The sequence below is a fragment of the Rhinolophus ferrumequinum genome, chromosome 2 (assembly GCF_004115265.2).
Source record: "Rhinolophus ferrumequinum isolate MPI-CBG mRhiFer1 chromosome 2, mRhiFer1_v1.p, whole genome shotgun sequence".
Lineage (NCBI taxonomy): Eukaryota > Metazoa > Chordata > Mammalia > Chiroptera > Rhinolophidae > Rhinolophus > Rhinolophus ferrumequinum.
The window spans coordinates 36,693,751-36,765,839 of record NC_046285.1 but is presented as its reverse complement, the minus strand read 5'-3'; the positions used below and the strand labels follow the sequence as shown (position 1 = coordinate 36,765,839).

The 72,089-nt window shown below is 38.1% G+C and overlaps 1 non-coding gene and 1 pseudogene across 1 annotated transcript; one reads left to right on the top strand and one right to left on the bottom strand.

Annotated features, from left to right (window-relative positions):
• Window positions 1–6,909: 6,909 nt before the first annotated feature.
• LOC117038188 (heterogeneous nuclear ribonucleoprotein A1-like) lies at window positions 6,910–7,911 on the bottom strand (annotated as a pseudogene).
• A 60,363-nt stretch (window positions 7,912–68,274) lies between these two features.
• On the top strand, window positions 68,275–68,378 carry LOC117014829 (U6 spliceosomal RNA). Its single transcript, XR_004421620.1, has one exon. It is a non-coding gene; the product is annotated as a U6 spliceosomal RNA (small nuclear RNA).
• The last annotated feature ends 3,711 nt before the right edge of the window (window positions 68,379–72,089 follow it).

Below are 72,089 nucleotides of genomic sequence, written 5' to 3'. Positions count from 1 at the left end.
CATAGTTGTTATGTTAATGGGATTAATTTTTAATGAGGAAAAAGTCATCAGCAAAGGTTACCCATGAAATAAAGTTACCACATGCCTAGAAAATAGTTTCTACTTCTATTATAGAAGTGTTAACACATGACAATAGTAACACAGACCAAAGACTATAAGCCCACAGACTCATATTTAAACTGCCCCCAGATTTATGTCTGGAAAATTTTAATGTAGAAAATTGCTTCTGATATAAAATGAAAGCGTGATATCAGACGGTTTGTGCTTAGGCAGAAGACAGTTTTCCTATCTTATTTATGTCTGTGGGGTTTAGCTATAGACGTGAAATAAATTTGGATACACAATATCATTCTATAGAAAGAATCTTGCTTGGCTGACTTTCTGAAGAGATGAGACCTGATAGGAGCCAGAAACCCATTTCCAAAGTGGTCTCTTTCTTTGTTGCATTCTAACAGCAGTGTTCTATTTGCTCCCTTAAGAGCCTTAAAACATGGTTATTTGAGGAAAGACCCGTGCTTTCTAGACAGTCTTGCTAATCCTTTCTTGGACACAGGGAGAGCAGCAACAGAACTTGTAGTGGATTGAATGGTATCCCCCAAAAGACATGTCTACTTGAACCCTGTGAATGTGACCTTATTTGGAGTAAGAGTCTTTGGAGTTGTAATTAAGTTAAGGATGTCAAAATGAGATCATCCTGGATTCAAGTTGGCCCTAAATCCAATGACAAGTGTCCTTATAGGATTAGAGAAGGGGAGGAGACAGACAGAGGATAAGGTTATGTGAAGACAGAAGCAGAGATTGAAATGCACATACAAGCCAAGGAACACCTAGGACTGGCAGCATCTACCAGACAGTAGAAGAAAAGCATGGAGCAGATTCTTCCACAGAGCCTCCAGAGGGAACTTAACCTGCTGAGACCTTGATTTCGGATTTCTGGACTTCAGAACTGTGAGAAAATAAATTTCTATTGTTTTAAGGTACCCAGTCTGCAGTAATTGCTTACAGTAGCCACAGGAAACTAATACATAGCTGCCTTAGTTTGTTCCCAGTGGAAGCTCCCCACCTGCCCCAGTTGGGTCCACCCACTCCCTGCTCCCTATAGCTAAGGCTCTGGTTGTCTAACATCATAGGACAGATCAGTAATGCTCATTCAACTAACATGTATCAGGGGTCTAAGATGTTCCAGACACATGGGAGGATAAGAGGCTGAGTCAGATGTAGTCCCCTGCCTTCAGGGTTATAAAGTCTCATGAAAGAGGGACGACACAATTTTAAGCTTCAGGGCAGAATAAGATTGATGTTATCAAGGACAAATGAGGTTCTATAAGAAACATCTTTTCTGATGGAGGCCATTGTAGGGCTGCTTGTTTTTGTTGTTGCTGTTGTTTATTTATTTATATTTTTAACTTCAGCTAATTCTTTAAGATCCAGGTCAATCACCATTTTTACTGGAAGTCATTCTCTGACACTCTGGTGCTGGCTGCCCAGTCCTTTGTGACCTGAGATGTGGAGGTTTCTTTACTTCTGCAATTAGCTCATTTATTTTCACATCTTATTTCCCTCACTAGATGGTGACTAAACTTTGAGTGTGTGTATGTGAGTATTTTTAATAGCAGAGTGTCTTGCACCTCATTGCTACGCCAACAAATAAATGAGTGTGTGGTAGCTGAGATGGTTGGAGGACAGGGCAATTCAGACGGAAGAAATGTCATGAACAGACATACAGAGTGTGAAAGAGGAAATAGTTGTCCATATTGAACATTGTCTTCTACACAATTTTGCTGGAGGTTGATTTCATTTAAGAATATTTCATTAAGGATGCCTTTCTGCAGCAGGTAACAGAAACCCAACCACAGGGGTTTATAAAACAAAGGGACTTCTTCCTCCCTTAAGTGAGAAGCTTGATATAGGCAGCCAAGTTCTGAGTCATTAACATCTTAGTCTCTCTCTCTTTTTTAATTCCTCTAACCTCAGTAAACAGCTTTACCTCAGGATTACTTCGTAGTCACAGTTCAACTTCATACCTGTATTCTAGTCAGGACAAAGAAGCAAAGGGGACAACAGGATGGAAGAGTCAAGACTATGTCAGAAAAATAAAACTTTTCTGGAAATCCCCAAGAGATTTCTAACTATGTGTCATTGATCAAAACCATACACGTGGCCACTTCTAGCTGCAAGGGAGGCTAACAATGTCCATTTTCTAGTGGGACACTTTGCTGTCATAAATATTATTGGAACATTTGATGTGAAAAATGAACATTGATTGAGACTAGCAGAGTTGGCTACAAAGTGGATGGAAGTCAGTGAAGGAATTTCATTAATAGCCTAAGATTCAGGATCCGAGGCAGCACTCATTTTCCTGCTCCATACCAATGGCTCTTGAACCTGTTGGCCTTACTTCACAGAACCAAAGCTCTTTGTAATTGTGTGGGTGCACCCCTAGTCCAAAAGTCTTGATGGAGGAATTAAAAACTCTTTATTCAGGAAATACTTTGAAGTTTTGCTCACGGGAGCTTCTTTTTTTCCCTAATATCATGCATAATGGGACAAAGTCTTTGCATTCCTTTTAAGGAGGTTTTTTTTAAGCCCGAAAAGTCTAGAACAAGAAAACAGCACACAGACAAAAGCTAGAAGAAAGGACATACCTCTATGCACACTAAATTTGTCCAATTAATCATTTGGGCCACGATGTAACCATTGACATTTTCTGACCACGAGTTGACTTCTGGTATTATTCAAGAAGCTGAATCATTATCTGAACTTTCCAGATCAGAAAACTACTGATTTTCGAAAAGTGGTATTGTTAGACTAGGATAAAGCTAGCTTCTCTGTTTTTTTTTGGTGTATGTTTAGTACTTTTTTTAAGTTCAGAAAGTTTGAGACTCTTAACAGAAAGACTTGTTTATGACACTGCAAATTATTTTATTAACAGACTATGGAAACATCTTAAAATAATTACAAAACTCTGAAAAATGTCACAGATAATTAATAGACATATTTGCCTTCACATATGTGGGTTCTTGCCCTTGGACTTCATTATTCTTTAACAATTGTATTTCCTATGTTTCTTGATAATATCTATGGCCATTTGAACCCTCCTAAAACAAATTTATTTATAGCAAGAATAGTGTAAAAACAGGGTGTAAAAATAGTGTAAAAACATTTCTCTCACAAGTGATGCACGTCTCAGGATGATGCTGTAGCACCACGAAGCCTTATCAAAATTATTGGAAATGTAGTGTCAAGTTATGTGTAACATAATTGACCACCCTGTTTAGCAATGTCATGTACAACTGCTCCTTGATTCTTTTTTTTTTGCACGTGTGTTGTGGATTTTATTATAAGATACTATTCAGTATTTTTGGGTGGAAGGAAATATTGATTGCACTGGTTTCCCTAAACTGGAGCCTACCAATGGGAAACTGTTTCTGTAACTATCTGAGCAATATGTGATTTAGCACCCAGTTTCAACATGCCTTGAAATCTTATCTCTAATGCTTATCAACTATGTGACATAAGGCAAGCTTCTTAACCTCTCTGCCTCAGTTTTATCATTGTAAAATGGAGGAATTAAAAGTTCTAATGTCATTATGTTGTCAGGAAGCTAAAACTTGGAAGAACTGGCACATTAAAAGTGCCATACACATTTTAATCTTATAGATGTAGTCATTATCGGAAAGTAGGGAAATGAACATGGTTAATTTATAGAGGTGCTTGACTCCTCCGAGTCTCAGCCATTGTGGGAAAACAAAAACTACCTCCCATGCGGCCTCTGGAAAAGCGCCAATTTTTGCCTCAGGATATGCTTAAGACTCACTAGACTGGAGGTTTCCATGCAGTCCTCTGAAGGTAAATTTAGAGAAATGTACATGGAAAAGGGCTGGGCATATCATTATCCTTAACAAATCTGGTGTTCTGTTAACAGGGACGGAGGGCAATAGCTGTCAGATAGGCAAATGACCTTTCTGCCACAAAGACTGTGACAATTAGAGAACTACACACACAACAACAACATTACATCCAAGTAGATATTCAATTGATAAAATTGGGAGTAACCTTTAGGAATCTTAGGAATTACAGAGGCAGACAGATCATGTGGAATTACAGAGAAGACAAGTAGGAGCAGCTGAGACTTATGTGCTGGGGGATCTTGCCCTGCTTCAAATGTCCCTGCGAATTCCAAACATATGTACGTGGCTTATCCTGCATTCTCAATAGATGCTGCATCCATCAACTCAGGAGAGTGAGACAGAAACCTGAGCTCATCTTTGGTCTCTCCTTCATCTTCCATACACAATCAATCACCGAATTATGATGATTCTATTAGAGTGTTCTTTTTCATATATATCTTTATTTTCTAAAATATTCACACCACCTTAAATAAGGGCCTTCCCTTTATATTACCTGGATTATAGACTTCCTAAATGTCCAGGGTTTTCCTCTTCAATACACTCTCCATGCTCTAGCCAATGTACAACAGGAAGCTGATCATCCCCACTTACCATCTTTTCACCATTTCTCAAACTTTTCTGAATAAGGCCCAATGTTCCTCGTCTTCCCTAGTTTGTTTTCCCTCTCATCTCTTACTCCATCACCATTTGTCCAGCCATTCTGATCTACTTGCAGCTGCCCCAGTGTATCCAGTGCTCTCATGCTCCATTCATAGCTCATGCTGTTTTCATTCTACACCCACTGAATGCACTCACCCAGCTTATTTAGTTGGTATACTCTTATTTAATCTTGAAGGTTTATCTCAAGTCTTTAGATTGAGCTAGGCCTCTTTGTTCTTTATTTCACTGTTTCCTGCCTTAACTCTTGGCAAAACCCTTTATTATAGGGAAAGAACAGTTTTGTTGAGAAACTATTATGTGCCAGACATTAGGTTGCATACTTTTACAGATTATCTCATTTAATGCACACAGCACTGCACTATATGAATTACTACAAACAAATCCCATTGAGCACAGAGTAGTCTCATTTGACATGGAAAAGCTAATTGAATCTGGACTATGTGGGAGCTGTATCGCAAAGGGCCATAGGAATGTTTTCCTTATTATCATATGTTGGCAATCACCATTTGCTTCTTTTCAAATCCAAAGTTGTGATACATCTCCAAGCATAATCTCTGCTGGCTACTATGCAAACAACTGTTGGCCACTTCCTCCAAGGCTACTGAAGTTGACCTTCATGTCAAAGAACCTCCCCCAATCCCCGATTGACTATTAAACTTTACCGTTACTTACCACCATCAGTTTTTTTTAAGGTGATCCCATACCATAAAATGTGCATTTTAATATTTACTACCTTAGCATCTTGCAACATCTCCAACACTTATCAATTTGCTTGCCATTCATCAGCCATTAAGAGTTCACACTGCTGAACAAAACATGAAATAATGGCAGAAAGAAAATCATGTCAGAGTAAGCAAATAAATTGGTTTGGAGCATATGATATTGCTTACTCTGTGTGCTGGTTGATGGGTCATGAGAAAAATATATATTAATTTTACTGCTCAGTGGAGTAATAAATACATCCTTCTCTTAAAAAATATAAAACTATTTCGGAGAAAAAAAAGCCAATAACAAACCAGTACTATTGAGGACTGGACGAAACAAGGAATGTTGTGCTTATAGGAGATATAAGTGAGTCAGAGAGACTGAAAACTGGACCAAGGCCACTTTCTTAGGAATCAGAGCCAGGATATTCACCCAAGTCTGCCTTGTTCTGCAGTAGATGCTCTTTTCACTATACCGCATTCTACATCCTTAGCAGTTTCCAAATGCTATTGTAATCATTGCTTTTTCAAAAACTGTCTCCCTTTTTGAAGTTGATTGAGGAAATTTTGAATGTCAAAATTTTTATGTTAACCAAAAAATACATTTTTTAATACCTGAAGATTCAATTTGTTAAAATATATGTTAGGGTACATCATCATCACACTGTGTATATGATTTATTGTCACAGAATTAATTAGAGAGACTGTATTGAGCTAGTCCAGGAAGTAGAATCATGGCCAAGAGGAGCAGAAAAGAGTTTCTGAACAAATCTAGTAAAAGACTTGTATTTTGGGCTACTTAAAAGCTGAATTGTCAGTTATGTCTTTCAGGTCCAACTGGCACATTGAATCAGCACAACCTACAGGATGTAATCATACTTGGTCTTCAATTATTTTATTACTTTCTCTTCAATTACCATTGCATTTATTCCTTAGAGCTTCTCCTTTCCTTTCCTGTAAGTGAAATTTTGGTTGCAGTAAAATATTTTTGGTCATTCATAGGCAATGCTGTTCAGAAATGGAAATGTTGACTTCCATTTAATAGTATAAATTTCAAACTTGATTTAGAATTGAGGGTTCTCTCCTCTCTTTCTAGGGTTTGTTTCAGGCAGGGAGCCTAAAGTCAAGAATAGGTACATAGTTGGCTTATTTTTTCATACGATGTCTCTCTACCTTTCTATTACTCAGCTACCTAACTGGGGTTTTAGACCCCAGGAGACTGGTTCAGGGTGAGGGAAGCGAAGTAAAGGAAACAAAAGTTTTTATTTGACTAACATTCTCAAGGGCGGGCTTTTAAAAGTCTCTGGAAGGAGCAGTTATATATTTCCTCAAAGCTTTTTTTTTGTTTTTTTTTCAAAGATACATTTATTCAGCATCATGATTAGACTATTATATTTAGCAATCAACAGCATGGGTGCAAAAAAAAAAATAACATCAAAACCCTTTGTTGAAACGCTTTACACTTTCCACAGAATAGAAAGTAAAATAACCTGTTATACAATTAGTCACAAATACAGTCCTCGAGTTTTCTGCCCATACACATGAGTGTTGCCTAAACCATGTCTTGTTTGTAGCAGCTAGACCCTGCCACCACTGTGTTTAGTTGAGTTACAAATCTGTTGTAACCCGTAGCTTCCTTGTCACTTCTCTGGCTCTCCTCTCCTGCTAAGTTTTGTTTCCTGGCAGTAATTAAAACTTTCTGCCGCTGCCATAGCTACTGTTGCTGCTGGAACCACCATAGCCACCTTGGTTTCATAGTTTGGCAAAGGATTGGCCTCCACCTCCGTAGGGGCCAGAGCCTCTGCTTCCAAAATTTCCTCCTTTCATGGGTCCAAAAGTTGAAGATTGATTGTTGTAATTGCCAAAATCATTGTAGCTTCCACCACCTCCAAAATTGCTTCCATCATTACCAAATTCATTATCACTACCCCCACTGCCACCATATCCTCCACCATGACTGCCACCAAAGCCACCTCGACCACTGAAGTTTCCTCCATGACGAAAGTTGTCATTCTCTCCAAAACCACCTCCTCGACCACCACCGAAGTTTCCAGAACCACTTTGACTGGATGAAGCATTAGCCATTTTTTGCTTAAATAGGGCTTTCCTTACTTCACAGCTGTGGCCATTCAAAGCACGGTATTTCTGAATGGCAGCCTTGTCAACAGAGTCATGGTCATCAAAGGTTACAAAGCAAAGCCTCTCTTCTTGCCACTGCCTCGGTCAGTCATGAGTTCAGGCACTTCAATTTTCCCACATCGTTCAAAATAATCTCTTAGATGATGTTCTTCAGAGTCTTCTTTAATTCCACCCACAAAAATCTTTTCCACAGTGAAGTGGGCACCGGGTCTTTGAGAATCTTCTCTTGAGACAGCTCTCTTGGTTCCACAACTCTTCCATCCACCTCGTGTAGCCTTGCATTCATGGCTGCACCCACCTCCTCCACATTGGCATAGGTGACAAACCCAAAGCCTCTGGAGCGCGTGGTGTTTGGATCTCTCACCACAGTCTGTGAGCATTTCCCACTACTCAGAATGGCTCCTCAGACTCTCATCAGTGGTTTCAAAGCTAAAACCACTGATGAAGAGCTCCTGCAACTGTTAGGACAGCTCTTTGGGAGACTCTGACTTAGACATGGTGACTACAGGTGGAGAGGTTTTAACAGTGCTTACTCGGCAGCCTCCACCAACAGAAAGGCTTTTTCAAAAATAGCAGGTTTATTGATATGTAATTCACATGCCAACTCCTGATCAACAAAAAGAAACAAACTACAGGTACAGGAAACAACACGAATGAATCTCAGAAATATGCTGAGTGAAAGAAGTAAGGGGTATATGTGTATAATTCAATTTATATGACATTCTAGAACAGGCAAAACTAATATTTAGTGATAGAAATTACATCAGTGGTTGCTTGGAGCAGAGATGGGGGTCAACTGATGGCAGAAATGTGGAGGTGGGGCATGGATTTTGGGGGTGGGTGATCGAGTTGTTCTATGTCTTGATTGTGGTAGTGGTTACATGGCTATACACATATCAAAAATTGAAGAAGTGTATAGTAAAACATGTGAATTTCACTGCATGTAAATTGTACTGTAATACAAATTATTTTTAATTAAAAACATATCAGTATTTTATTTGTTTTATTACTGAATAATATTTCATTGTATGGGTATACCACTTTTTGTTTGTATATTCTTCCATAGATGGACATTTGTATTATTTCACTGTTTAGCTATTATGAATGTTTCTATGATCATTTGTGTACCAGTTTTTGAATGGACTTAGGTTTTTATTTCTCTTGGATATACACCTGGAGGTAGAATTACTTGTTCATATAGTAACTGTTTACTAAACTGGCTGCACCTTTTAATGATTCCACTAGAAATGTAAAAGAGCTCCAATTTCTGTACATCCTCACCATTTGCCATTGAATTTTTTTCTAATTAAATTTTATTGGGGTGACAATTGTTAATAAAGTTACATAGGTTTCAGGTGTACAATTCTGTAATACATCGTCTATATATCACACTGTGTGTTCATGACCCAGAGTCAGTTCTCTTTCCATCACCATATATTTGATCCCTTTTACCCTCAACCATTGTGTTTTTTTTTTTTTTATTTTAGCCATCCTACATAGGCAGGCAATAGTGTTCGTCTGTATTTCCCTAATGACTGATGATGTTAAATTTTGTTTCATGTGCTTGTTGGTCATTCTTACATCTTCTTGGAGAACTGTCTATTCAGATACTTTGCCCATTTTAAAATTGTGTATTTTGTCTTTTTATTGTTGAGTTGTAAGTGTTCTTTATATATTCTGGATGCAAGTCCCTCATAATTTGTCTTCCATTTTTTTCTCAAAGTTTTATTATGAAAAAATGCCAAACATCCCCCAAAAGTTGAAAAAGTAGTACAGTAAGGACCATATACCCATCACCTAGATTCAACAATGCTTGACATTTTACCATATACTTTTCTTTCCTGTCCAATTGAAGGAAAGATAAAGACATCATGATACTCCTGAAGACTTTAGCATGACTCTCCTAAAAATTAAGATGCTTCTTTACATAACCCTAATATAATGATCAAATCTAAAATATCTAAATTTCAATATAAATTTTATTCTATCATCACATTGCAAAATTATCCTCAAAGTGACTTTATTCTGGACTAGAAGCCAATCAAGTTCTATGCATTATATTTGGCTTTTTATCTCTTTTAATCTAAGAATAGTCCCTCTCATTTTTCTTGACATGGATTTCTGAAGAGAGTGAACCAGTTGTCTTGTAACAGGCTGGCTGTACTTGGCTGACTGTTTACTTGTGAAATCATGTGCGAATATGATACTCTGTTTAACGAATTTGAGGTAAACTTGAAGTTAGTTCTAAAGGCTCCATTTGATTCTGGATAAACATTCTGGGCAAGACTAGTTCATAGGTGATGCTGAGTACTTCATATTTCAACTGAGGTTGTAGATGAGGAAGTTAGATGATGCTAAGTTTAACACTTGATTAAGCTGGTATGGTACTCTCTCTCCATATAAAGGCGATTTGTTTTTCATTTGTAATGAGCAAGTAATCTGTGGGGTGCTATTCTAATATTCTGTTACTCAAAACTATTTCACCTAAAGATTTTAGCATCTATTAACTATTGTCTCCTTATCAATTATTTTATGGTATGTTAAAGGTTGAGAATTTTATATTTTTACCATTTTTCTATATTTATTAGTTGGTACTTCTCCGTAAACAGAGTTTTTTTTTATTTCTTCTAAAAAGTCAGGGTAGATGTTTAACTCTTTCTGTTTAACTATCAATTTTCAGAATGAGTCAGCTTAATAATCACCTCCAGTGGTAATGAAAGCTTTTACCCCATTCTCTGTCTTGTTTTTCTTTCTATAACTATAATTAATTTCACCTACTATTATTTATAGTAATCATAGGCTCAAAACTTCCAAGATTTGATGTAAAGCACTTTTTAACCTGTGTACTTTTGATATAACCCCATTAATATTTGACTCCTCCTTTGCTTCTGGTATAAGATATCCCAGACTGACTTTATATGCTTTCTGCCCCAGATTTGAAACCTGCCAATCTTAAAGGAGACCAGGTTTTCCCTATGAGCAATAATGTGTAGAAATCAATATTTGGGCATTAGTCGCATTAGTTATTCCAAAGATGCCATTGCTTCTTTGCTTTTGAGTGTGTGTGTGTGTGTGTGTGTGTGCACAAATATATATACATACATATACAAATACATATACATACATACAAATATATATATACATAAATATACAATTTTTTATACATATAGTTTTTTATAATTCAAGATTCAGCCTTATTACTTAATACATGCCCAATCTTTGGGATACTAAAACTGATTGTTCCATACTTTAATTAAAAATACAGTTTTAAAATATTTAATGTCCCCTGTAAGTCTTTTCTAAGTTAAGAATGCAAAGAGTGTACATTATATAGTGAAATCCAATTAGTTCTGAATATCATTACATCTCTAGTTAGCAAAGTCAGTCTTTTTAGTTGCATCAGAACCTTCTATTAAATATTCAAAGTTGTCAATAATTGAGGAAAGAATGAAAATATCCATTGCTTTTTTAACTCCATGTATACTTACAACAGCCCCTGGAGTTGCTGTGCAGTGCTTCAAGATTACTGGTCAGTTTTTTTTTTTTTTTTTTTTTTTTTAACACTGGCACAGCTCACAGTGAACCATGCGGGGGCCGAACCCACAACCTCGGTGTTACTAACACCATACTCCAACCAACTGAGCTAACTGGCCACCCCTATTGGTCACTTTTTCAGCTAGATGCTTCTCTCTGTATTAGGGTCCAAAAGACAGATGACATTGACAGGAGGCCTGGTGCTCAGGTACTTTTGGGTATCCTACACTCCCTGACCAATTTGGTGGCTTCATCTAGTTTCCTTTGGAACATTTCGGTATCTTTACTCAAAACTTTCATCTGGAATTCTATACCTCACTGCAGTTACTTGCTGTGATCCTATCCTGATTATTTGAGTCAAACAACCTGGATCAATTTCTATAACCTCCATGTCTTTTGCCATGTCAAATGTCTTACTGTGGACTTCATCTTTAGGTACTGGTGTCTCCAACTCCTGGAAAGTACTAAAATACCTCTTGTTAGAACATTCAATATATTATCTGTATAGCATATGGGTAATCTTGGCATGTGGTCAAAACTCATGGATACTGAGATCACTTGGAAGATGAGTCTCTCTCATAAATCAAATAGATTACATCAAAAAATTCTTGCCGATATTTGCAAATGTGATGTCATAGCGTGCTCCCTAGAAGCTTAATAACATTAGAGTATCACTTTGTTTCTTTTATTTTCTTACAAGTTATTTACTCCAGACTGAAATGTGTCAGTTGTCATCCCCAATCTTTCAGAAGAGTAACCTGGTTCTCCTACTACAAGATTTCCAGAATGTAGAAGTCCCTATCTTTGCCCCATCTGGTTCTTTTCCTTCTAACTCTGATAGTTAAGAAGTTTTTCTCTAGATTCTTTAACAGTGTGTTCAGTTTACTACTGTTCTCTTTCTAAGTCACTGCTTCTAATTTATTTTCAAGTGTATTTTTTCCCTTTATAACTTAATTTAATTTAATTTAGTTACTTTAGTTTGTTTTCTTTACTGCAGCTTTTGAAAACTTTGGCATCAGTATCTTCATTATCTTTTGTCCTCCCTACTCAGCTGAGTGCTCCTTTATGTTTCCTCTTTTGATATTTTTGCAAATTTGCCATGTGTCCATGCTCTGCTTCAGGCTTGTTCCTTGACTAAGAATAGATTCTCTGTGTTGTAATGCTTTGGAGTCCCCATCACAAGGAATCTCTCATTTGTAGTCCTTGATATAGGCAAATGCGTCCCACTTCACTAGTTCTTCCTCCAGCCACATGGAATCTGATGATGTCTCCAGCTTCTCTTTGCTGCGGTCTGTTATTCTCCAAGGACTCTCTTAGATTCTAAGATAAACCCACACTGGCTCTCTTGTACATGGTCTATGTCAGGTCCACAGAAAACATCCCTGCATGTTTTACCCTAAAAAATTCTAGGATTTTAGGCTAATACCATATCCTCTCCTTCACCTTTTCCATCAGCCTATAGACAGTGCCTCTCTTAGATTTCTCAGATGAGAGTCCAGCGCTAGTCCCCTGGGTTCCCAAAACTGCAGGGACATAGAATAGGGTCCCCAAGTGGATCCTTGGAGCCCTCTTTCCAGACTTAATATAAGAGTACTAGTCTGTACCTTTCATGTAAGTGAGAGGTTTAGGAATATCTATGCAGATTTTATTCTAAATTCTAGAGGCTGGCCTATTTCACAACTATTTCACAACAATCTATTATCTGATGACTCTTAAGATTCAACAGAAATTTCCATCTTGATATCCTCTTACATACTTAATCACTCACTGGGTAATTCAAAGCTTGAGTTGAATAAAGTGATACCTTTACTTTTCACTTCTGTACATTGAAGTGGCCAAATCTGAAGATGGATAAATTTTAGATTTCTTTAAATTTTATACTCTTCAATTTATGGTATGTGAATTCTGGGAATTTCTTTTTTCTTTCTTTCCTTCTTTTCTTCTTTCTTTCCTTTCTTCCTTCCTTCCTTCCTTCCTTCCTTCCTTCCTTCCTTCCTTCCTTCCTTCCTTCCTTCCTTTCTTTGAATTCTGTGAATTTTCAATGCAGTCAGTGTACATTACAGTCCCTGTTGAGTGGTTTTTCACTTGACTTTGCTATTCCAGAAAACTTTTCTCTTTCAAGTGAGCTCAGAGCCTGCTGTAGTTGCTCACATGCACAGGAACTTCAATTGTCCAATTATGTGCCTCATTCTTTTTTTTTTTAATTAAAGTTTACTGGGGTGACAAGTGTTAGTAAAGTTACATTGGTTTGAGGTGTACAATTCTGTAATACATCATCGATATATCACATTGTGTGTTCACTGCCCAGAGTCAGTTCTCTTTCCATCACCATATATTTGATAATGTGCCTTGTTCTTGCACGCTGAGTTTCTGATCTCAATTTGATAGGGTTTTCTGTTTGGGTAAGCTAAATATATTCTTTGTATAAGATTATGATTACTTTGTACAAAAGTGCCTCCCAAATGCATCGGTAACTATGAGTTTTAAATAATTATGAGGCCTCCATATTGACAGGTGAAGTCACTGGTTGTTTCAGCTTTACTTTATGATTGTGCAAAGTTTAGTTTCCACAGTATATCATTACGAATGCTTATTAGCAATATTAGTAGCTTTCTTTTTCATTCATAGAAACACTCCAATATTTGCATTTTCTGTAACGAGAATTAGTTTCGCTTAGAAGAGTTTTTGTCTTTGAGCAAAAGCTTTTAACAGATTATTCGTAGGCAAGAGATGAGTGCATTAAGAGAGAACTAGACCAGTATTCCAGAGACCTGGATGAAAGTTCAGGAATTCTTGCAAGAAGGTAGGAAACTATGCTATTACCCTAATTCTTAATGTTATTGTTAACGGTTTTTAAATCTTTTTTTGAATAAACATATTTTCTTTCAGAGTACTTCAAAATAATGTGGATGATTATCATTGTACAAATAGATACTTGTATAATTTATATAAGGTTTTACAATTATCCAAGAACTTTTATAAATATGAAAAACTAAAAATGTCGCATCTTTGCTTGAAAGACACAGTGTTTATAAATCACAGCTTAGTTGAACATACTCTTTAGTTAGAAAAAAAAAGTTCATCCAACATTACAGAAATATTGACATGAAAGATACAAATTATCTGTAGCCATTGTATTAACCACTGTTTATAATTTGGTATACATTTTCCTGATACTTGTTTTTCTAAACATGTATTATTGTGGTGATTTTTTTTCCTTTTTAAACATGGAATCATATTATCTATGTTGTTTTACAACTTTTGGTCATATATCAATAACTCTTGAATATCTTTCCATGTTTACATTATGTCAGATCCACAATTGCTGCATAGTGTTCTATAGTTCATTCAATCAATCTCTTATTGATAGATATTTTGATTGTGCCCAGTGTTTCTCTAATATAAACAATACTGGAAGAATATTTTCACATATCTTTGGAACTTCTCCAAGTACATCTAAAGAATAAATTCCTGTTTATGATAGCTACACCAAAGAATAAGAACATCTGTAATTTTAAAAGGCATTCCCAAATTGTTTTTCAAAAAAAGGTTATACCAATTTACACTCCTATTAGCAATGCTTAATGAAAGTTTGGCAAACTACTTATTTTCTTATCCTCTTTCCCACATGTGTAAACTAAGTGGACTGGAGCCTATGCATTTGTGTTCTAATTGCTTCCAACCATTGATGGTACGCTCCAAATGTCAGGCACTGTGGCTTGCTCAATATTAATTCCTTAGTGGGTAGCACATTGCCCGGTACATAGTACATCATCACTAAATATCTTTAAGTGAACATATCTGTGGATCCATCCAAATCTCCTATTTTATGGCTCATTGATGATATGATGCTGATGACATATCTTAGAGTGCTTTCATGGATAGATAAATTTGAAGTATTATGAACTGCTGGCAATGGGTGATCAAGATGTGTGAAATAAAAAAAAAATACAGTCGATCCTTGAACAATGTGGGAGTTAGGGATGCTGCTGCCCCTGTGTAGTTGAAAATTTGACTCCCCCAAAACTTAACTGCAGTCATGTGTCCATGGATTTCACATCTGTGGATTCAACCAACAGTGGATTAAAAAAATTGTATTTTTAAAAAAATTTATTGGGGTGACAATTGTTAGTAAAATTACATAGATTTCAGGTGTACAATTCTGTATTACATCATCTATAAATCCCATTGTGTGTTCACCACCCAGAGTCAGTTCTCCTTCCATCACCATATAAAAACTGTATTTTTGATCTGTGTTTGGAAATCCAGAGATGTGGATGGACAACTGTATTAATAGCCTACTGTTGACCTGCATAATTCAAATCCATGTTGTCCAAGGGTCAACTGTGTGTGTGTGTGTGTGTGTGTGTGTGTGTGTGTTCTGGTGGGCTCCTCAATGGGGTAGGGGTGGAGGGGCCTGGTCCCTCACCATGATTGCAAAGCCCACACCATGATTATAAGCTTGGCATTTTTAGTTCCACCCTCCATTCTCCAGAGAGGGGAGGGAGTGTAAATGGAATTAATAATCAATCATACCTATGTGATACATTCTCCATAGAAATCCCTAGCGTACGGGTTCAGAGAGCTTTTGGGTTAGCGAGCATGTGGAGGTGCTGGAAATGTGGTCTGCTGGGAGACAGTATGGAGGCTCCGCGCCCCTTCTCACACACCTAGCCCTGTGCATCTCTTTCATCTGTATGTTCATCTGTACGCTTTAGCGTCTCCTTTTGTAATAAACCAGTAACAGTAAACAAACTGTTTTCCTGGTTCTGTGAGCTACGCTAGCACATTAGTCAAACCCTGAGGTGGGGGTCATGAGAACTTCTGCTTTATAGTTGATAAGTCAGAGAAGCACAGGTGACAACCTGGATTTACATTTGGTGCCTGAAATGTGAAGGGAGGGGGCAGTCTTGTAGGATGAGCCCGTAACCTGCGGGATCTGACACTATTTCCAGGTAAATAGTGTCAGAATTGAGTAAAGTGTAGGACACCCAACTGGTATTGCAGAATTGCTTGGTGTGAGAAATAAAACATCACGCACACACATTGGTTACTAAAAGTGTCAGAAGTGGTGTTCGGTGTAACACAGGAGAGACACAGAAGAAGTGTTTCTTACTTAGAAAGGCTCCCAAATTCCTAAAACTCTTACATAGTTTCTTTTAATTGGAGAATATAATAGGTTGAAAGTAAAACTGTCCCCTAATTCTTTTAAGAAGGTAGGCAAAAGATCAAGAAATTCCTATTGTGTTTGTTTCATCATGAAGAGAAGTAAATAAACTTATTCCAGAGGATCTTTAGACGGCTTTCTATCCTTCTGGTTAAATTTTAAATATCCTTCTGGTTATTTGGTCATTTAAAGGAAGTATTTCCAGACACTTATTATAAAGGTCTTAAAAGAGTTTTCTCTCCTTTTAGCAACAGTTGTTGGTTTTCATATTTATTCTTCTGTGATAACTGTAATATCTTGTGTTTTCATGAGAATTTCTAAGAGTATATGGCAGAAATACAAGCCACCAATTATATTCTTTTAGCTGAATATAATGAGAATTGTAAGAAAATAATGGAATTGTGGAATTGCTAGATGATATAAGAAATGGTGAAAAAATTGTGTGACTTGAAGATACATATAGAGTACTTTTCTCATCCTTCGAAAACAATAGAAAATGTGTGACACTGGAATCAGGTAGATTTGGTCCTACCAGTTAGCAATAAGCTCTGAGTCAGTATATCCATTTTCTCATCTACAAAATGGGAATAATTATGTTCCCTACTAATGAGGATTATTACAGATAATTATGAAAATCAACCTGTAATAATTCTTGAGGTCACAATGTGGTCATCACCTCCTCTGAGAAATTATTCTTGAATCTCTTCTTTCACGATATAAGATAAAATGTTTTGTCTCTGGACACCTCCCTCCCCCTACTTACTCCCACTCCACACCAGGACCCTGTGCCATCACTGAATTTCTCATTGTATTGAAATTGAAATGTGTCTGTGACTCCCATTAAACTGTGATGTCCTTATAATCCTTATATTTTCAACAACTAATAGAGCATTTACTTATCAAAGAGTATGAGCTCAGTTTATTAAAGAGTATGAGTTTGTTGAGTGAATGAATGACACATTTCAAGTGCCTAGTACTTAAAACATTGAAGACATTCAATAATTTGTTCTTGACTTCTTTTGTAAATTTGTGTCTTCAAAGTTTTACTAAAGAAAAGATTTATCTCTTTCCCGGGATGCTTTAACTACTATAATGCATGGTTAGGACTCTTTTTGGATCCATTCTGGGTAATTAGATACATTGTGAGAGGTATGGTTCATGGAAGGTTAGGATTTATTAAACTTGATGAATAACAGGACATAAATTTTTTCAGACCTTTAGCCATAGCCTCTGCACATACACCCAGAAAAAATTTAATTGTTTGACCCTTTGTCCATATTTTTTGTAAATATATAACTTGGCAGTGTCAATTTAGATCATCAAAGAAATATGTTGGAGACCTTTTCTCATTTGTCTCAGCTGTCTTATTTTATTGCATTGCAAATGATGTTAATTCTGTGCTTAATTATGCTTAACATAATATATATATGCAACCCAGTGTTTATCAATTGGACAGAACAAAAATGCTGTTTTTTCTTCCCATCTTCCTTCTCCTTATCATTTGTTGATTTTTGAAAGCAGCTGGAGTTGTTCCATGTGAATGGAAACAATTACAAGGCTGCAAAATAAATGCTTTCTCTCTAAAAACCATCTCATGTCAACTGTGGTCTTTGCTTTTTAAAGAGTTGGTGTACATTCTCATGCAAACTTTTAGCTTTATCTTTACTATTTTAATCTTTCCTTAGATTAAAACAAGAAAAGTTCATGTTAACGCAGAGTTTTTCAAAAGCATGCATATTTTATCCATTGAAATAGGAACTTCCATCTTTCCAAATTGATTATTATTGTCTGTTGGGTATATGCTGATTCATGTTTACATAAAAGACCATGTTAATATAATGACTGGATATTTGTGGCTTAGGTTCTCATATTTTCAACTATTACATATAACTTAGGAGTTGGAAAAGAAGTAGCTTTTGGTGATTATTTATTTTAAAAGGATCTTTTCAGCTAGCTTGGTCATAAAAGATGAATTTATTTCAAAAATGAAAATGTTCCTTTGAATTTTTTTAGTGCAAAATCAAACTATAATTAGAGCCTGTGTAAGTATCAAAAAACATTGTAGCATATATAATTTCTTTCCAAGAATTCTAAAATGAAAATTCATGGAAAATACTTTTGGTGGCTATCAATACTTATTAAAAATGAGTATCATTTGGGTTAGAGTTAGGATAGTAGTTTTATAAGTAAAATTTAGTTCATTGTAAAATGTGAGTTATGCTATAATAATAATAACAACAACTATGCTTACTACACAACAAAAATAACAACAACTATGCTTACAGTGACCTACACACATTGTAATGATCTCATTGATTCCTTAGAATAATCTATTTAAAGATGAGGACCAGAAAATCAAAGATTTTTTTCAAATTTAGTAAGTGGAAGGTGCAGGATCAGAAGCTATTTTGCAGGTGCCAAATCCTTGCTCTCTCTTTATTTGTTGCTACTGTGCATCTTTCTTCACCTATTTTGCCAGCAGGGGGACCCAGCAGATAGAGCCAAATGAAAGATCTAGCCAAGCGACCACTATTCTGAACCTTGGCCACCTTAAATACTTGCTATCTTGCCTTCGCAGTAAATTTAACACCTCTAGAAAGGAAATTTTTGGCTAATGTTGTTTCTTCCTCATAAGTCTTGTTTTGTTCTAGCAAATTCTAAATACTACAGAATCTCTTCCTTTAAAGGTGGCAAGAACCAGTAAGTGCCACAATTTCTTCCCTTTTCCTCCTGTCCGCCCTTCTGATCCTCTATCGCCTTCGCCCACACAGACTGCCCAGCTTATAGTAAATGCTCGATAAATGGTAGCTATTACTACTTTCCAGGATCTGGGGCTCCTCCTTGAAAGGATTTTTAATAATAATAATAATAGTAATAATTACAGCTAATATTTATTGAATATTATGTGCCAGAATCTCTTCTAAGTACTTTATTTTATTTATTTATTTTTTAAAAAGATTTTATTGGGGAAGGGGAACAGGACTTTATTGGGGAACAGTGTGTACTTCCAGGATTTTTTCAAAGTCAAGTTGTTGTCCTTTCAATCCTAGTTGTGGAGAGCAGCTCAGCTACACGTTCAGTTGCCATTGTTAGTTGCAGGGGGCGCAGCCCACCATCCCTTGCGGGAGTCGAGGAATTGAACCGGCAACCTTGAGGTTGAGAGCCCACTGGCCCATGTGGGAATCGAACTGGCAGCCTTCGGCATTAGGAGCATGGAGCATCGCCTGAGCCACCGGGACCTCTTCTAAGTACTTTAAATGCATGTGCTCTGTTATTATGTTTATCTTTATCAAGCAAGGAAAATGGTGATATTCAGAGAGGGCATTACTTGTCCGAGAAAACAAGACAGTTGGTAGTGACAGTTTTGAGCTCAAGTTTTCTGACTTCTAGTGCTTTATTGACTCATGTGGTAGCCGCAGAAATGTGCTGCTCAAATCTCCTTCAAGGGAACCTGCTGTGAGGAACTTAGTTGGTGATAGACAGACTCTAGCTGCCAACCTCTTCTTTATACAAAAAGCATACTTTATACAAAAAGCATACTCAAGGCTGCCCCCAGACAACGACTGAGCATGGTGGGGACAGTAGTACTGGCTTATTCCAGGAATGGGAAAATGACTCAACATTAGCAACTGTTAATATAATTCACCTGGAGGAGCACAAATAAGAGAAATATTGTAACCACAACAATGAAGTATTTAAAATAAACTAGTAACTGTATGACTGTGTTTTAAACTGATAGTTACTATCTAAAAGCCAGCATCATGTTTAATAAAAACACACCGGGAAATTCCCCATTAATGTCAACAACAAATCCCGAGTGTCCACTGTCACAACCGTTTTTTTAGTAGCATGGTTCTGAAGGTACTTGTCAATGCAATTAGAAAGGAGAAGAAATGAGTCAATACATTTGAAAGAGAACATAAAATTATCATTACTTGCAAATGTTATGCTTACTTACATGAATATACAGAAGAATCAACTGAAAAATTATAACAAACAATAGGGGTACTTATAAATGGCTGAGTACAATAACAAATAGCAATTAACAGCTTGCATAAGTACAGAAAATAACCAATTAAAAGATATAATTGAAGAAAATGTCATATTTACAATAGCTAAAAAAATTATAGATATAAATTTAACAAAAAATATTCAAATCTGCACATAGGAAAGTATACCTTTTCTTAAATAGAAAGATTAATATTATAAAGATGTCAGCTGTTCCTAATGCACACAATAAGCTTAATTCTATACCAGTAAATACAATAAGAGTATTATTTATTTGTTCATTTGTTTTTTAAACTGGAAAGGTGGAGTCACATGAAAAATAGAAAAAAATATTCAAAAAAATTTTGGGAAGAGTAATAAGTTGTAAGCCCTCCCATATTTTAAAATATAGAGTTATAGTAATTGCCATAATATAATAATAATGTATAAATAGACATGCAGATAAACAGAATATACAAGAAAGTCTAGGGTCAAGATGACAGGGTAGGTAACTGCTGTGCTTACCTCCTCTCATGACCACATCAAAATTACAACTAAACTCCAGAACAACAGTCATTGAGAATGACTTGAAGACTAGCTGAACCCAGCCTCTACAACTAAGGACATAAAGAAGAAGCCATCTCAAGACTAGTAGGAGGGACAGAGACGTGGAATGGGCTGATCCTACATCCAAGTGAGACCATTAAAAATTGGGAGGGATGTCTTGGCTGAGGAGTTCCCCATCCCCCAGAAGAGCAAGGGATTCCAGCCCCCCACCGGGCTCCCCAGCCCAGGGTCTCGGTGCTGGGGAGGGAAGTCCTCATAACTTCCGGTTGTAAAAACCAGTGGAGATTGTGGCTGGTTGAGGCGAAGAGTATCTAGAGTCCCAGGTGATCCTCTTAAAGGGCCCATGCACAGGCTTACTTGCTGACACAGACTCATTCACTCTGAGCTCCAGTGCAGGGACAGCAGCTCGAAAGGTGCCAGGGACATATGGGGAGGAACTGAGTTGTCTGGTTTCAGGGTGAAGGCAGGAGGGGCAGCTTTCTTCCGGATGGAGGAGCTGGCGGAAGCCATTGTTTCTTTGTTGAGCCCTCTGCCTTCCTGGTGTGAATATGCAAGTGGCCACCATATTTAAGTCTCCATCAAGGTGGTTGACGCAGTTCGTTTGCTCTTCCCTGGTGATTCTGAGACCCTGCCTCACTCAACTTTCTGGCTTGCTTCCAGTGGCTTTTCCGTATAAACGGCCTACATTGGCTCATGCTGCAGACTTTCCTAAAATCTCTCAAAGGTTCACAAAACCCAAGCAAGCAGCACCTCACTCTGGCGTATCCCATACCTCTAGCCAAGCAGCCCAAAGCCTGAAACTAGTGACAGCCAGCCTTAGTTCACGGCTTGGCCTCTTGACATAACTCCAAGCACAGTACATGTGGCATCCATCTGTGGATTGCTTTGTGACTCATGCTAGGATGCCCTGGGCAGGACACAGGCTGTGGTTGAACTTGGCCTGTAACAGTTTCACTTCCAGTAAGCCCTGGGGCTGCTATACCCAGTGACCAGCTTTGGACCGAGCAATAGCATCACTCAGCCACCTCCTGAGGATGACACACCCAGAGGGAAGACTGGGCAGGCCCCAGAACCCTGCTAAAGCAAATCTTGCTCTGTAGTGTAAGCCCCTACACATCAGCTCCTCCACTGCTGTCATGGCCAGTACTTACAACCAATGAGCCTGAGGGTCAATCCCTCCCATTGATGTGCAAACAGCAACCAAGGCTCAAATACAATAGGAAAGCACACACAACCCACACAAAAGATACAACTGGAGCACTTGGCACTGGTGACCAGGGAGACTGCACCACTGGGCCCCATAGGACACCTACTATATAAGACCACTCTACTCAGACCGGGAGTCATAGCAGCCCTACCTAATACATAGAAACAAACACAGGGAGGCAGCCAAATGGGGAAACAAAGAAACATGTCACAGATGCAAGAAGAGAACAAAGCTCCAGAAAAAGAACTAAATAAAGTGGAGACAAGCAATCTACCAAATGCAGAGTGCAAAACATTGGTTATAAGGATGCTCAGTGATCTCAGGGAGAATATCAACAAAGAAATAAGAATCCTAAAAAATGGAGATAGAAAACATAAAAAAGAAGCAGTTAGAAATAAAGACTACAATAACTGAAATGAATAAATTGCAGGGAATCAATAGTGGATTAGATGAGGCAGAGGATCAAATCAATGATTTGGAAGATAGGTAGCAGAAAACACCCAATCGGAACACACACACACACACACACACACACACACAAAATTGAGGACAGTTTAAGGGATCTCTGGGACAACATCAAGTATAACAATATTCACATCATAGAAATACCAGAAGAGAGAGCGTAAGGAATTGAAAACCTATTTGAAGATATAAAGATGGAAAACTTCCCTAACCTGGCAAAGGAAATGAATATTCAAACCCAGGGAGCTCTGAGAGTCTCAAACAAGATGAACCCAAATAGGCCCACACCAAGACACATCATAATTAAAATGTCGAAGGTTAAAGACAAAGAGAGAATCTTAAAAGCAGCAAAAGAAAAGCAGTTAGTTACCTATAAGTAAGCTCCCATGAGACTGTCAGCTCATTCCTCAACAGAAACTTTACAAGCCAGAAAGGATTGGCATGAAATTTTCAAAGTGATGAAAGCAGGGACCTCTAACCAAGATTATTCTACCCAGCAAAGCTATAATTTAGAATTGAAGGACAGATAAAGGGCTTCCTAGACAAGAACAAGCTAAAGCAGTTCATTACCTCCAAATCCATATTACAAGGAATGTTAGAGGGACTATTTTAAGACAAAAAAAAGATCAATAGTATGAATATTAAAATTGCAATAACTCCATATCTATCAAGAATTACTTCAAATGTATATGTTCCAATCAAAAGACAGGGTGGTTGAATGGATAAGAAAAGAGGACCCATGTATATGCTGCCTACAAGAGACTCACTTCAGATTGAAATACACACAGACTATAAGTAAAGGGATTGAAAAATAAATTTTATGAAAATGGAAACAAAAAAAAAGTTGGGGCAGCAATACTTAGACCAGACAAGTAGACTTTAAAACAAAGTTTATAACAAGAGACAAGGAAGGACCCAATAATCCCACTTCTGGGTATTTATCCAAAGAAATGAAAAACTCTACTTCCAGGAGATGTGTGCATCATGTGTTCGTTGCAGTATTATTTACAATAACTACGATATGAAAGCAACCTGGGTGTCCCTGACTGGATGAATGGATAAAGAAGAGATGGTACATATATACAATGGAATATTACTTAGCCATAATAAAATGAAATCTTGCCATCTCACCACATGGATGGGCCTAAAAGATATTGTGCTGAGTGTAGTAAGTCAGTTACAGAAAGACAAGTATCATATGATTTCAACTTATAACTGAAATGTAAAGAATAAAATAAACAAAACAGAAACAAACTAAAAAATACAGAGAACATTTTGATGGTTATCAGATGGGAGGGGAATTAAGAAGTACAAATTGGGAAGGGATTAAGAAGTACAAATTGGTGGTTATACAGTAGTCAAGAGGATGTAGGGTATAGTATAATAAACATAGTCAATAATACTGTAATAACTATGTATGGTGTAATAACACGGTATTAGATTTATCAGGGTGATAGATGAGAGGGGTTTGGGAGGCAGGGTGAAAAAGGTGAAGGGAGTAAGAAATACAGTTACTAAGTAGTTATGGGAATGTAAAGTAAAACATAGGAAATATAGTCAATAATATGGTAATAACTATGTAGTGCCAGGTGGGTACCAGACTAGTCAGGGGGATCACACCTTAAATTATATAAATGTCTAACTACTATGCTGTACTCCTAAAATTAATATAAAATAATATTGAATGTCAACTGTAATTGGAAAATTAAAAAGGGAGAGAAAGGTAAAGGGGAATAAGAGGATTAAATTTCCAGGTATAAAACTAAATAAGTCTGTGGATGTTATATGCAGCATAGAAAATATATTCAATAATATCGTGATAACCTGGTATGGTGTCAGATGGCTGCTGCACTTTTCATGGTGATTACCTCTTTAGGTTATAAATGTTGAATAACTATGGTGTACACCTGAAACTAATATACTATTGTATAATATACTAGCTATATTTTAATAAAATCTTTAAAAAATCTTCCATTGTAAAAAAAAAATAAAATAAAATTTTATTGGAACATAACACACACACACACACAAGAAAGTTTATAAGTAGACCCAAATATGTATTGGATATTAGTGTACAGCAGGAATGGCATAGCAAAGCGGTGGGCAACTGATGAATTATTTAATAAATGGTATTGGGACAACTGGATAATCACCTGGAAAATAAAATTATTTTGGATCCTTAGCTCATTACTTATATCAAAGTTTCAGATGTTTTAAAGATGTAAATAGAAAAAATATACTAGAAAAATATTATATATGCATACACACAGATGTGTATGTACGTGTGTGTGTAAATAAATTCAAAGTTGGGAAGACCTTTCTAGGGTTAATCCAAAATTAAGAAATCATGAATAAAAAGATAGATTAATTTGACCACACCAAATTAAAACAAAAATTTTCACAGCATTAAAATACCATAAACAAATGACAAACCAGGGAAAATATTTGTCTGCAACTCATGACATAGTCCAAAGGATATGTTCCTCAGCATATACAAATAAATATGTATATACAAATAAATATGAAAAAGCCCAGTAATCCTACAATAGACAAAAGATAGAAACAGTTTGTATCAAAGGAAATATAAATAGGTCTTGTGAAAGATATGATAAGATATTCACTTTATACATAATAAGAAAAATATTAATTTAAAAATTAAATTACAGTGAAGTGCCACTTTCCCTTGTTAATTTGGCAAGGATTTTGATAGCATACAAGGTGTGACAATTAAGTTCATGAACTAATCCTAGAAAAAGTGCCACATACCTCGTTGCTGCATATCACTACAGTCACCTTCGAAGTACTCCCCTTGGGAAGCTATGTACTGATACCAGTGCCTAGTCCACCCTTCAAAGCAATTTTGGAATTCTTTCTGGAATGGCCATCAGAGCTGTCGTCATATTACACTTCATGTCCTGAATGTCATCAAATGTCTTCCTTTCAATATTTCCTTTATCTTCGGGTAAAGAAAGAAGTCACTGGGGGCCAGATCAGGTGAGTAGGGAGGGTGTTCCAATACAGTTATTTGCTGGCTAAAAACTCCCTCACAGACAGTGCTGTGTGAGCTGGTGCATTGTCGTGATGCAAGAGCCATGAATTGTTAGCGAAAAGTTCAGGTCGTGTAACTTTTTCAAGCAGCCTTTTCAGCACTTCCAAATAGTAAACTTGGTTAACTGTTTGTCCAGTTGGTATAAATTCATAATGAACAATCCTCTGATATCAAAAAAGGTTAGCAACAGTGTTGCAAAAAGCTCACAAATTTAATTGTCAGTCCTCATACTGTATATTGAAAAGGGTAGGAGAAAACAGGCATCCAATACACTGCTCTCAGGAATAGAATTTGGTATAAACTCTATACAAGGCTATTTAGTAATACTTTATCAAAATTACAAATGCACCTATCCTTGGATTCTGCAAATTAAATTCTTAATTTACCTATAGATATCCTTGACATATCTTAAATGACAAACATACACGGGTATTCATCATAGAAGTGTTTGAAATAGCAGGAAGATTGGAAGCAGCATAACTATATTAGGGGACTGGTAAAATAATTTATGTATATGTTCAGCATGAAATACTGTGCAGTCTTCATAATGAATGAAGCTGTTTTGTATGTATTGATTTTGGACAATTTCCATATATATGTTAAAAGAGTAAAGTGAATTATGTCATGTATAGTATGTGGTTCTTTTTATTTTAAACATGCTTTTATATGCACTGAATATCTGTAAACTGATAAAGTTATCTCTAAGGAATAAAACTAGAAAACTAAAGAAAAAGAGAGGTGAAATAGGCTATATTTTTAATCTATAAATTTTCATTTAAATTTTTTACTGTGTGATGTATTACATATATGTAATGCTCAACTACAACACTAAGCATGCTATTCAATTCAGTTGACTTTTGAATCCAAGACTTTCTCGATGCAGGATGAAATGTCCATTTACATATGGCACAAGCTTCTTGTCTTTTCAAAGACTGGTATATTTGCTTACTGGCTGCTGGTCTAGACTGTTTCTGAAAAAGGGAATGTATTATATATTTGTACTTACTGGGACTCTGGTGGCTTGACCTGTGTTTGTGATGGTAGGGATAAGAGCCGAGAGAGTAACAGGAGAGTGAGACTAGGAATTGCAGTAGGTAGGGTGGACATAGCTGGCAGAATTTGGGATAAGAAGGTGAAACTTGCTAGCAACTTTTACCCCTTTTATTAAAGCATTTATCTTGGATGGACAAAGACATTCTGAATACCTACTTTGTAACCTGTGGAAGTAGAAAATCATGCTGGAAAGTTAACTAGAGCCTGGCATTCTCTCTAGGGAAGCAAAATGGCTAAGAAAGCACAGTGGTAATTTAATGTTTATAAAGAATGAACTGAAATAACTACAGTATATCAAAAGCAAATAACTGCTGAGGAAATTGGCATATTTTAATTTGGTTCAAACTATATTTTACATGTCCTGGTTGTACTATAACGTACGAGGTTGTATGTAGAGCTTAAATGTGTGATTAATATAGTTTTGAAGCTAATTCTAGCCACATGATTAAAATTTATCATAGAATTAGCTTTCAAATAGAGACTTTTTAACAAGTTATAGTCAATGCTATAAATTAGATCTTCTCTGATGGACTCTGAATAAAGGACTATAATTTATCTCAATGGTATTTTATTAGAGACATTTTAATCACTGTGGCAGGTGAAAAGCACCATCCAGTAACTTGGCTAAACATTTTTGTTAATGAAATTGTTTTTTCTCCTAGCACTGTTGGTTTAAGAATATTCTGTTTTATTGAAAACAAACTAAAAGTCTTTATTTTATACACAGTATTCAACCTCACATTGACTACCAGGCAAATCTACTTTGTGGGCAGTTTACTCCATAAAGGAAAAAGGAATTTTTTAACATTTATGGAAGAAATGATATGTCCTTGTAAGTGGAAATTAAAAGGGAAAAATTCCATATTTCCCTTCCAGTGTTTTAAAAGTAAAGATCTGGGGATTGGTTGCTGGTAAATAGATTATGGGTATGGCATTTTCCTTATTTTCCAACCATGGGTATTTTTTTTCTTATCATATAACATGCTTTTTTTAAAAAAATTAAAATTATAGAAACATAACTTCAAAGACAAAATCTCCAATAATTTTTCTCTAAGAGATAACTACTATTCACAGTTTGGCGTACATTCTTACAGAAATTTTCCACAGAAATATTTTTTTTTCTCCTTAGAACTGTGATTCTATTGCCAACAACGTCTGAATTCTTCATGCTCTGCCTTCTGCATCTTATCAAATTTGCCCACTCCTGCAGTTTCAATCACTTTGTTGGAATGACATATTATGTAAATGTAGCCAAAACTTCCAGTTTCTAGGCCTATGGACAGATTTTGTGCCAATGCATCTGTGCCTACGAGCAGATTTTAGATTGTGCGCCTGTGTCCAAGTAGCAAGTGGGTGCCAACTTGTTCAAAGCTTAGCAGAATAGAGATCCCCACATGGAGTAAGGCTGCTTCTGGTGGCTCCATTTCCTCAAACTGAGACAAGAACATCTGGTGGTGTATAGCGCTGAAGGGCCGGGTCTTTATCACACTTCCTCACATTTGGTTCAGTAGATTAAGCAAGGTCTTTTACTTCAATTTCGCCCTTGTCAAAATGATTACCAAGTTTATTCCATCTTGGGGTGTATGTTTCACAGCTTCTAATGGATTATTTTTATGGTTTAGTATTTGACCACTAGTTCAGTAGACACTAGTGAGAGGTTTTAAGAAATGTCTTAGAAAACAATCTTTATTCAATGTGATAAGTTATTTGGAGTAAATACCCACAATTGAAAAAGGGGCTGAAATTAACAGTCCAAATGCCATGCTGCATTTAGTGTGTGATTGAATTTTAGCGTATCAAATAGATTTACTAAAGCCTAATAAAAAATTCCATGGACATTAGAATATTAGTGCTGGAAAGCCGTAGGTCAGAATGCCTAAAAAACTGTTGATTTTGTCAACTTGACCACACTCCTTAAGATATTCAGAGTAGAAAAACAAAAAGTGTACATAGGTAGGGAGGCCAAATCTGTGCCTCTAAACTATTTTTCCAAATTGTGATGTTTTTTCTTCAGACAGAGTTGGGATAGAAGTTTAAGACACCAGCTTTTCTTGTTTCTATGTTGAAAATATTTCCTGTGACTTAGACCATGTGAATTTGGTGTATATATCAAGATGTACAGGAAATTTATGTATACTATCATTTACTGAAGATCTACTTTGCAATAGACACTTTACTAAATATTCATGTGGATTATATTGTAAACTACAAGCATCTCAGTCTCATCAGTGTTTACAAAGTATTGGTGAATCTCGTATTGAGATCATTTTCATATAAGAATAGACAATGAAATATCACTCCATTTTTCAAACAGGATGGAGACAGGAAGTTGACATTGTTATGATGAATTCCTGATGATTTCTCTATAGCACTTCAAGGGCTAAACTTGCCAAGAAGTTTCCAGAAGCATAGTTCAGACCTGTGGCTAAACTTCTTGTCTGTCATTTAAATATTTGTCTGATGCGACTTTAAGAGGTTTTGAAATTTAAAGCAGGAAGGAACTTAAATATTATTGTCCTAATTTTATTGATGATGAAACAGAAGACCAGAGTAACTGTCTCATCCATTTCATTGTCATTCACTAAAAACAGTCTATCGACCTGATTCTCTATTAGATTCTGTGATTAAAAAGCAAGTAAGTCATGGCTCTAATGCCCAGAATTTTAGTTGTTTCCTTCAGTGGGAGAGGAAGTGGAAGAAACACTGGATCTGTTGTCATGGGACTGGATTTAGCGTTGATTCCACTTATGGGCAGAATTCATAGTTCATCATTAATTTTTTGAGCCCCTACTAAATGTCAGGCATAGGAGAATACAGTGTAAAAAAACAAAAAAAAATAGATAAGGCCTCTACTCTCAGTTTACAGTATAATTGAAGAAATAGTCAAAAGGAAGAAAACAAACAAATGAAAAATTACAAATTCTGAAAATAAACAAGGTGAAGTGATATAAAACTAGAGAGCCGGTTCTCATTATATGGTTTCTCTCTCATTCTATGATTACATATCACCTAAGAATGCTGAGACCAAATGATGAGGAACATCAAGCCAGGACTAGAATGTGATCTGGTTCCAGGGTGTGGCCAAGAAAACTACACTGACGAGAGCAGCGGGGCCCAGAAATCCATAGCATGGAGTTGGAATTGTATTTGAAAAACAACCAGAAACCATCAAGGGGTGTTTAGTACTAGGAGAGACTCTTTGTATTTTTAAAAGGACATTCTGCCTGTTGAGTGGAGCTTGTATGGGCAGGTAACATGCAGCAAGGAGGGTCTACGCGATCGTCCAGGTGAGCGATTAAAGTGGATGACAGTGACAGTGCTGAAGGACAGTGCACGAGTTGAGATATTTTGGGGAACTATACACCAGGACTGGTTCCTGGATTGAATGTGGGACATAAGGGAAGTCATCAAGGATGATATCCAGGTTTCTGGCTGTGAAATCAAATGGATGACAATGTTGATGCATTTACTAGAAACTTTAGGGAGGGCAGGGGTGTATATTAGAGTCTGTAGAGGCCTTATACAATAAAAATATCACACGCTTCCCTTCTCTAAACAATAGAAAATAAAAATAACACTAAGTAATAACAAATGAAAAGATGTCTAATCAAGATGACTACTTAGTTTTATTTTAAAATATTCAATTCTTTCCTTTAAAAAAAGTGTTTGGTTTCTCCTGTTTTGTTGGTGTTTTATCTAGAAGCTTAGTTTTCTCATTCAATTACCAAGCTCTGGGGAAAATCTACAGTTTTATTTTGGTATGGTGAGATGCATGTAAAGCTGCTAAGAGATGTCAAGTAGATAGTTGGTTTCACAACTGTGGGGCTTAGACGGTGGAATAGTTACATAAGTTTGGGAGTTGTCAGCATACAGATAGTTTTAAAAGCTACACAAACAGATGAGATCACTGAAATAAAATGTGTAGAAAGAAGAGAAGCAATGCAAGCGAATTTCTAACACTTAGATGAGGGGCAGGCAAAGGAGATTGAAAAGGAGTGGCCATATTAGGATAAGATGATGTCAGGGAAACTAAGAGGAAAGTAATTCAAGAAATGAGACAGCATTTTGTGCCGTCAGTGATTCTGAGCTGTTAAGTAAGATGATGTTGAAGAAGTGGAAGTTATTGGTGACTTTAGTATGAAGTAGTTTGAGGTAATTGTTGAGACTAAAATAGATTGAGAAGGTAATGGAAGGTGAAGAAGTAGAAATCATGTGTGTAGAAAGTTTTTATAATCTGGTTTGCTGTGAAGGAGAAAAAAATATTGGAGCAATAGTTGGAGGGGATTATTGGGTCAGGGGGTGTTTTATTTACTTATTTTTAAGGTTTAATGATAATAGCACATTTTTATGTAAGAGGAATGATCCAACAGGGAGGAAAGTTTGGTCATCAAAAGAAAGAAGCGATGACTAAAACAGCAAAATTCTTGGGAGGGTGAGAAAGGATGGGATTTAGAGCAGGAAAGTCAAAGAAAATGGGGAACTTTCTGGGGTTTAAAAATAGGAAGAAAATATCTTAAAATATCAATCTTTGTGCTCCCCCCAGCCAACATCCTTGAATGAAATCTGTGCCTTGATCAGAGCATACATGTTGTCTTGAGAAATAAGAATTTTATAGCATGCATCAAATACTAGTAAATCATGCAGAGTCCAAAGGGAAGACATGAAGAAGGATACAGAATTTATGTCAGAAAGATGCCCCTGGAGAATAAGCTGATGATGAGTCTGGGCTTCTGCATCTTCTGAGGGGAAGCCAGAAAAGGATTAAAGCCTGAGAGGAGGTGTAAGGGTAAGAGACAGGCGAGGAGCTCAGAGAATCACACAGAAGAGGAGCAGGCGAGCATTAGGAGACTGCTGAATGCCAGCATCAAAGACTTTTGTGGAAGTCTAGATGCAACCTAATAATAACGGCGATAATTCCCATTTATTAAGTACTTGCTATGTGGCAGGCATTGTTCTAAGTGTTTTTACACACTGTAACTAATCAGATTGTTTAATCTTAACAACATATGATGTGGGAAGAATTATTTTTCCATTTTGTACATCAGGAAACTGAGGCATAGCACTTTCCCAAAGGGACACAACTTTTAACGCTGCCAGAGATTCTAATCCAGGCAATCTAGTTCCAGAGCCCCATTCAAAATACTATTCCAAATGTGTGTAGACCATTTGTTAACAGTAGGGAAAATGTCTGCAGGATGGCCAACGAGTGACCACATTAGCCATTCTTCTTTTTATTGTTGGGTGAGGACTTTATCAAAAGTTGCATATATGACATCTGGAAGCTGAAGTTGAAGACTATGGGGACAGAAAGCACTGGCCAGATGCTCTTCAGATTCTAGAAATGTAGGTTGGTATTGTTTGGACCATAGGGAGGCTGACGATACTCTAAACAAAACCTTCTGCTATAAGTTTAACTAACAGTATCTGAACAATGTCCCCACTCCTTAATTTTTTTTCTGGTTAATAATCATGGCCTGAAAATAGAAAGAAGAAAATTGAGGCCAGGCCAGGGGAACAAGGCAAGGACACGTTGGCAGAGGGTATCAGCAAGCACTAGCCAAACTCTAGATACTGAGAAAGTGACAGATAGACGAACACAACTCTATTGTAGCTTTACTAGGCTTCTGAAAAAGGACTCTCCCACTGGCCACCCAAGAGCTAACTGCCAAGATGGACTGGACGTGGTGTTTGCCCAGTACTAAGTACCCAGTACCAATAAAGTGGGAGCACTTTATTTTGTTGTGAAGCCCAGATGCATAAGGAGAATTGGGATAAGAAAAAAGTTATAGAATCTGTGTCTTGGGATCTCACCATTAAATCAGGAAAGGGCAAATGGGTCCATGATCAAGACTGTTTCAGCCTCTTCCAGAGTAGTCTACATCTGTTACAGCACTTGTGCTCTTACCTCCAGGGCTGGTGGGACTGTATGTGGAGGTTATTGTAAATGCAGAAGACCAGGCATTGGAGCTTATTGACTGCTAACTAGCAGGTTACATGGAGATGGGGACAAATCTTTTAATGAGAAACAGGAAGATTTATATGAAGCTAATGACGTTTAAGTTTCAGGGCTTTTCATTTGCATGCATTCCCTTCTCAAAATTGGCAGGTTTTCCTCTGGAGATGTACGGAGCCCAGACTTGAGCTACTTCCCTAGCCTGATGGTGGTCCTGGGCTCTGGGTGTAGCAATACCATGTCTACCTCTGACAGGCCCCTAGCAAAAAGGGCCCTGCTCATGTGGATCCCACTGCATATTGGGGCCCTATCTTTGATTCCAAAGAGAAGACCTTAGAAGATCCACTCCTGGCTAGGGGTCATTATGACCAAAGTCTCATCTAGAGGTGGGGAGGGTCAAAATATGTGGATAGGACCAAAAAGTTGACTTCTGCTGGTGTTGGACCAGAAGCTGTGCAGCAGCTGGCAGGCCGAATAAGACCAAAAGGCTGGAGTTCTCCCAAGGGCTTGTCTATGGGCAAGAAGCACCATATGAGCATGAAACTGGATAGAGGTGGAGATGAAATATTAAATTCAAAGAGTTGTGAAAGTAAAATAATGTTTTAAAAAAATAATTGCTTTATTTTTCAATTATAGTTGACATACGATATTATATTAATTTCAGGCGTACAACCTTGTGATTAAACAATTATATAACTTACAAAGTGATCACCCCTATAAATCTAGACTCAGCTGACACCATACATAGTTATGACAATATTATTGACTATATTTCTTATATTATACTTTATATCACCATGACTATTTTGTAACTACCAATTAGTGCTTATTAATCCCTTCCCCTTTTTCACCTATCCACCTAACCTCCCTCCCATCTGGCAACCATCAAAATGTTTTCTGTATCTATGAGTTTGTTTCTGTTTTGTTTGTTTATTTTGTCCTTTAGATTCTACATATAAGTGAAATCATATGGCATTTATCTTTCTGTATGATTTACTCCACTCAGAACAATACCCTCTAGGTCCACCATGTTGTTGCAAATGGCAAGATTTTTTTTTTATGGATAAGTAATATTCCATTATATATGCATGTATATATATATATATATATATATATATATATATATATATATATATATATATATAAACTGACATATATATATATCATTTATTGGCAGACACCATTCATTTATTTTATCCATTCATTTTATCCATTAATTTATTGGCAGACACCCAGATTGCCTCCGTATCTTGGCTATTGTAAATAATGCTTCAATGAACACATCCCTTCGAAGAAGTGTTTTGGGTTTTTAGATAAACACCCAGAAGTGGGATTACTGGGATCGTCTTTGTCTGTTGTTACAGCATTTATTTTAAAGTCTATTTTGTATGGTATAAATATTGCTATACCAGCTTTTTTTGTTTGTTTCTATTTTCATGAAATATCTTTTTCCATCTCTTTACTTTCAGTCTGTGTGTGTATTTTGATGTGAAGTGAGTCTCTGGTAGGCAGCATATATAAGGGTCTTGTTTTCTTACCCATTCAGCTACTCTATCTTTTGATTGAAGTAGTTAATTCATTTACATTTAAAGTAAATGTTGATAGATCTGTAGTTATTGCTATTTTATTATTTATATTTTGATATTTTCTTTTTTCTCTCCCTACTTCTTCTCCTCCCTCCTCTTTTTTCTCCTCCTCCTCCTCATCCTCTTTCTCCTCCTCTTCCTTCTTCTTCTTCTTCAAGAAGTCCTTCTAACATAACTGATTTGGTGGCAATGAACTTCTTTAGCTTTGTCTTGTCTGGGAAGCTCTTTATCTGTCCTTCAATTCTAAATGATAACTTTGCTGGGTAGCGTGATCTTGGATGTAGGCCCTTGCTTTTTCATCACTTTGAATATTTTGTGCCAATCCCTTTTGGCCTTCATTGTTTCTGTTGTGAAATGATTTGACAGTTTTTTGGGAGCTCCCTTGTAGGCAACTAACTGCTTTTCTGTTGCTGCTTTTAAGATTCTCTCTTTGTCTTTAACCTCTGGCATTTTAAGTATGATGTGCCTTGGTGTGGGCTTCCTTGGGGTCCTCTTCATTGGGACTCTCTATACTTCCTGGGCTTGTATATCTATTTCCTTCACCAGGTTAGGAAAGTTTTCCATCATTATATCTTCAAATAGGTTTTCAATTACTTGCTCTCTCTCTCTTCTCCTTCTGGTTGTCCTGTGATGGGAATGTTGGTATGTTTGATGTTATCCCAGAGGCCCCTTAAACTGTCCTCATTTTTTTGGATTTTTTTTTTCTTTTTGCTGTTCTGATTGAGTGTTTTCTGCTCTCTTATCTTCCAAATCATTGATTTGATTCTCTGCCTCATTTAATCTACTGTTGATTTCCTGTAATGTATTCTTTATTTTAGTAATTGTATTCTTCATTTCTAACTGGTTCTTTTTTATCTTTTCTATCTCCACTTTTAGGATTCCCATTTCTTTGTGAAGTTCTCCCTGAGGTCATTAAGCATCCTTGTAACCAGTGTTTTGAACTCTGTGTCTGGTAGATTGCTTGTCTCCATTTTGTTTAGTTCTTTTTCTGGAGATTTGTTCTATTCTTTCATTTGGGACACGTTTCTTGGTCTTGTCATTGTGGCTGTCTTCCTGTGTTTGTTTCTATGTATTCAGTAGGGCTGCTGTGTATCACAGTCTTAGTAGAGTGGCCTTATATAGTAGGTGTGTTGTTAGGCCCAGTGGCACAGTCTTCATGGTCACCAGAGCCCAGTACTCCAGGTGTGTCACTTGTGTGGGTGGTGTGTGCCCTCCTGTTGTAGTTGACCCTTGGTTCCTATTTTCATGTCAATTGAGGGAGATTAACCTTTGGTGTAATTAGTGGTGAGGACTGGCCATGACTGCAGTGGAGGTGCTGTTGTGCAGGGCTGACACTACAGAGCAGGATTTGCTTTAGTGGGGCTCTGGTGCCTGCTCAGTCTGTCCTTTGGGTGTGTCATCCTCAGGAGGTGGCTGAGTGATGCTCTGGCTTGGTCCAAAGCTGGCCACTGGGTGTGCCGTCTGGAGCCTCCTGGAGGGGCCCCGATGAAAGCCAAGTTCAGCCATAGCCTGTGCCCTGCCCAGGGCCACCTGGCATGAGCCACAAAACAATCAGCAGATGGCAGCCTCTTGTGCTGGGCTTGGAGTTGCCTTGAGAAGCCAAGCCATGAACTGAGGCTGATTGCCAATAGTGCAGGGTTTGGGGCTGTTCAGCAAGAGGTAATGCACCAAGGCCAGATGCTGCTTGTTTGGGGTGTGTAAACCTTTGAAAAATTGCAGGAAAGTCCACAGCATGAGCCAAGACAGGCAAATTGTATGGAAAAGCTCCTGGAAGCAGTTTGGGTGGGTCTGCAAGGTGGGTGGGGCAAGGTTTCAGGGAATCACCAGGGCAAAGCAAACAGTGTTAGCCAGGTTGGTGGAGACTCAGATATGGTGGCCACCTTTGCCTGCACTTCTGTCTGGAAGAAAGCTGCCCCTATAGCCCTTGCTCTGTAGCCGGACAATTCAGTTCTTCCCTATATGTCTCCATCACATTTTGTGCTGTTGCCCCAGTGCTGGAGCTCAGTGTGAGTGAGTCCTTCAGCAAGTAATTCTGTGTGCTGGCCCTTTAAGAGGAATGCCAGGGATTCCAGCAGCCATCTTTATCACTCAGCTACCATCCCCACTGGTTTTCACAACCAGAAGTTGTGGGGACTTTTCTTCCCAGGACTGGAAACCTCGGCTGGGGAGCCTAGTGTGGGGTTGAGACCAGTTGCTTCTCTAGGGGGATTTCCGTAGCTAAGATATCACTCTTAATTCTTAACTGCCACATGCAGTTGTGGGTCCAGCCCATTCCACATCTCTGACCCCTTACCAGTCTCAAAATGGATTCTTTTGCATGTGCTTAATTATGGGACTTCTGTTCAGCTAGACTTCAGGTGGTTCTCAATGACGGTTGTTCTGTTTAGTTGTAATTTTAATGTGGTCTGGGAAGAGGAGAACACAGTGCTTATCTCCTCCACCATGTTGACTAGAAACCCTCTCTACTAAATTATCAAAAATAGACAAATTTCTATCAATCTTGCTATAGAAAAGACTAAATTATTTTTTATCCGTGCTATAGAAATGGATATTATAAAATTATTGTCATGGGAAGAGGTGATCAAATTGAATGCAGACCAAAAATGTAGAAAAAAAATTATAGAGGTGTGTCAGATAGTTAATCAATAATAACAAAGATGCATTTTGATTTTCTGGATTTTGTAATATTGTCAGTGTTTTAGTTACTTATCGCTATAAAATAAATCACCGCAAATATACTGACTTAAAACAACAAATAACAATAAACATCTAATTTTCTCCTAAATCTTCAGTTTGGGCAGTATTCAGGAAAAATGTCTTTTCTCTGTTTTAGGTGGGGTGGTTCAAATGGGCCTGGAGGGTCCTCTTCCATGATAGTTCAACTCACAAGGCTGGCAAGTTGGTGCTGGCAGTTGGCTGGCAGCCTAGTTGGGGCTGTTCAACTAGGAGACTCAATTCCTCTCCCTTTGGAACTCTTGGGAATTCTTGCTTTTCCTTATAGCATGGTAGATGGGTTCTAAGAGTAAGTACTTTAAGAGGCCTGAGTGAAAGTGACAAGTCTTCTTATAATCTAGTCTTACAAATCCTAAAATTTCACTTCTGCCACAGTGAATTGGTCATCAAGTCACTAAAGCCAGTGCCCATTTAAGGGGAGTGGAATTAGATTTCACCTCTAAATGGGATGAACAGCAAAGAAGTGGGTATATGCCATAGCCCTTGCTTTTCTAACTACAGTTGCACTCACAGCATCTCCCAAATTAAAGCCAAAATATTTAGATTTTGAAGATTCCTCAGTACCTAGTGAAGGGATGGAAAGACTAGGAAAAAAACTTTTTAAGACAGGAGAAATTTTTGACCGTCTAAGAATGAGAAATATGTTATGTTTCGAGTGATATCAAAGAATAGTGTAAGGGGTGGCCTGTTAGCTCAGTTGGTTAAAGCGTGGTGCTGATAACACCAATGTTGCTGGTTCAGTCCCCACATTGGCCACTGTGAGCTGCAACCTCCTTAAAAAAAAAAAAAAAAAAAAAGAATAGAATAAAAACATTCCACACATTTTCCAGAAGCATTGGAGATAGTTGTAAGATATGAAATTAAATTAAACTCATTTGTGGGCATATTAAAAATTATTCACCAACAACATTATACCCAAATCCCAGAGCCTTAGGTATGGTCCAGCATAGTGTTATGGAAGAAACCTGCCAAAGGTTATTTCCATGGTTTGTGTGTACTAAATAAACTAGGACTCTGTTCCTGGAGTTTGAGCCACTTTGGACTGTCTGCCAGAGAGACACTGGAGGTCACACCTGGACTTGAGAATTAAGAATAATCAAATACCTATGTCTAAGGAGAACTGAGAAAAAAAATTGACTTCATTTGCTCTGTGTGTGAAAAGGGGATGGAGTATCAATTTGAAAGTGTGCCCGAAAGTGTTTCCAGGGCCTCTGCCAGTTTTCAGTGTTTAATGGAGAAGGCAATTGGGGAATATAAATTAAATAGAGGCATTTATCTATTTAGATGACAATCTTTTTTGGCAGGATTCCGGAAAATCCAGAGCAAAGACTTTTTGAAGTTAGGAAGAGCAGAGTTGATGATGTTCCCTAAAAAGTACTAATGCTGAAAAAGCTTCATGAATTATAATGGACAAGTAAAGACATCATGGAGTGCTCTGTTCCTGAAAGAAATACCTGATGGCCCCAATGACATCAATTTTAAAATTTCTTTGAGGTTAGTGATGAGAACAGGATACTGTGAAGAGTATTCCCTAATTGCTAGGCCATTAACAACTTGACAGATTACACCAACAAGTGAGGTTCAAGGCAAGGAAGGCTACAGAGCACCCATCATGTGGCCATATGGCCTCTCTAACTTTTCAATGATTACTGGTTGAAAGCCTATGACCAGGCAGTCACAGAAACCTAACTTGGCTTTCACGCACCCTTTACTTTTATTACCTATATCAATGTCAAATTGAGGTTTAAAAGCTCGTGGTTCTGCCCAAAGAGAGGAAACATAGGCCAATGGTGTTCACCAGCCGTTGTCTGTTGGATTACAGCCTGATACACTACTCACACATTACTGGTTTCTGTATGAACCATTACTCACAAATTTCAGTTCTATGTAAGTGGTATGGACCAACAGCAATATACTTACATTAATGCTCATTCAGGCCAAATTAAATCCATGGTAGGTGGTTGAACTAGCTGACATATATCAGTGTTTATTATTATATAAATCAGGTCTCAGTATCAAGATATGTGGATGCACATCTCTAAAGACACTTTATATAAGATGATAAAAGTATTGTTCAAAAAGGGTTCAAAGCAATTTATGACTCATAAGGGGTTGGAGGTCCTCTTGAAAGAATTATGACCAAAATTTGGGTGCTTCTTTTCTTCCCCATAATTCAGTGTCTAAGGCTAGTTTTCATTTTCTAGTTTAAAGCAGGAATGGTGGAGAAATGCACAAAAAGTTTCTACTTCATTTCTAAGGGCCTTCAACATTTTCTACAAGCTTGGAGCAGGAAAAAACAATATATGGGAAGCTGTATGGGGCACTGACTGCAGTACCCCATCCAAGGGCAACTAAGACAAGTGGGACATTGCTTTGCTTTTTGTTTGTTCTTTTAAAAAATGTATTATTATAGAAGTAGTATATATGTATTACAGAAAACGATACAGGCAGGCAAAAATGAAAAGTTCAGTTTTTCTCTACCCCGAGATACCTTTGTAATACCTTTGTGCCTAGCCTTTCAAAACTTTCTCTCTGTGTGAAATATGTACATTCATATACACATACATATATATAATATAGAATACACTAATATTGTGTCAGTGCTTTAAAATGTTTTATTTAGAAATAATTTTAAACTTACAGGAAAGTTGCAAAAATAAAAATATTATAAATAACACCCATATACCCTTTACTCCGATTCACCTAATGGTAATATTTTACTACATTTGCTTTATCTTTTGTACTATCTACCAATCTATCTAGATACCCTCCCTCCTTGAACCACGTGAGGGTATGCTTTACATATCAAGTTCCTTTATCCTTAAATACTTCTGAGAGTATTTTGTAAGATAGCTCCCTTGTTTGAACTAGATGGCAGGTAACTTGGGTTATTGGGGAAGAAAGTACTTTAGGACTAATCTGCACTCAAGATAAAATACCAAAAAACATTAAATACAAAAGCAAGACTTGCACTCGTTGTATCCAGCAAAGAGCAGGCCGATTTTGGCTGCTTACCCAGAGACTATTCAAAGCAGGAAGCCACTGAAATCAGTGTGTATGGATGTTTTGGACCTTGGACCATGGTACTTGTAATCTGATCCAATTACCTATTTTTTATAGGCTATCTTGCCTGTGAATGGATATCATAAATATGAGTGTTTAAAGTTCAGGAGGTTTTGATTTCCCATGTTAAAAATGAACTTGTTTATTTTCCAGCCTGTAGATAAGGTGAGATCTAGAAAGGTTGTTTAGAAAGAAAGAGGACAAATTTACTGTGGGTCATGAAGGAAGGAAAGAAGGAAGGAAGGTAGGAAGTGAAGAGGGAAGAAGGGAAAGAGGGAGGAAAGGAGGATGGGTAATGAGGTACAAAATATATGTATATATATATATATACTGGGGGTGCCCAAAAAATGTGTACACGTTTTAAGAGATGTTATCTATGCTCAAGCAGTAGTTTGCCATAATCAGAAGTGTCTGGATGCTGATGGTAACCACTTTGAGCACTTCTATAATTGCAGAAGTCAAACGTGACTTGTATTCGTTCATCATTTGTTATTGTTAAATACTGAGTATTACAATTTATACAGTTTTTTCCTTTCTTAAAATGTGTGTACATTTTTTGACACCCTCTCTACCTCTATCTCTATCTCTATCTCTATCTCTATCTCTATCATCTATATCTCAATATTGATATAATATATTGAGATATAAAAGATATATATAAATTCTAAACTTTCCTAAATCAGCTTTTACAGTGTGGCTTTATTTTTTGGTTTCAAACACTGTAACTTCCCCAAAAATCAGTTCCACAAAAGCAAGTTAATAATTCTCAAGCCAAATGGAAATGACATTTGTTTATCTATATTCTTGTTCATCTCCGATAGCACCAATAATCAGATGGTACAGAATGAATGCAGGCTCAGTGAGAATCTCCAGCTATAGAATATAAGATGGAGGGAAATGCAGCATGTCAATTAAGGTCTCACTGGTAAATCAGTAATAAAGCTAGAAATAAAATGTTCATGTTCTAACTTCCAGCGTTAGGGTCACTAATTTACATCATCTGGTTCTAATGAGCACGGATTCTTTTAAAAATATAGAAGTTCTGCTCTTTTTCAATGCGGAGCACATTGCTGGCTACATTGTATTTATGGTATCACTGGTGGTAGAAATGAAAAATTCCCATTAGGTCACCTTGTTCACTTTCTGGGGACATGACTATGTGTATTCAACCGGAATGGCTCAGCTGATGAAAATTTCATTGTGGGTTGAGAACTGATTGCAGAACACAGCCCGCAGGAAGAATCAGGTTGAATGAGATGGTGGAATGGGCTTATGTAAAAAAGAAAGAAAGAAAGAAAGAAAAGCAGAAGCAGATTGGGAAAACAACAGAAAGGTAGATCATTTGCAGAATGACAACACTGTGAGTGACGGTTAGAGGGCATAATCCATCTGTGGACAAGGCTACTGAGATTACTCTAAATAAAAATGAAAACTACTACGCACCTTCCTTACAAAAACCTTTCAATAGAGCTGAGTTCCTGGTAGCCCCTGAAGTCAATTCTCTTTTGTTCTATTCTCATAACTAAATTTCAAATCAGGATGGAAATAAAAAGATCTAGCTGAAAATGAATTTTTTCTTAACACATGAGGAAATTTAGCTCCCTGATGTCCGTGCATCGTCCCGTGACCTCGTCCTCATACCTGTCTTCTGCTTTTGCAAGCTGGTAGGACATTAGAAAAGACCCATGATTCATTTCTCTAACAATCTGAGGGAAACACCTCACACTTCACTTCTTAGCTTCACTTCATCACAGCTCTCATGTTGTTACCTCTTTGATTTGTACTCCGACTCCCCCTCCCCTCGCCATTCTAACTGTGTTGGCTTCCTCATTATTTCTCAAATGAGTCAGAAATGCTCCCACCTCAGTTCTTGTCATTCCCTCTATCCGAATTGCTCTTCCTCCTTCCCTGCCTCCCTCCCTCCCTTCCTTCTTTTCTTCCTTCCTTCCTTCCTTCCTTCCTTCCTTCCTTCCTTCCTTCCTTCCTTCCTTCCTTCCTTCCTTCCTTCCTTCCCCCTCCCTTCTTTCACTACCCAAATAAATTTGTTTTTCCTCTTTCTTTCCAAACAAGCTTTCTAGATTTCATCTTGTCCAGAGGTAGGAAAATGAACACGTTCATTTTTTTTTTAATGGACATTTGTTTTTTAAAAAATTTTTATTGGGGCACAGTTTGTTTCTGCAGGGCCCATCAGCTCCAAGCTGTTGTCCTTCAATCTAGTTGTGGAGGGCGCAGCTCAGCTCCAAGTCCAGTCGCTGTTTTCAATTTTCAGTTGCAGGAGGCGCAGCCCACCATCCAATGCTGGAATTGAACCGGCAACCTTGTTGAGACCTCGCGTTCTAACCAACAGAGCCATCCAGACAGGCAAACACGTTCATTTTTAAGAAGGGAAGTTGAACCCTCCTGGACTTTAAACACTCATATTTATGATGTCCATTTCTCCATCACATTTTTCAGTTCACTTTTTTCAGGTCTTTACTCATCTTCTCAATGAGACTTTTCTGGGCCATCCTAACATTTTAATCTTCCTCTATGATACCTATAATTTCTGTTCCCGATGTTAATTTTTTTTTCTCCTTAGCACTTATCAACATCTAACACAGAATATGTAATTACATTTATGTTATTACCCACCTCCCCTTTAGAATATAAACTTCATGAATGTAGAATTTTTATCTTTTTATTTTCATTCCATTTCCCAGAACCTGGAAGAGTGGCTGGCACAGAAAGGCATTCAATATATATTTATCGAATAAATGAATGAGTGAATGAATGAATTAATTAATTAATAGAGTTGGCCTTTGAGCGTAGGTGTTTATTGGGACTCCCATAGCTGAAAGGACTTTCTGAGATCAACTCAGTGAATTTTCACACCTCACCCTCACCACTCACAAGTTAGTCTTATGAAGATCAGAAAAACACTTGCAGAGCAATTCAAATGAAAATCTCAAGGGAAAAAAATACAAGTGAAGAATCAAGTACTGATCAAGAGTACTATAGTCTGAATTTAGGGGCATCAGTTTGATAAAATAGAGACTTCAACTCTCAAAATATAATCAAAAGAAACAGTAATCTACAAAATCTGAGTTTTCATAACTAGAGATCCTACGTCAGATTTTTTATTTCAGATCCCTCCTAATAATGAGCACAATGATAAGTATAGGGATAATCTATTAATCTCTCAGACATCTATTTGTATAATGTATTTTCCACATAGCTGTATTGAGGGAGCTAACCCACGTTCTTTCTTAGAAGTTTCAACCTCTGGAAAATTGACGGAATTTATCTTTTAGTCTGTCCTATGACTTATGTGACTCAATTTTTATTTACTAAAACAAGAGGGTAACGTAAACATTTTTTTATTTATTAAATTTATTAGGGTGAGGGCCAGCCGGGTGGCTCAGGCAGTTAGAGCTCCATGCTCCTAACTCCGAAGGCTGCCGGTTCGATTCCCACATGGGCCAGTGGGCTCTCAACCACAAGGCTGCCAGTTCGATTCCTTGATTCCCGCAAGGGATGGTGGGCAATGCCCCCTGCAACTAGTAACGGCAACTGGACCTGGAGCTGAGCTGAGCCCTCCACAGCTAAGACTCAAAGGACAACAACTTGAAGCTGAACCGCACCCTCCACAACTAAGACTGAAAGGACAACAACTTGACTTGGAAAAAAGTTCTGGAAGTACACACTGTTCCCCAATAAAGTCCTGTTCCCCTTCCCCAATAAAATCTTAAAAAAAAAATTATTAGTGTGACATTGGTTAGTAAAATGATATAGGTTTCAAGTGCACATTTCTATAATGAATCATCTATATATTGCATTGTGTGTTTACCACCCAGAGTCAGTTCTCCTTCCACACCATTTTTTTTATCCCATTTTCTCTCTTGCACCACCATGCCCCTTACCCTCTGGTAACCAATAAACTGTTGTCTGTGTCTACGAGTTTCTGTTTCTTTGTTTTTTTTTTGTTCATTTGTTGCTTTCAATTTTATATGCAATATATGAGTGAAGTCATATGGTTCTTGACATTTTCTGTGTCACTTACTGTGTTTCCCCAAAAATAAGACCTAGCTGGACAATCAGCTCTAATGCTGAAAGAGCATTTTCAATTTTTGTCTTTTGGAGCAAAAATTGATATAAGACCTGGTCTTATTTTACTATAGTATAAGATTGGGTCTAATATAATGTAATATAATATAATAATACCCGGTCATATATTAATTTTTCTTCCAAAAGACACATTAGAGCTGATTGTCAAGCTAGGTTGTATTTTCGGGGAAATACAGTATTTCGCTTAGCACGATAATCTCAAGATCCATCCAAGTTATTGCAAATGGCAGTATTTCATATTTTCTTATGGGCAAGTAATATTCCACTGTATATATGTACCACATCTTCTTTATCCAATCATTTATAGAAAGACACTTTGGTTTTTCCCATGTCTTAACCACTGTGAATAAATCTACAATAAACATAGGGGTATGTATATCTTTATTGGTAAATGTTTTCAGATTTTTTTGAATAGATACCCAGAAGAGGAATTGCTGGGTCATATGGTAATTCTATTCTTCATTTTTTGAGGAACCATCATACTCTTTTCCATAGTGGCTGTACCAATTGACATTCCCACCAACAGTGTATGAGGGTTCCTTTTTCTCCACAATCTTTCCAACACTTGTTATTACTTGTCATGTTGATGACAGTCATTCTAACAGGTGTAAGGTAGTATCTCTTTGTGGTTTTGATTGACATTTCTCTAATAGCTAGTAAAGTTGAGCATTTTTTCATATATCTGTTGGCCATTTGCATGTCTTCTTGGGAGAAGTGTTCAGGTCCTTTGCCCATTTTTTAATTAGATTGTTTATTTTGTTGTTGTTAAGGTTTACAAGTTCTTATATATTTTTAATATTAGTCCCTTATCGGAGGCATTGTTTGGAAATATCTTCTCCTATTTGGTTGGTTGTCTCTTTGTTTTATTGATGTCTTCTTTTGCTGTACAGAAGTTTTTAGTTTGATATAATACTATTCATTGACTTTTGCTTTTACTTCCCTTGCCCTTGAGGTCAAGTTCATAATATCCTTTCTGAACCCAAGTTCCATAAGTTTAGTGCCTGTGCCTTCTTCTATGCAATTTATTGTTTCAAGTCTATGTTTAGGTCTTTGATCCATATTGAGTTAATTTTGGTATACGGTGACAGATAGCAATCTAGTTTCATTCTTTGGCACTTGGCTTTCCAATTTTCCCAGCACCATTTATTGAAGAGGCTTTCTTTTCTCCATTGTATGTTTTTGTCTCCTTTATTGAAAATTATCTGCACAAATATATGTGGGTTTATTTTTGGATTCTCTATTCTATTCCATTGGTCTGTGTATATGTTTTTCTGTTGATATCATGCTGTTTTGATTATTGTCGCTTTGTAGTATAAATTGAAGTACAGGTGTGTGATACATCCAGCCTTGTTCTTTTTTCTTTGGATTGCTTTGGCTATTTGGGGTCTTTTGTGATTCCATACAAATCTGATGATTTTTTGTTCGATTTCTTAAAAAAAAATGCCATTGGGATTTTGATGGGGATTGCATTAAATCTGTTTATTGCTTAGGGTAATACGGCCATTTTAACTATGCTGATTCTTCCAATCCTTGAACACGGAATATCTTTTAATTTTTTTTGTGTTTTTTTTCAATTTCTTTTAATAATGTCGTATATCTTTCAGTGTATAGATCCTTCATATCCTTTGTTAAGTGTATTCCTAGATATTTTATTCTTTTTGTTGCAATTGCAAAAGGAATTGTTTTTCTCATTTCTTTTTCTGAAATTTCATTGTTAGTATATAGGAGTGAGATGGATTTTTGTACTTTGTACGCTTTGTACGCTTTGTTAATATTGTATCCTGCAACTTTACTGTATTTTTTTTATTGTTTCTAATAGTTTCTTTGGTGGAATCTTTAGTGTTTTCTATATAGAGAATCAGGCCATCTGCAAAAAGTGAAAATTTAACTTCTTTATTCGAAATTTGGATGCCTTTTATTTCTTTCTTTTGCCTGATTGCTTTGTCTAGGACTTCCAATATTATGTTGAATATCAGTGGTGACAGGGAGCTTTCCTGTCTTGTTCCCAATCTTAGAGGAAAAGCTTTCAGTTTTTCACCTATGATATTAGCTGAGGGTTTGCCATATATAGCCTTTCCTTCCAAATACATTTTATTGTTTAATCATAAAGGGATGTTGTATCATGTCAAATACTTTTTTCTGCATCTGTTGACATAATCATATGATTGTTATCCTTTATTTTGTTTATGTGGTATATCACATTGAATGATTTGTGTATTGAAACATCCTTGTGCCCCTGGAATGAAACCCCCTTGATCGTGATGTGTAATCTTTTTAATGCATTGTTGTATCTGATATGCTAGAATTTTGTTCAGAATTTTTGCATTGGTATTCGTCAAGGACATTGGTCTGTAGTTTTCTTTTTTTGTGTTATCCTTACCAGGTTTTGGTATCAGGGTGATGTTTGCCTCATAAAATGAGTTAGGAAGTATTGCCTCTTCTTCAATTTTTTGGAAGAGTTAGAGGATGACAGGTATTAAATCATCTTTGAATGTTTCGTAGAATTCACTAGTAAAGCCATCTGGTCCTGGACTTTTGCTTTTGGGGAGGTTTTGGATGATTGTTTCAATTTCCTTACTGTTGATCGGTCTGTTTAGATTTTCCAGTTCTTCATGATTTAGTTTAGGAAGGTTATACCTTTCTAAGAACTTGCCAATTTCTTCTAGTTATTGATCTTGGTAGCATATAGTCCTTCATAGTATTCTTATATGATCCTTTCTATTTCTGCAGTATCCTTTGTAACATCTCTTTCATTTCTGTTTTTGTTTACTTGCGTCTTTTCTCTTTTTATCTTAGTGAGTCTAGCCAAGGGTTTGTAAATTTTATTAATCTTTTCAAAGAAACAGCTCTTTGTTGCATTAATTTTTTCTATTGTCTTTTTGTTCTCTATTTCATGTATTTCTGGTCTGATTTTTATTATTTCCTCCCTTCTCCTGACTTTGGGTTTAATATTTGTTCTTCTTTTTCTAGTTCTTTAAGATGTAATGTTAGGTTGTTTATTTGGGATTTTTCCTTCACTGTGCCCCAATAATTGTGATATGATATATTTTCATTCTTATTTGTTTCTATGTGTCTTTCGATCTCTCCTTTTATTTCTTCTTTGAACCAGTCATTCTTTAATAACATGTTGTTTAATTTCCACATATTGGTGTTTTTTTCTGCTTTCTTTCTGCAGTTGATATCCAATTTCAAAGCATTGTATTAGAAGAATATTAGTATGATTTCAGTCTTCTTAAATTTGCTCAAGTGAGTTTTATGTCCCAACATATGGTCTATCTTTGAGAATGATCCATGTACACTAAAAAAGAATGTATAGTCTGGTGTTTTAGGATGAAATGCTCTGTAAATATCAGTTATGTCCGCTTTGTCTAATGTGTCATTTAAGGCTGTTATTTCCTTATTGATTTTCTGTTAAGATGATCTATCCATAGCTATCAATGGTGTATTTTTGTCCCTACCATAACTGTGTTTTTGTCAGTTTCTCCCTTTAGTTCTTTCAGTACTTGTTTTACATAATTTGGTGCTTCCTAATTGGGAACATATATATTGATAAGTGTTATGTCTTCTTGTTGTATTGTTCCCTTTATCATTATGATATGTCCATCTTTATCTCGTTACCTTTTTTATCCTGCAGTCTGTTTCATCTAAGTATGGCTACACCTGGTTTTCTCTGGATGCCATTCGTTTGGAGTATCGTTTTCCACCCTTTCACTTTGAGTCTATGTTTGTCCTTATAGCTGTAATGTGCCTCTTGGAGACAGCATATGGTTGGGTTTTGTTTTTTGATTCAATCTGGTACTCTGTGCCTTTTTATTGGTGAGTTCAGTCCATTTATTTTTAGGGTCATTATTAATATATGAGGTTTCCTATAACTATTTTATTTTTTGTTTTCTAGTAGTTCATTGTCTTCGTTGTTTTTCTTTCCTTTTTGTTTCTGTCTGTTATTTTAGTTTGGTGGTATTCTAAGATTTTTTTCCTTTTCTTATGTTATGTGTCTCATTTCTTGATTTTTTTGAGTGGTTACCGTTAAGTTTATATAAAATAAAATTTCATATATACAGTAGTCCTTTTTCTTCAGCATCCATCTTATCTCCATTCCCATTTTCAAATTGAGACCTTTACTCCCTCTTCTTTCTTGGTTTTGTTGTCACAAATTATCCCTACTTATGGTGTGAGTTGATTTCTGAGTTGCAGTGGCAAACTGTCTTTTTCTTTCTTTTTTTTTCTCTTTACTCTTTATGTTATGTTTAAGTGTATAGTGCCCCATTCTGTGTCAGGGTTGTCATTTCCTGCTTCTGTCTGTCTGTTTGTACTCTTGCTCATAGTTTTGTATACTTTTGTCTTTTGTTTCAGATTGAATAGCCTCCTTCAGTATTTCCTGTAATGTAGAATATTTTGGTGGAAAAATCCCACAGCTTCTGTATATTTGAAAAGGTCTTTATTTCTCCTTCATATCTAAAGGATATCTTTGCAGGGTATATTATTCTTGTCTGGTAGTTTGTCTCTTTCAATAGTTTGAATATTTGATTCCACTCCCTCCTGGCTTGTAGGGTTTCTGCTAAAAATTCTGATGATAACTTAATGCACTTTCCTTTTTATGTTGCCATCTTCTTTTCCCTGGCTGCCTTGAAAATTCTTTCTTTGTCATTAATTTTGACAGCTTCAATATAATGTGCCTTAGAGATGGCCTGTTATGACTGAGGTAATTAGGTGTTCTGTTTGCTTCTTGGATGTGAGGATCCAGTTCTTTCCCATAGGTTTGGGAAGTTCTCATTGACTATTTGTTTGAATAGACGCTCTGTGCTCTTCTCTCTCTGTCTTCTTTTTCTAGTATACCCATTATGCTTATATTGCTCTTTCTGATGGAGTCAGATAGTTTTGTAGTTTTTTTTTTCATGTATTTTAACTTTCAAGTCTCTCTTTTCTCCCATCTGCATCATTTCCAGATTTCTATCTTGAATATCACTAATTCTTTCCTCCATCTCATCAGTTCTATTTGCTAAGCTTGCTATTTCATTTTTCATCTCTTTTATTGAGTTCTTCAGCTCCAGAATTTTTATTAGGTTCTTTTTAAAAATTCCAATCTCTTTGGTAAAATGTTGACTCTGTTCATTGATTTTATTTCTGAGTTCATTAAACTGACTATCTGAGTTTCCTTGCATCTTGTTGAAGTTTTTAAGAACTACAATCTTGAATTCTCTGTCATTTAAGTTACATATTTCCATGTTCTTAAGTATATTTTCTGGAGTTTTTTTCTTTTTCTTTCTGAGTTGCCTTATCATCTTCATTATTCATGGCAATTAATGGATTATTTCTCTTTCTGGACATCTACAAGAATGAATTTTGCAGCAGGTTGATATGAAGAGGTCTTTCTTTGCTTTGTAGTAGGTAGCACTGAAGCATTTTATTTTCTGTTGAGCTATTCTGGCTTCTCACACAGTGGGAGGTTTCCTAGGGAGGTGGACTCCTTCTCTGTGACTAGGTTGCCTCCATCTCAGAGCACTACCCCCGTGGGTGGATGTGGTAGGCAATGAGGTTTTGAGCCTCTGAAATCCCAGTGCTGTCCCTGCAGCCAGATTCTGAGCTGTGTGCCTCAGCAGCCCTGGGTGCCCTGCTGTGATCAGCTGTGAAAGGTGCAGGTGGGGTGAGCTGGGAGAAGTGGCTGGTGTGTTTTAGATTTGTTCTCTTCTGAGTAATGGCAACCGCCAGACCACAGTTGCCTTGCCCCTATAGCTCATTCCTTGTCACTCGAATTATCTGCACTACATGTCTGCCATTCAGGAACTCTCTCATCAGTTCTCAGGGCTGTAGATATCATGCTCTTTAACCCAAAACTGCTACTGATTCTTATGGCACCCACTGCTAACACTGGGAGCTTGTAGGGGAGGTGAGCTCTGGGAGGGTATGGGGAGGTGGCCAGGCTTTGTGGCTTTTTTTCTGCCTGGCAATGAGGGCTGTTAGACCAGAGCAGTTGCACTTCTGTATTCAGTCTTTGCCCCAAGATCTCTGCCCCAATCACTAGGTTCAGCCATATTATATGCTGATCCCTCAGGCAGGATTGCTGGGACCATAGACAGTGCACCTGCAGTCTCAATCCTCCCTTCTCCCAGGACCACAATGAACTCTGTGCCCCATCTCTGCATCTCTGCACTTCTCCCTTCCCTCCTCCCTTGTTTGCTCTGATTCACCCACCTTCACATGTTTCCATGCATGGATCTTTCAGACGTATTTGTGTGTTGCATAGGGAATCCTTTGTTGAATTATAGCTGTTCAAATTGTTGTAACTTTAAGGGGAGTGATCAAGGAGCATCCCTCATGCTGCCATTTTTCTGATGTCCTTAAACAATTTTAATGAAAGGAAAGGATCAACTAAAAGTTGGTTGGATAGCTCTTCAGGTGTTCTGTGAGAGAACTTGCATTCTGGTATAGTGAAATGAATCAACAGATTCTGTCCCTTGAAATGTCACCTAACAGCACTATAGCGACTTGACTATTTTGTGAAATGGTGAACTAATTTTCTTATAAAAGAGGCAAGGGCATCTGAAGTCACCTATGCTAACCTACTCCTTTTTAGGTGAGACCTATGAAAATTAAGTGACTTGCCTAATATAACAAGATAAATAGTTCATAGCAGAGCTTGCCTAAAATTTGCCTTCTCATCAGTTTCTTCTACTGCATCTACATTAGCTAATGCTATGACCATTCACCTAGATGTAATCATGAACTCCATCCTCCTTATCCATTGGGAGGTCAAGTCTATTAATTCTATCTCAGAAGTATCTTCTGAACTGGTCACATCTTTTCCATTATTATTGCTTCCATCTTCTCCTAAACCTTTGTCATCTGTCACCTAAATTCTGAATGGTTTCCTTGCCACAGATTTCTCTCCTCTCTAATCCAACTTCCTATGTCATGTAGTTTCCAAAGAGAAAATTATAATCATTCTTGTTTTGTAAGTAAAGACATCCAAATCCCTTACTATGACATTCCAAATCCAATCAGTCCGCATCCAGAATACCTATCCATCTTTATTTTTTTCACCATATTTCTTATCCACTCCTCACACCATGCCTTTTTATGTCTCTATATCATTACAGTTAAATTTGGATATATGGGACAAGAAATAATGTTATAAGTGGCTTACACAGATATAAATTTAATTTCTCTAATATAAAAGAAGTAGAGAGATATGTAGTCCTAGGATGGTGTGGCAGTTTTACAGTTGTCTGAGCCCCAGACTCCTATCTTTCTGTTTTACCATTGTCAGTACATGGCTTCCATACTTCTTAAGTACAACTCATAACTTAATGTGGCCTCTAGAGTTTTAACTATCACATTTGAGTTCCAGGCTGACATCAGGAGGAAAAAGAAAAAAAAAATATTAATTCCTTTTCCTTTAAGGAAATTTCCTGGAAGTCTCATATCACCTACTCATATCTTGTTATATAGACCTTGGTCACATTGGCATGCAGAGCTGCTTGTGAAGCTGCAAAATGTAGATTTGGGGCTGGCCATGTTGCCAATCCCCCCACTTCCCAAAATATAAGGTTTCTGGTAGAAAGGAAAAGTTAACTCACAGCTTTAAAAGCCAGTTAAAATGTTTCCCTCCCCTTGCCTGACTTCCCTATGCAGAGGAGGTTTTTCCTCCTGTGCTTACTGATCATTGGGTATGTATTTCATAATACATATGAAAGGAAACCTTTATAAGTAGAGATCATGGTTCACTCAACTTTTTATCTTGGCTTCTAGCCCAGAGTAAGCGCCTGATAAATGTTTGTTGAATAAGTGCGTGAATGCATACATTAATAAATCATGATTTGAGGTCGTTGAGTGAATGACATTTTATGATGATGATAAGATTTGGGCTCTATTTTTGTTTCTATGATGAAGACCTGAAGCTGGTGAAACCCTACAGTCAGGGCCTCTACCTAGGGTGATACTGGTTGTTCCCTGCATTAACCAAACCAAAGGGATGACTGAGGTCTGAAATCCAATCCTTGCTTCCTTCCCACAGGTCAGGTGCTCTGGAGAGGCACTGAATCAGCCTGGAGGGACACTTTTTCTATTTGCCCAAAGTCACTATATGGGCTCACACCAGGCTGCCCAAGGGAGTGTCTAAGAGGCTCTGGCAGCTTTTAACCAGAGCCTGGTGGTCCACCTGCCCCTTCTCTGGGCTACAGATCTGCATGAAAGCACAGGGAAGGGACAGTATGCTGATCTTCAGAGGCAGAAGACTAAGTATCTCATTGCCCTCTTTCTTTTTCTCTTGCCCTCACTGGAACATCTTTTTATTTACATTTCAACTTCCAGAACACAGGCACTTCCATCATTAAAGAACTGGGGATTATAACCTCCATTTGGGGAACGAGAAATTTAAGTCAAAAGGGAAAGCAGGTGAAGACATGTGGAGTAACTGGACTGAGGCTGCAAATGGTTCCTTATGGAACTGATTTCTTAACTCAGAGGCATGAAGGGCATCTGAGAACCTGGAGACTGAGAGGGAAGTGCCAAGAGAGGCACGTTCCACACAGTGTGCACATTGTGCAGCCTGTAGTCTTAGGAGAAAAAAGGGCTTCTGCGTTCTCTGTGCCTGCTTCTCTTGCATTCACAACACTGCGAGTCACGACTGTGTTGGTGCGCTTGTGGAATCCTATGGGCTACTGGCCTCCAGAAAGCTGTCACCTCCAATAAGGTTACCATATGTATCCTATGAGCTGTGATGCTTGGGTTTGCTTTTTCATCAACACCTGAAGCAGGCCTTGCTAGGTTCGTCCCTGGACACTACACATTGTAAAATGTGAGGATTAGTTATTTTATTATCAACACCTTCCTCTCCAGGCGGCGGACCAATTTCCTTTTCTCCAGATGGCTCTCACAGGCCAGCCAAAGAAGGCAATGCTGGCCATCTGCTTCCTGTTGCCTTTTCAAGCTGGTTATCCATTCAGCAAGACTCACACAGCCCAAGACACCAGCTGTCAGTCTCGTCTGCCCCTGCTGGCCTTGCACCTTGCCACACTAGGCGTGATAGGGCAGGGGCCATGCTGAAAGCAGTGTTTGCTTGACACTCATTAGGCAGAAAGCTTCCTCCAAATCTATACCAGCCAGCTTCCCCGATGACAAACATTAGAAGATGCCTGCCCAGGGACTTCCTCTGACAGTGATGCCTCCTCTGACTTAATATGGGATTAAGGGGATGACTTTGGGTAAGGAAAAGGTAGTGTTTGTGGTCAACAGAAATAATTCTGAATCCCATGTAAGTAAAACAATTCAATCATAATTGCCAATTTACACTCCCATTTTTGTTTTGTTTTCTAATTAGATGTTTATTTATTTACAATGGCAAAATAACTATTTACGCATTATAGAAAACTTGCAAAGTATAGCTGAAGGTTTTAAAAAGCACCTATAATTCCATGAACCATAGAGATAACTACTACTTAATTTGCTGAATTCCATTGTTTTTATTTCCTCCTAGCAAAGTTGGGCTCACAATATATATATAATTTTATTTTAAATTTTAGTTTTGTTAATGTTACAACATAAAAATTTTTAAGTTTTACCAATAACAATATTTTTTTATAAAAATATTTTTGCTGACTAATACTACAATGCATGGTAACATCTAATTCACTTAACCATTTCCAAGTTGCTGGACATTAAGGATTTTTCCAACTTTATACTATTTTAAATAATTCTATAATGAACATCTTTGTATGTAAAACTTATTTCTGTATTTTAGATTGTGTCCTTAAAATCATTTCCTTGAAATAGAGTGACTGTACTAATTTTAATGAAAATTTGCTTAAAAAATATATTAAGAGTGCCAGTTTCATAGTTTCTTCCATAGTTTCTTCATAGTTTCTTTCTTTCTTTTTGAAACTTCAGCTAATTTGGTGCATTTTCCCATCTCAAAAACCGTAAGTATTAAAGGGTAGGTATAGATAGATGCACTAAACCCATTACCCTGCACCAGACCTTCATCTTGCCAAGTTCCAAGTAATGGATCTGAGCACTGATTCAGAAGAGGGAATGCATTGTGAATCACTGTGCCTGAAAGGGATCTGCTGTTCTCAGAATCCCAGTGCGGTGCTCCTCTTTGAACATTGCTCTTTCATTGACTCATCTCCATTAGCTGACTCTGTGGCAGTCATTGATAGGCCTGAGTCCTTCCGGAGGCCAGGTGGCCCCACCTACAGGGAACAGCATGAATTCTCTGCAGAGTGGTGAGGCTGTTAGTGCCAAGTTGGGCATGTGGTTGGCTCTCAGCATAGAGGTTCAGCCCAAGAACTGGAGTCCTTCTAGGAGGCCAGGATGCTTCAGAGGCACTAGGGTAAGAGGCCAGCTCACCTGGCCTTTTCTCTGGACTGGAGTCAATGGCATGTAATGCCCAATGGGTGGTGATGTATAATCGTGTTATCTTATTGTTATATCATTCATCATAGCCCCAGTTCCGTTTCTTAAGCTATATCATTGCTGAGCCTTTTAAGTCTCCAATTAATTAGAGCAGCTTTTCCACCACTTCTTTCCTCCTCTCATATAAACTAATGTTTTTCTATCTTCCCTGAGCACCATCAATCGCACTCCCTCAAGTAATGTATCTCATTATTCTGGACTGTATTTGTGTCTCTCTTTTCTACATATGCATAGTTTTAAAAAGTTATAATTGATGCCAAATATTTTTGCATTTGATCACCTAACATTTTATATTTTCTTTTAATTTGTCTACATGGGCAAATTCTGTGACTTCAACAATATCACAGAGTTTTTTAGAAGAGAGATCTGGGTCTTTGTTTTATATCCCTAGTTTATATATTTCCGTAGAGCAACTTATATTGCAAACTATCTACTTGATATCATTCCATGGACACCACACAACTTGTCATACTCAAACTTGAGCTTGTAACTGTATTTCCTATCAGGACTAACATCTTTATTACTTCCCTACCTCTCACCCCAATCACTCATCCAAAATTTATATACCTCAAATCTATCCCCTTGTGTCTACTCCCACTGGAAATCTAACTGGTCTACCCACATAACATCTTGGATCTCATCCAATTCCTTTTTCCATACTACAACCAAAGTGATCTTTTCAAAATCTAAGTTGGATAATGTCACTCCTACACAGCCTATTTTAAACCTGAAATAGCTTCCTTTCATTTTTTTTTTAAATTAGAGTTTATTGTGGTGACAGTTTTTAGTAAAGTTACATAGATTTCAGGTGTACAATTCTGTAATACATGATCTGTATCTCACATTATGTGTTCACCATCCAGAGTCAGTTCTCCTTTCATCACCATATATTTGACCCCATTTACCATCTTCTAGAAGCCCCCTCCTTTGAAATTTGTTGTTATGGTAAAAATATATATAACAACATTTGCCATTTTAACCATTTTAAGTGAAATTAAGTACATGCATGCTGTGCAGTCTTCTATTTCCAAAGTTTTCTTTTCTTTTCTTTTTTTAATCATTCCAAACAGAAACTCTAGTGGGTGGTCGGTTAGCTCACTTGGTTAGAGCATGGTGCTAATAACAGCAAGGTTGCCGGTTTGATCCCTACATGGGTCACTGTGAGCTGCACCCTCCTTAAAAACAAACAAACAAAAAACTAGCAAACAGAAACTCTGAAACCATTAAGCAATAACTCTTTGTTTCCCCCTCCCCAGTGGCTGGTAATGTCTAATCTACTTTCTTTCTCTATGAATTTGCCTATTCTAGATATTTCATATGAGTGGAATCATACAGTATTTCTCCTTTCGTGTCTGGCTTCTTTCACATAGTACTCGTATATTTCCAAGGTTTATCCATGTTGTAGTCTGTATAGAATTTCAATCATTTTATAGCTAAATAATATTCCATTGTATAGATATTTCACATATTGTTTATGCATTCACCTATTGATGACAGGTGATTTGTTTCTACCTTTTGACTATTGTGAATAATGCTGCAATGAACATTGGTGTACAATTATCTGAGTCTCTGTTTTCAATTATTTTACCTTCTCTTTTATTTAATATTTAAAAATGAATGTCTTCAGCTCTACACCTGAATGTGGTGGATGAGAATCAGAAGGGATATCTTGGTTGCAGAGGTGCACCCTGAAGGAGTGCGGGACCCTAGCCCTACACCAGACTACCCAGCTTGGAGTACCAGTGCCAGGAAGAGGCACCCCACAACATCTGGCTGTGAAAATCAGTGGGGCTTCTGATTGGGTGAGACAGAAGGCTGTGGAAAACCCAGATGTCTACTTAAAGCACCCTCACACAGATTCACTCACTCTTAGGCACTCACGTTGGGTTCCAGTGGAGGGATGGTGACTTGGGAGGCATCAGAGACATACAGGGTGAGACTGAGATGTATAGCTACACGGTGAGGACTGGAAGAACAGTCACCATTTTCCCTGTGTAGAAACCTCCTCCCATGAAGCTGGCAGGAAAAATCCATCTTTCCTGTGTTGATATATCCCCATACAGCCAGATCTGAAACTGTATTGGCCTGGTGAACTCTGCTCACTCTGCCCTGGTGACTCCTTGGGACTCTGCCCCTTCCAACTCCTGCAACACTTGAGGCACGTTTGTGGCCAGCAGCCAGTCCCTCTTGCACTGCACTTTTTCTTGGACAACTCTTGGGAGTCCACGGGCCCCAGGCAGGTGATGGCTGGCCTCACTATGCTCTGAGACTTTCACTGAGTAGCTCCAGGCTCAGCACTGGCCCCAAATCAGAATCTACATTAACCTGGTGAACACCATTCATCCCACCCTGGTGACTCCTTGAAATCCAGCTTCACCCAACTTGTGTACCACATGAGGCTCTATCAGTGGCTGTCTTCCCCTTCCTTTCTTTTTCCTTTAAAATTGAAGAAAGGAAGGAAGGAAGGAAAGAAGGAGGGAAAAAAAGAAAACTAAAGGCAAATATCTCTGATAAATATAGATGTAAAGGTCTTCAATAAATTATTAGCAAATTAATTCAACATTACATGAAAAAGATTGCACACCATGGCCAACTATGATTTATCCCTGGGATGCGAGGATGATTCAACATACATAAATCAATTAATGTAATACATTATCTTATCAGAATAAAGAATAAAAGTGACATAATTGTTTCAATAATTGCAGAAAAAAATATTTGGCAAAATTCAATACCCTTTCATAATAAAAACCTTCAATAAACTAGGAATAGAAGGAAAGTACCGCAACATTAAAAAAGCCACATGTGAAAACTCACAGCTTAAAATCACACTCAACAGTAAAAATCTGAAAGCTTTTTATCTAAGATCAACAACAAGGTAAGGATGCCCACTCTTGCCATTTCTGTTCAACAAAGTACTAGAATTCCTAAACAGAGCAATTAGGAAAGAAAAAGAAATACAAAGCATCCAAATCAGAAAGGAAGAAGTATAATTGTCCCTTGATGCAGATGACATGATCTGATATATAGAAAACACTAAATACTCCACTGTTAGAACAAATAAACAAATTCAGTAAAGGTACAGCATACATAATGAATATACAAAAATTCGTTGTTTCTATACATTGACAAACTACCTAAATATGAAATTAGGAAAATAATCCCATTTATAATAGCACAAAAAGAATAAAATTCTTCTTCAGAATAAACTAAAAAGTGTAAGTGTTGTACACTGAAAACAACAAAACATTGATGAAAGAAATCAAAGAAGATACAAACAAATAGACGGATACCAATATTCATAGATTAGATGATTTAATATGACTAAAATGACTTTTAAAGGGCTTCCTATGATTGTTTTGTTGAGAGAGGGAGAGAGTGGGAATCAAGGAGCCCAGTTAGGACACCGTTTTTACAATCCTCATGGCACATCACAATTTTATAACAGTGTAAGTGATGGGAAATTTTTAGATTCTGGATATATTTTGAGTGTAAATTTAACAGAATTTGCTGATACATTGGATATGTAGTGTGTGAGAAACAGGAGTCAAGAGTGACTAAAACAGAAACAGAAAACAAAAACAAAAACAAAAAAACTACCAAACTGTTTTCCAAAGTGGCTGTATTATTTTGCATGTGCACCAGCAATGTATGAATGATTCACTTTTTCTTATCCTTATCAGTATTTGGTGTTGTCACTGTTTTTAATTATAGCCATTCTGATAGGTGCATAGTGATGTCTCATTATAATTTTTTTTTTATTGTATTTCCCTTTAAAAAACAAAAATTCAAAAGCCGAAGCAACAACAAAAGTGAATGACTGAAATGGATTGAGACAGTGGCGATAGTTGCGTAACCTTGTGGATATACCAAGAACCACTGAATTGTACACTAAAAAAGAGTGAATTTTATGGTATATGAATTATATCTCAACTAAAAAGTAATGGTCACTGAACTGTTTTGGTCTTGAGCAACTAGAAGAGTCTATTGGCAATTACCAAGATAGGGAAGATGGGCAAAGGAGCAGGTTTTTGTGTAGTGGAGGCAGGAATTGTAGATATACTAAGTTTGAGATGCCTACTAGACATCCACGTGGGAATGTTTACTATATATTTGGATATATGAATCTGAAATGCCAGGGTAAGTTTCAATTTGAAGATAGAAATTGGACACTGTCAGAATGCAGAAGTCATTTAAAGCCACAAGACAGGATCGAATCACCTAGGGAAAGAATGTAAATAGAGAATAGAAGGAGTTAGCCCAAAGGCACTCCAAAATTTAGAGGTCAGAGAGATGTGAAAAATCAGCAAGAGACTGAAAAAGAGGAGTTGGTGAGATAGGAAGAGAACGTGATGCCTCAAATACCAAATAAAGAAAATGTTTTATGAAGCAGAAGTGATAATTCTATCGAATGCTGCTGATGGGTCAGGTAAAATAAGAATTGAGATTGATCATCAGACTTACAAATTGACAATCATGACAAGAACAATCATGTTACTGGGGAGGAAAAACCCACTGGAGGTTTCATGGGTGAATGAGAGGAAAGGAATGGGGATTAATAGGAGCAGAGACATGGGGGAGGGAGGGGGGACAGAAATATGAAATCAAAAGACTTTTTTTTCTTTTCTTTTGAAGTGGGAGAAATAGAGCAGATTTATAGGCTGATGGGAAGAATGAGAGAGAGAGAGAGAGAGAGAGAGAGAGAGAGAGAGAGAGAGAGAGAGAGAGAGAGAGAGAGAAATTGATGATGCAGGAGAGAGAAGAAAGAATGGCTGTAGTGATATTCTTGAATACAGATGATGAGGTCCAGTGACATGTGGAGATTGTCCTTAGAGAGGAGTCCAGACAGTTTACACTTTGTGTAACAGGAGGAATGTGAGTGTATAGGGGCAAGAGTATAAGTAAGTTGGTAGATGTGGTTAGGGATTCTGTACTTTTCTTTATATCGATTCTATTTTCTGAGAGAACTACAAACCAAAGCCAGTGGCCAAGAGGGAGAATGAGGGAGGAGAAACTGGAGGTTTGCACAAAAAGAAGGATATTAAATGCCTGTCTAGAAGAGTGAGAGAAGGAGGGAATTAGGAAAATGTAGTTGACTTTCTAGGCAGTGACAAGAGCTCATGTGATAGATTACAAGTTACAAATTTAAAGTGAGATCTGCCAGCACAGTTGTGTGTGTGTGTGTGTGTGTGTGTGTGTGTGTGTGTGTGTGTGTGTGTGTGTGTGTGTTTCCCAACTACAATACAGGTACAGATAAGGAGTAAGCAGAAAGTTAGGTTAACCAGTATTAGAGTCTTTTTTCAGATGAGTACACCGAGAAAGCATGTGAGGAATAATAAAGAAGTGTTACAATGATGGACCATGACTTCTAAGCCCAGTAAAGAGGGAAGAAAGGACCTGAGCAGAGGGAAGGACAGTGGATAATGGTGGACATATCGACTCTACTTCATTCTTAGGCATCTAAATCTAGCAGCAGCACAAAATATCCTAGTAAACTCTCAAGGATCATTGAAATATTCTTCACATGAACTCAAGTGATGATGTTCAAAGTGAATAGTAATGCTTTTATACATTTTTTCTCATAGAAAATAATTGAATGTGTACAATGGCTCAGAGGCAAAAAAAGAGCAGTAGTTTGCTCATGACTACGTGTGTTAATGCTTAAAAATATTCCAACAGTCAACATTTAGTTAACAAATTTCCATGCTCATTTTACAGATTACACAATATCAGAGGGTCATCTATAGAATGAAGAATTAATGACTTGCTTTCAGGAAAACATGGGCATTAAAAAAGAAAAACTATCTCTATATGTATCCTATCTATCTATCTATCTATCTATCTATCTATCTATCTATCTATCTATCTATCTATCTATCTACCTACCTACCTACCTATCTGCTCTGATAATCTCACATTCTGTCCCATAAACAGAAGAAATTAAAAAGATTGAGGAGCAGTCACTGGAAATATCCTTGTGTCAGAATATTTCAAGAAACCAGCTTACATAGAATGCAGAAGACTTCTGTGGTCTAAATCTTGACTGTAATAAACATGTTTCATACACTGTAGGCATAAAACATGTATTTGTTGAATGAATGAATGAATGAATGATGATGATTAGTCATCTCTCCAACGTGACATCTGTATGTCATAAACTCTTTCCTTGGTTCAATTTCTGCTTGGTAATTGGCGATGGTAGAACAGCTGTTCAAAATGAAGAAGACACTGGTTGTTCATGTACCACGATTCTCCAGCCAAGCAATATTTGCAGTTCACTAGACTGATGATCTTCTTTCACACCCTGTGCCTTTGCGAATACAATTGTCTCAGTCTGAAAATTGCTTGTTGCCAACCTTTCATTGTCATCCCCATGACCTCTCACCCCGCTCCAGCTTATCTACCTGTAAATTCCTTCTTTCTTTCCAGCAGCCATGTCAGCATAACCTCCTTTGGGAAGCCTTTTTCAACTTTGCCTTAGTCTGTTTGGGCCCCAATTTTTGCACCTCTCCAGATTTACTGAGACTCTCATCTACTTTTCAGGCCTCAGTCCTCTGCTTGGTGTAGAGCCCCTCTTCTACCATCACCTCAACTTCTAAACCTGCCATCTTTCTCCACCTTGTCCAAGTGAGAGCTGGGCTCTGGCATGCCTCCGTCGTACCCAAGGCAAAGGCCCTGGTGCCTGGCCTGACTCACTGTCCCCTCTGAGTTACAGCTCTCCTGAGCTCTCCCAGAGTCAGATGAAGCACCGTGCATGGGGTCTGGATTCTGTTAACCCAGCCTTGGGGCCAGGTCATGTAATCCAGAAATTGCAAGGGAGAGGATTCTTTTTATAATATGAACTTTGACCAATGAGAGACAGGAAGATTCCTATTATCTTCCTCCTGGCGTCCCAACCCCATTCAGACTGTTCGATGGCACAGAGTTACCCATACAGCTGTCTAGAGATTTTTAGTGTGACCGACGTATCAGCTGTGTTTTATTATGAATGCATCACTTTTGTTTTCCCCTTTTCTCTCCTTCTTGATGTTGTAAAGTGTTAACACAGGAGCTTTGCCCTAGGTTCTGATTTCTACAGCAGGGTCTGTCGTCAAAAATCTCATAGTAACCAAGGCATATCCTAACTTTTAATAACCTGTGTTGTGATTGATTGTTGGTTTGGTCCTTTTAGAGAAATTCTTAAGGGTGAGACTTTGTTTCCCTAAATAGTCTCATTACCCAGCACCATGTTTGGAATATGGTAGGTGATTTAAGAAACAATTATTCATTAATTAATGGCTTTAATATCAAACTATTTTATAACACATTTAAAACAAGTAATTTCCTTAGACATTTTTGTTTTAACCCCTCACTGTATGGAGGAACAAACTTGAGGCAAGAGAAATCAAGGGACTTTTCCAAGGTCATGCAGCTCTTGAGTCACGTGACTAGAACCAGCATATTGGTTTCCTGATCATACAGCACTATTCTCTCATTTGAAATTGATTACTTCCATTTATGTGAGAGGGAAACAACACCAGAACCAATCTGACAAACCTGTGTTTTCCAGGCCACTTTAAGCCCTGCATTAAAATATACAATTGGTTAACACTAGCAATAGGAAACAGTATTTCTTGGCTTCTGTCCCCATGCTCCTATAAAATTCCTGTTGCCTTTTTTTTGTTGTTGTTCTGGATGTCACCTGATGGTGTCTTACATGTGTTTGCAAATATAGTCCCACCAGCTCTCACGTGGCACCTGTCATTTCATTCTTTTTCTTATTCAATTTCTAGCATGATATCCACAGCTAGGGCTTCCTAGGTGCACATCTACGGGTTTGGCATATCTGCTGAGCTTCTGGTGGCTCCTCCGGCTGCTGCATATTCCACCAGCACTGACCACAAATGCTTGCCGAGAGCCCTGTTTTCGTCCTCAGGATACTTGTATACGGGTCAGATCATTGCTCAAGAGTATGGAGTCCATGCTACCATAATAACTTGATTTGAGAAAAGTCTCTGGCACCTCAACTCTAGCACCATTTTCTGGATCTTGGAGAACAGAGTGGTGCTGCCCAGGGCTACTGGAGTGAAGCAAAATGATCTATTTATTCATTCTTAATCACAGCTCCAGTCTCAGATATGAATCTCAAGGATTGGTTCAAGGCAACTGGACAGTCTGACCAAGAGTCATAATTGTGAAATAAGGAGGAGGTAAGAGGGAAGGAAGGCGTACAAAGCTTCCAGCCCCACCACAACACACTCCCCTGAAAACCCTATGTCCTAGTACATGGCTTGTTTTTGTTTAACCAATGAACTAAGAATGATTTTTTGAATACTTTTAAAAGGCTGTAAACACAAAAAAACAGAGAACAGTATGCTACAGGCTTTGTGACACACAAAGCCTAAAATATTTATTATCGTCCCTTCACAGAAAGAGTTTGTGTACTCTTGTCATAGAGGGAAAACAAAATGCAATAATTAGAAATGGGAAATACAGCAATGCACAGTGTAAACTACGTAATTGTAAACTATAAATCAGTTTCATTTGTTCTACAACTATATTAAAATCTTTCATTTTTCATCGTGATGGGAACGAAAAACATAGAAAAGTGAGTTACATCTGATGATGATGACCTGCCAATGCCACAGCTGACGATGGCTCTGCCTCCAGACATTGTGACCTCGTGCTGCCTCTGGTCTTAGTGCCTGACCCGGCTCTGGAGGGAGACTCCATCCTCTCACATTCTATCCCATTATTCTTGAACTAAAAGGGAGCATTTTATGTATGTCTTACCTTAGGCTGAGGGCCCCTTCTTCCCAGAATAGAGGTTCTTAGGCTTGTCCATAGATAGAATTTTGGGGATCTTGCAGCACAGGCTCTTCAGCTCTGCTAAGTGAGGAATGAATACAAAGACAAATACAGTTAAGACTCAAACTGAGGCCCCTCTCTGTGTTTTTTTTAAATTATTATTAAAGTTTATTGGGGAGACAAGGGTTAGTAAAGTTACATAGGTTTCAAGTGTACAATTCTACAATACATCATCTATAAATCATATTGTGTGTTCACCACCCAGAGTCAGTTCTCCTTCCATCACCATATATTTGACCCCCTTTACCCTCATCTACCAACCCCCCTTCCTTACCTTCTGGTAACCACTAAACTATTGTCTGTGTCTATGAGTTTTTGCTTCTTTGTTTGTTTGTGTTCCTTTGTTGCTTTCAGTTTTATATCCTACATATCAGTGCCATTTATGACAACATGGATGGATCTTGAGATGATTATGCTAAGTGAAATAAGTCAGACAGAAAAAGTGAGAACCATATGATTTCTCTGAAATGTGGGATATAAAACTGAAAGCAACAAAGGTACAAGACAAATAAATAAACAAAAACTGAGGCCCCTCTCTATTTGGTTTTGAGTAGACCAAAAGTATAACATTTTTTTCCCTATTTGCTGCAAAGTTCCTTCCAGCTCTGACCTAAATGTAAAATTTAATAACAATTTCTTGGAAATATAGGATGATTTCATTTCATTTATATATTCTTTCCTTTGAAATTTAAATTCGGGTGCCCTTTTCATCTGGTTATTTGCTAGCTCATCATTGGTAGATAAAGGTTCCACTTGCCAATAAATATTCTAGGGTGCCAGAAACACATGAAAAATAAAAACTTTGCATTGTTACTGGTTTATTTATTCATTTCAGCTTATCACTATGTTGGGTCTCTTCCTCCAAACTATGCAGTCCGGCAGCTTCCCCCCCCCTCAGTGTCAGGGAAGAAGAGAAATTTACTTTCTCAAGCGCAGGACAAGATCATAGTTGGTGGGAACGGGGGGAAGGCCATATGGAAACTGGTGAATAGAGAAAACTAGTCTGTATTGAATCGTGCATCTCATCAACTCCTCTTTCCCTCTTGCATCCAAGAATCCTATCAACTATGTTTATGTCTACACCTACCTCCCCAGTTAGGACGTTGTGGAATCTGACACCCAAGACAAAAGACCTCTGGATAGGGACAACTGGGGATCTCTTAATGAAATGGTCACGGTCCTGCCCTACCACTTACAGTGAGCAAACCAGCTTGTTCCAGAACAGCTTGTTCCAGAAACAGCTTTCAATATGCTTCTTGTAGCTCAGTCTTGTGCGTGCATGGACAGTCAAGGATCACCAGAAACCAGAAATCAGTTTTGAATAGTAATTTTGCATTATAAAAATAGATTCTGGATTATTTGATGTTTTGAATTATCCATGCCTTTGTCCTCTTTCCTTTGTCTAAGATTTTGCCTGTGGTCCTTAAATGAACGAGGACCTATGTCAATCTTGACCACATTCCCTAATGTTAAAGTGTCTACATTTAGTTGACTAAAAAGATCTCACAAGCATTCTCTCCAGAGAGCAACTGGAACTTAAATGTGGAAGAAAAACAAATTGCTTTCACTTCAGGTCTGTAGCAGGTGATCTGCCATCATCACATTGCCATCAGCTGGGGAACACCTATAACAATGCAAGGCTTCCAGTTGTACTGAAAGGGGAGACAATTGCATTTGGTTCAGACACATGCTGACCGGGATCTAGGTCAGAGTATTCTGTGATCTGTCATTTTGAGTATGTGTCATGCGGGGTGTCGTGCGGGACGGCCTGCGGGGTGTCAGGCGGGGTATCCTGCCTACTACGCCATGTGTCGTGCGGGGTGTCAGGCGGGGTCTCTGGGTTCTCTGCTCCCGCTCCCCACACAAGAACGCAGGACATGGTGAGGCCAAAAAGGAACACCCACGGAGCCATAGGTAGGGGAATCATACCACTATACTCTCACTGGCGGCTGGGTTGGAGATACAGGAACCAGGAGCAACACAATTCTCAAGGATCAACCAGGAGCTGATGGCCATTTGATCACAGTCGATGGCCATTTACTACCTGAGCCAGCACCTTTCTATGTGAGGCTGAGAGCCTGGAAACTGCTTTTTGGGGCTCTGTCCCCACATTCCACCCCTACAGGGTCTCGCCTCACAATCTACATGACAAGCGTCTTCCGCGAGGGGCCCTGTGCGAGGAGCCTGGAGGTGAATGCTATTTCCTGGACACAGCCAAGCTCTCTGGTCACAGCCAGGGTTTCTCAGGGCACCACCAGTACTTCTGGGCACAGCCAGACTTCCTGGACTTCTTAGGGTACCACTAGTCTCCCCGGACACAGCCAGGGTTTCTCAGGGCACTGCCACTCTCTCTGGGCACAGCCAGACTTCCTGGACTCAGTCAGGGCTTCTCAGGGCACTGCCACTCTCTCTGGACACAGCCAGACTTCCTGGACTCAGCCAGGGCTCTCAGGGCACTGCCACTCTCTCTGGGCTCAGCCAGACTTTCTGGACACAGCCAGGGCTCTCAGGGCACTGCCACTCTCTCTGGGCCTCTCAGGGTACCGTGCTGGAACAACAGCGACTCACAGTCAAGGAGCTTACATATTCTCAGTGGTGGCCAGTCAAGACACAAAAGCAAACATCCCCCAGTTCCACTACATGGTGGTATGTTCCCAAACAGTCAAGCTGTCCATTAAATTAGGGATGGAAGGCAATTCCCCATAGTCCATAGTCATCGCCAGGGCTGTCCTGGGGGTGAGGGATGACCTTGACCTCACCTTCAGCTCCCACGGAGAACTCAGCAAGCCTTTCCTCCTGCATCTGGGCTGCCTCAGCAAGCACTTCCCAGCCCACGGGGCCGCAACAACCTTCGCTTTCTCCGGCCTCTGCTGGTTGGGGTACCGTCCATGTCTTCCCACCCCTCCACGGGGGTCCAGCTCTCCGGCAGCTGCTCCTCCTGGTCTTCCTCAGACTCACGCACAAATTGCTTCACTGCACTTCGGAGAGTTTCGGCCGGCACTGTACCCTGCTTGCTGCGCCATTTGTCACGCGGGGTGTCGTGCGGGGCGGTCTGCAGGGTGTCAGGCAGGGTATCCTGCCATCTACGCCATGTGTCGTGCAGGGTGTCAGGCGGGGTCTGTGGGGTCTCTGCTCCCGCTCCCCACACAAGAATGCAGGACATGGTGAGGCCAAAAAGGAACACCCATGGAGCCATAGGTAGGGGAGTCACACCACTATACTCTCACTGGCGGCTGGGTTGGAGACACAGGAACCAGGAGCAACACAATTCTCAACCCTGACTGTGCCGCTTGCAGACTCAGCCACCATCTTCTTGCTAGCTCCCCCTTTTTTGCTAGCCTAGCCACGGCAGTTATATTAGTGCCCAATGGCTCACTGGTTACAGCTGACGGCCAACTAGCCACAGCTGATGGCCATTTGATCACAGTCGATGGCCATTTACTACCTGAGCCAGCACCTTTCTATGTGAGGCTGAGAGCCTGGAAACTGCTTTTTGGGGCTCTGTCCCCACAGTATGCATGCACGTGTGCTCATGTGTATGTGTGTGTGTACCTATATACTTATGTATGCTCACATACGTGTGCTCCACTGCAAACCGGGGAGTGCTTGTGAAGCTTTTTAAGACGAAATGCACCAGGCTGCTGGTGCACTGTGGCATTCCTCTCTGAGAAACCAGGAATTTGGCAAAACAGCCCAGAGGAGATGCCCTGTCTGCTGAACTCAGAGCCATCCAGGTGATCATCCAGGAGAAGCTTACCAGTTTTGTCATCAGTGAACATCTTAGCTGTTGAATTAAAGCCTGAATACAATCTTTAGAGAGCATCTGTAGCTTTACTATAGGAAAAAGGAGAGAGAGAGAGAGAGAGAGAGAGAGAGAAAGAGAGAGAGAGAGAGAGAGAGAGAGAAATGTTTGGAGAAGGACTTTCTTATCAGGAACTTTGGCTTTCCCATTAATCTTCTTTGTGCCCATAATGTCTTTGTGTACTGTTATCTTTAAGAGTGTAAGCTGGAGGTATTCCTGCAGGATGATTGAATTGTTCAAATTTCCCTCTCTTAGCCTCCTATGGAAGGTACAAAGACAAATGTACCTGCTGCCGAGTAAGACAAAAACGCTTCTGAGTTTCTTAGGAAGTGCATTAACCATATCTTTTACTTTCTGTATTCTGATTCTTTGACATTTGGGACCTTGCTGACTCTGAGGAACTGCCTCATTCAGGGCTAGCCCATTCCTAGGCATAGTAAACAGTTCACCTGTGAGGATGTCTTTCAAATGCAAACCAACTAATACAGAGCCTATATCCGCAATTACCTACTTTATCAGCTTCTCACGAACTGGGCTATCATCCGTCAGCTCTAATCACCCCTTAGCTAGGTATCAGACAAGTAGGTACAGCTCCTACGCCCTAGAGACCATTGAAATTATTCAACCAAGCCAACTGTAAACCTGCTTACTCTGCTCCTCTCATTCCTGCCCATGGAAACCAGAATACAGACTCTTGTCCACATCCTACCGCATCCCCTCCCTCTGATGCTTCTCCACGTGGCCCTTCATGATGTGGCATGCCTTTTACTCTTGGGAACTAGCAGTAACAAACTATCATTTTAAGGCAGTTGGACAGTTGTCTCCTGATCTGTTGGTATGCCATATCTAAATAATAATGAAACTAATTAAAACAGGGAAACCATGCTATACGGAGTAGCAAATCACAAGAGGACATCTCTTGAGGTGTGGTTCTTCCATGAGACTTTCCAAGTCCAAACCCCAGATGTGACTATAGTAGGAGAAAGGGTCCTTGAGGAGGTAACTAAGGTAAATATGGGACTCTAATCCGATAGAACTGGTGTCCTATCAAAAGAGACACAGAGGAAGAGACATCGGAAATCTCTCTTTCTCTATGAGAGCATTGAGAAGAGGCCATATGAGGACAAAGCAAGAAGGTGGTTGTCTACAAGTCAGGAAGAGCAGTCTCACCAGAAACCAACCTTGACAACACCTCAGTCTTAGAGTTCTCAGCCCCCAGAACTGCAGGAAAATAAATTTCTTTTGCTTAAGCCACCTAGTCTGTGGTAATCTGTTATTGCAGCCCGATCAGAATAATACCGGTAATGAAAGATGGATCAAAAAATTAAATGTAGTGCTTACTTCAGCAGCACATATACTAAAATTGGAATAATACAGAGAAGATTAGCATGGCCCCCAAAGGATGACATGGAAATTCATGAAGTGTTCCATATATTTTTTAAAAAGATTAAATGTAGAAAAAAAATCTGTGCGAGACTTGGGAATTGGACTAAGATCATTGGAGAAACTCTCCATTTAGGGGAGAATTAGTAGGTCAAGGGATGATAAATGGAAAGTTGGTATTGCAAGTATATGAATCTGTTCAAGGGTGACACAAAAGAGAATAGTGAGGACTCTGGTCAAACCAGACAGCTCATGTCTTGTTTAAAGGCATTTTAATTCTAATTTTCTAAAGACCCCATAAGGCTAAACAAAACACAGTAAGGCACTGCTCACTCTAGTGAACGTCTTTAGAAGTATAGGTGAATCAGATTGTACCCTGACTCACACAGAGGTGGAGTTTCCTGGGTGAATAGAATCTACACAAGTAGAGAGATAAGAAAAGAGTTTCCAGAGTGGAAAAATATATGGAATAGGCTATAGACAGAATTGACTGCTAGGGTTGTTATGCAACACAGGTATATTAAATTTTCCCCCCATTCTTTTTAAGGTAGATCAATTTTGTTGGAGTAGAGGCATAAAATAAAAAGACTAGAAAAGAAGGATAGAAAAGTTCAGAGTAAGTTTGGTGATGAATTCTGGACTAATAAATTTAGACATCAAGTGATTCATTTGAGCAAGATAAAGTTATCACTAAAATAACGTTCAAAATGATCATAAGTATTGATTAGGATGCTTTGGAGGAAGAAGAAATTCGAATGAGTTTCTGTGACTTCACACACTTAAATATAGCCTGGTTTCCTACTTAATCTGAGATGGTATACTACAGGTAAGCAAATCACCTGGGGTCTTGTTAAAATATAGAAACCATAATGATATAATACCTTGCACCTGTCACAATGGCCACTGTCAAAAGTTGGCAATGAACAAATTTTGGAGAGGATGTAGAGAAAAGGGACTCCTTGTACACTGTTGGTGGGATTGTAAATTGGTGCAGCCACTATGGAAAACAGTATGGAGGTTCCTCAAAAAATTAAAAATAACTATCACATGACGCAATAATTCTACTTCTGGGTATTTATCTGAAGAAAATAAAACACCAGTTCAAAAAGATATATGAACCTAATGTTCACTGCAGCATTATTTAAAATTGCCAAGATATGCAAGCAATCTAGGTGTTCATCAACAAAGGAATGGATAAAGAATATGTGGTACATATTCTTTGAAAAAATGAAAAAAATGAAAAAATGAAAAAAAGAATCAAATCTTGCCATTTGCAACAACATGATGAATAGATGTAAAGGGTAATATGCTAAGTGAAATAAGGCAGTCAGAGAAAGACGAATACCATATGAGTTCATTTATATGTGGAATTTTAAAACAACAAAACAAATGAACAACAACAACAAAAGAAACAGACTTATAGATACAGAGAACAAACTAATAGTTGCCAGAGGGGAGATAGATGGGAAAATGGATGAAAACGTTGAAGGTGAAAACTTCCAGTTATAAAATAGGTAAGTATGGGGATATAATGTACAGCACAGGGAATGTAGTCAATAATATTTTAATAACTGCATGGTGATAGATGTGTAGTAGACTTATATTGGTGATCATTTTGTAAGATATATAAATGTCAAATCACTATGTTGTACACCTAAAATTAATATGTTATATGCCAAATATACTTTAATAAAAATTAAAAAAACATGTAGTCTGATTCAACAGGTCTGAGATGAGGCCTGATGTTCTGCATTTTGAACAAACTGATGATACTGATGCGGCTAACCTTTAATCACACTGTAAATTACAAGGAAATAGGTGACCTCTAAACTCACAACCTGTAGTTCCTCGATTTTACTACCTACCATGCTGAAGAAACATACTGAAATTTGCATTCAATAGCAGTTTGAGTCATTCTGCTTGTTCCTATATGTGAAATTGTACATTCCAGAATGCCAAATCAAACCATACAAAAAAGGATTAAATGCAGCACTTTGCCTTGCAATTACTTCACCACACATTGTGAGCGAGGAGAAAATAAGCATAAGATTCTGAAAAGATTGGAACTAGACATGAGTTTAGTGATAAAAGAAACTTTCCTATAACCAGAAAGAAAGCTATAAAGGGAAGAATTGTGGGACTTAATCATGGATTAATTTTGTTTTGTTTAAGAGTATAGTTTGGTGGGCTGGCCCAGTGGCTCAGGCGGTTAGAGCTCCATGATCCTAACTCTGAAGGCTGCCGATTCGGGGCTCTCAAACACAGTGTTGCCAGTTCAATTCCTCGAGTCCCGCAGGGATGGTGGGCAGAGCACCCTGCAATTAAAATTGAACACGGCACCTTGAGCTGAGCTGCCACTGAGCTCCCAGATGGCTCAGTTAGTTGGAGGGCATCCTCTCAACCACAAGGTTGCCGGTTTGACTCGCGCAAGGGATGGTGGGCTGCTCCCCCTGCAACTAGCAACTGGCAACTGGACCTGGAGCTGAGCTGTGCCCTCCACAATTAAGACTGAAAGGACAACTTGAAGCTGAACGGCGCCCTCCACAACTAAGATTGAAAGGACAACAACTGGACTTGGAAAAAAGTCCTGGAAGTGTTCCTAATAAAGTCTTGTTCCCCTTCCCCAATAAAATCTTAAAAAAAAAAAAAAAGAGTATAGTTTGTCTATGTGGAATCTAAAACACAAAAATATCAAACTCATAGAAACTGAGTAGAAGAGTGATTGCCAGGGACTGGGGGCTGGAGGAAATAGGGAGAGGTTGGTAAATGGGTACAAATTTTTAGCTATAAAATAAATAAGGTCTGAGGATATGACTATAGTTGATAGCACTGTATTGTACGATTTGTTGAGAGTAGAACTTAAGTGTTCTCACAAAAAAGAAAAGATAACGTGAGGTGATGGATGTGTTAATTAACTTGATGGGGGGAACACTTTCACAATGCATACATATATCAAATTGCCACGATGTATACTTTAAATATCTTACAATTTTATATGTCAATTATACCTCAATACAGTTGAAATTAAAATATATATATATATTTTAATTTCAACTGTATTGAGGTTATATATATATATATAATTTGGCTTTCTCACTGAATAACAAACTTAATGTTATCACATCATCATATAATTTCTATGAAGCTGCATGTGAACAAAATATTTTCTCAAATCTTTTTTTTTTTCTTAAGATTTTTATTGGGGAAGGGGAACAGGACTTTATTGGGGAACAGTGTGTACTTCCAGGACTTTTTTCCAAGTCAAGTTGTTGTCCTTTCAGTCTTAGTTGTAGAGGGCACCGCTCAACTACTGGTCCAGTTACCAATGTTAGTTGCAGGGGGCGCAGCCCACTATCCCTTGCGGGAGTCGAACTGGCAACCTTGTGGTTGAGAACACAATGGCCCAAGTCGGAATCCAACCAGGAGCCTTCAGAGTTAGGAGCACGGAGCTCCAACCGCCTGACCCACCGGGCCAGCCCTCAAATGTTTTTTATTTTTCCTTTTTTTTCTAATGTCTCCATTTAGACCTTGAAGATTTGGTCACACAGAAAATACGTCATCATCAGAATGTTAAAAGTATTTAAGGATCACAAATTTTCATTTTAAAGAGTTTCTGCCTAGGTACATTTTCACTTTTAATTCTTTGACATGATCACTTTTGCAAAGTTAGTTAAAAACTATTACTTTAGTATTTATTCATTTTAACCACTCATCAAAAGCACTTTTATATTGTTTTATCTATTAGAAAAGTGTATGAAGTTGATC